Consider the following 72,089-nt stretch of genomic DNA (forward strand, 5'->3'; position numbering starts at 1 on the left):
AGATGTATGAGGCAGGTTTTTTACACAGAGGGTAGTGGGTGTCTGGAACTCGCTACCGGTGGAGGTGGTGGAAGCAGGGACGATCCTGCTTCGGAGACAAGGGCGCATAAGTCGGACCCGTTGGTCGAGAGGGTCCACCTGCTGCATGCCAACCCCCAGTACGCCTACGTAGCGTTCCCTGACGGCCGCCAAGACACGGTCTCCCTTCGGGACCTGGCCACCACCGGCTCCCCTCCCGCACCATTGCCCCCACCCCCACCCTCCCAGCAGCACCTGAACGGAGGGTCAGTACTACCGCCACCCCTACCCAGCGCCGAACAAGCACCGACGCCCCCTACAGGTGCTCCTCCCCCCTGCCCACCTTTTGCCCCAACAGCGGCGCCTAGGGGTGACAAAGCTGCCTGGGAGGAAGACACCACGTTCCCGGAGTCGCAACCACCGGGGCCCCCACCAGGTTCATCGCCGAAGCTCAGACGCTCCAGAAAAACGACCAGGCCACCCGATCGACTGATTGCTGCACCATGAACACTTTTTCTGTTTCCCTCGACATCACGGTACCTCCATACCTGGTCCTACCATGCAAAAAGCAACATTAAGGCTGGCCATCACCCCGCCGGGTTCTTTTTAACAGGGGGTGAATGTGGTAATACCAGGTATTGCAGTACCTGAGAGGTGGATGACCATTGGCTAGACCCAGGAGTCTACCATTGGCTAATGTATATAGCTCCTCCCTGAGAGGTGGAGTATAAGAACCAATGCCGTCCCAGCAGCCTTCATGTATCGAAGCTGCTGGGAACAGTTCTAGCTGATTCAAGCCTATTAGTTATGACTCACCTTGTCTCGAGAGTAATTGATTGCGCATCACTCTATCCACAAGTTTGCTGAGGACACGACCGTAGTGGGCCGGATCTGAAACAACGATAGTCACCAGGAAACACTTTTGTCCCAATGTTCAGACCTGCCTCCATCCTCTATCTGAAGGGAGTTAGGGATGGACAGGGCCTGGGTGTAGAGGGTGCACGAGGTGGGGGTGGGGTGGGGGGAGCAGGAGGATGGGGTAGGACCCTCAGTGCGAGGTGGCAGTGAACGGGACCGGAAGTGAGAGCCCGCCTCGTATGACAGCTTAGCCAGTGAGTGAGATCTAAACACTCACCATCTCCCCAAATAACCACCGCCCCCCCCACCATCCCCCCCCCGGCAACAGTCACCATCTCCCCAAATAACCACCGCCCCCCCCCCCACCCCCCATCCCCCCTTCCGCAACAATCACCATCTCCCCAAATAACCACCGCCCCCCCCACCCCCCACCCCCCCCCCCCCCCCGCAACAGTCACCATCTCCCCAAATAACCACCGCCACCCCCCCACCCCCACCCCACCGCCCCTGCTAAAGGATATGTGGCCCCTTGAGATGGATTGGCCGTCACACATGCAGGGATCCCCCGGATCAGCTATGCTCCGCCCCCTCGGAAATGACATAATCGCATTGCTCCCACACCAATCTCTGAGCTCTTTTTTAATCTGAGGTACACTCTCTTTATTGTCTCCCATCAGATCACCTTTACCACGTGAGTATTTCTCATGTCCCCAGTTTCTATCCCTCACCAGCTGAAACTGATGTCGGAAACCAAGCCTTGATTTATGAACTAATTCATAATCACCTGCCATTTCTGCTGCTAATCTCACAGTTTTAACCCTCTGTTCTTCCACATGAGTTCTCACTACATCAGGGATTGAATTTTTAAACTCCTCCAAAAGTATAATTTCTCTGAGAGCTTCATACGTTTGGTCCATTTTCAAAGCCATTATCCACCTTTCAAAATTACTCTGTTTGAGCCTTTCAAACTCCATGTATGTTTGACCAAATTTTTCCGTAAATTTCTAAACCTTTATCTGTAAGCTTCAGGCACTAGTTCAAATGCACGCAAGATGGATTTTTTCACCTCCTCATGCGTCCCAGATGCCTCCTCCGGTAGTGATGCAAACACTTCACTAGCCCTACCTATCATCTTTGTTTGAATCAGTAATACCAACATGCCCTGTGGCCATTTCATTTGTTTAGCTACCTACTCAAATGAAATGAAAAAGGCTTCCACTTCCTTCTCGTCAAACCTTGGCAATGCTTGGACATATTTAAATAGATCCCCACCAAGCCTTCGACTTTGACGCTCTTTCTCACTATCCTCATCAATCTCATCCAACTGTATGTTTCCCTTTACGTCTGCCAATTTTAACTAACTGTAATGTTTCATAGCCATTTTCTGAAGTTCAAATCTCTCTCTTTTTCCCTTTCCTCTCTATCTCTTTCTTTTTGTTCTGCGAGGGCTATTCTTTCTTTGTTTCTTTCTTCTCTCTCCTTTTCTTTTTCCCTGATCTGTATATCCCTTTCTCTTTCTTTTTCTCTCATTTCATATTCAAGCTGCTTTCATTCTTTTTCATGTTCAAGTTGCTTAATCTGCAACTGGATCTTTGTCAATTCTAATGAGTCAGACTGTATCTCAGGCAACTTTAAATGCTTAGCCACCACCATAAATACCTCATCTTTTCGCATTTTGTCAGGTAATGTTAACTGCAATGTTTTTGCCAAATCTAACAGTCTGCTTTTAGTCTCTGTCCATAAGGTACTGCGTGTGACCGTCTCCACCCCCAAAAGCTTCAGAGCCTCTGAAAGAGCCATTGTCCACAACACACTCCCGACTTAAACTGAAATACCACACCAGAAAAGCAACCACATTATGCTCACCCCTCACTGTCTTTAACTTCACTAAGCCAATCCAATAGATAGACTTTTATCACGGACGAGCCCCCAATTTGTTATGGGCCAGGGTTTAGAGAACCCCAAAGTGTATCATGGAGTTCACCTGAACCACAACTTTTAATAGATTGTGGTATGGGGAGCACACGGCCCACTCTACCGGTGTGGAACAGCAGAAATGGAAAAGTATTTTTTAAAGCAAGACAATGTTTATTCTGTGAACTCAAGTTAACCTTTCTAAAACAAACTGTGAACATCTTAGTAACCAGTAAATCAAATACACCCCCCAAAGAATACAACACTAAGTAATCTGTATGCTGTCCTTCTAACACCCAGAAGACTTAACAAACCTTTAAACAGAAGCACATCAGGGTTTACATTCACTACTGAAAACATTAATAATTCTGAATTCACCAAATGATCAAGAGATAGTCCTTCATGGCAGAGAGCTCAACAGTACAGCTGCTTTTTCTGACTTCAGCTGCAACACTCTGAAACACGAAACCAAACAGACACACCCAAGCTTTTCTCAAAGTGAAACAAAATAGCAGAACCAGAGCTCAGCTCCACCCACACTCTGACATCACTGCAGTAACATGAGCAGCCAAATGTTTCTTAAAGCAATATTCTCATGACATGATATAAAGTGGGCTATCACACCCGGGTCAAAATTACCCCCAGTGAATATTGTTAAATCTCGCATTCATTCAGACTCCTGCCCCAAGTTATTGCAAAGTGGTTAATTCTTCAGCAATGTGAGACCAAACTGTGTTCACTACAGGAATCTTCTCACCAGAGACACTCTCAAATATCATAAAAACATGAGAAATGGGAACAGGAGGAGTCCACTCGGCCCCTCGAGCCTGCTCCGACATTCGAAACGATCAGGGTTTATCCTTAACTCAATTATTCTTTTCTGCTCCGTCCCCACATCCTTGATTCCCTGAGTGACCAAAACTCTGTCCATCTCAGCCTCAGGACCAATGGAAACAGGAGAGACTCCCAACAATGTCAGGGTGGTGACCTCCTCCCCTGTTGGTCACCCTGCTCCAGGGCAGCTGGTTAGTTTACCTCCTGCTGAGGGTCATTTGCTGGCCCTTTCCAAACTCTTGCAGAGATGAGGCTGTGGGTGGGTCAGGAGACTGAGATTCAATTGGAGGGTAAAGACATCTTCCACGTGATGCCATCCTCCCAGCTCCGGAATGTCGCCATGGCAGCCGGATCAGGGAGAGCTTGCTGTTTCTGGGGCCCGGTTAGAAGTTGAAGCGATGAGAAATTGCCCTTTGCTGTTTGACCGTGAGTTCATTTAAAGATGAGGTTGTGGTGAAATAAAGCAGAGTGAGGGAGCCTCTCTGCTGCTCTCACTGATTGGAGGCTGCAATGCTGGCAGTGGAAATGTGTGTTAATCACTGACACAGAAATCGCTCTTGGCTCCGGTTGTCAGGACCCCGGGGAAGACGGACAACAATGTGGGAACAGGCAGACCCAGGCAAGGCTTGTCATTTGAATTTGTTATCCTGAAAAGTCATTGCCAATTCCACAGCAGATATCTTCAATTCTTGCCTCCATGCAGATCCACACACACCCACCCAGACACACAAACAACTAGACACACAAACACCCACACACACATGCAGACACATATCCAGACATACACCCACACACACATGCAGACACAGACCCAGACACACACACATACACATCAGAGATTTTGGGCCAGTGAGAATCAGCATCTCCTCAAACTCCTGATAAATTCTCAGTTCAGCTCCACACATGACACCATTCCTAATACCAGTGATCATTCGTCACACGAGCCGCAAATCCAGGTTTTCTTTATCAGCTTCTATTCCTACAGATGGTGACCTTTTCTGAGGCCCACTTTCTGCATGTACTTGTCGTGTTATGTACTCTGGGATAACACAGGCTGCAACGGGACGCAGCTTTAACCAAAAGATACTCCAGACCTTGAAGTTAGTTCAATCTGATGTATTGAACCAGCAGCACAGTTAGCACAGTTCTCTATGAGTTTGACTCTCTGCTAACCTACGTGTGGTTACTGAGCCTGACTGAACCAGACTAGCTCTTAGCCACGTGCTGGAGGTGTGATACTGTACATACACCCTGACTCACTCTGTAGATGTTCGTCAGTGGAAAGAGGTGGAGTGTGAGTGCCTCGTGCCTTCTATAGTGAGATCCCACCCTTGAGTGTCCTGCCTGCTCATTGGTCATGTCCTGTTCTCTGTGTTCATTAACTGCCTGTCTGTGCCTATCTGTATATCATTATCTGCATGTCTGCATATCATGACAGTGCTGACTCTCACTGGGAGACAGTTCCTGAAGGTGCTGACTCTCACTGGGGTACAGTTCCTGAAGGTGCTGACACTCACTGGGGTACAGTTCCTAAAGGTGCTGACTCTCACTGGGGTACAGTTCCTGAGGGTGATGACTCTCACTGGGGTACAGTTCCTGAAGGTGCTGACTCTCACTGGGGTACAGTTCCTGAAGGTGCTGATTCTCACAGGGGTACAGTTCCTGAGGGTGCTGACTCTCACTGGGGTACAGTTCCTGAAGGTGCTGACTCTCACTGCGGTACAGATTCTGAAGGTGTGGGCTCTCACTGGGGTACAGTTCCTGAGCATACTGACTCTCATTGGGGTACAGTTCCTGAAGGTGCTGACCCTCACCGGGGTACAGTTCCTGAGCATACTGACTCTCATTGGGGTACAGTTCCTGAAGGTGCTGACTCTCACTAGGGTACAGTTCCTGAAGGTGCTGACTCTCACTGGGGTACAGTTCCTGAAGTTGCTGACTCTCACTGGGATACAGTTCCTGAGGGTGCTGACTCTCACTGGGGTACAGTTCCTGGAGGTGCTGAGTCTCACTGGGGTACAGTTCCTGAAGGTGCTGACTCTCACTAGGGTACAGTTCCTGAAGGTGCTGACTCTCACTAGGGTACAGTTCCTGAAGATGCTGACTCTCACTGCGGTTCAGTTCCTGAAGGTGCTGACTCTCACTGCGGAACAGATTCTGAAGGTGCTGACTCTCACTGGGGTACCGTTCCTGAAGGTGCTGACTCTCAATGGGATACAGTTCCTGAAGGTGCTGACTCTCACTGGGGTACAGCTCCTGAAGGTGTTGACTCTCACTGGGGTACAGTTCCTGAAGGTGCTGACCCTCACTGGTGTACAGTTCCTGAAGGTGCTGACTCTCACTGGGGTACAGTTCCTGAAGGTGCTGACTCTCTCTGGGGTACAGTTCCTGAAGGTGCTGACCCTCACTGGGGTACAGTTCCTGAAGGTGCTGACTCTCACTGGGGTACAGCTCCTGAAGGTGCTGACTCTCACTGGGGTACAGTTTCTTGAGGTGCTGACTCTCACTTGGGTACAGTTTCTGAAGGTGTGGACTCTCACTGTGGCACAGTTCCTGAAGGTGCTGATTCTCACTGGGGTACTGTTCCTGAAGGTGCTGACTCTCACTGGGGACAGTTCCTGAAGGTGCTGACTCTCACTGGGGCACAGTTCCTGAAGGTGCTGATTCTCACTGGGGTACTGTTCCTGAAGGTGCTGACTCTCACTGGGGTACCGTTCCTGAAGGTGCTGACTCTCATTGGGGTACAGTTCCTGAAGGTGCTGACTCTCACTGGGGTACAGTTCCTGAAGGTGCTGACTCTCACTGGGAGACAGTTCCTGAAGGTGCTGACTCTCACTGGGGTACAGCTACTGAAGGTGCTGACTCTCACTGGGGTACAGTTCCTCAAGGTGCTGACTCTCACTCACGTACAGTTCCTGAAGATGTGGACTCTCACTGGGGTACAGTTCCTGAAGGTGCTGACTCTCACTGGGGCACAGTTCCTGAGGGTGCTGACTCTCACTGGGGTACAGTTCCTGAGGGTGCTGACTCTTACTGGGGTACAGTTCCTGAGGGTGCTGACTCTCACTGGGGTACAGTTCCTGAGGGTGCTGACTCTCACTGGGGTACAGTTCCTGAAATTACTGACTCTCACTGGGGCACAGTTCCTGAGCGTGCTGACTCTCACAGGGGTACAGTTCCTGGGGTGCTGACTCTCACTGGCGTACTGTTCCTGAAGGTGCTGACTCTCACTGGGGCACAGTTCCTGAAGGTGCCGACTCTCACTGGGGTACCGTTCCTGAAGGTGCTGACTCTCATTGGGGTACAGTTCCTGAAGGTGCTGACTCTCACTGGGGTACAGTTCCTGAAGGTGCTGACTCTCAATGGGATACTGTTCCTGAAGGTGCTGACCCTCACTGGGGTACAGTTCCTGAAGGTGCTGACTCTCACTGGGATACAGCTCCTGAAGGTGCTGACTCTCACTGGGGTACAGTTCCTGAAGGTGCTGACTCTCACTTGGGTACAGTTTCTGAATGTGTGGACTCTCACTGTGGCACAGTTCCTGAAGGTGCTGATTCTCACTGGGGTACTGTTCCTGAAGGTGCTGACTCTCACTGGGGTACAGTTCCTGAAGGTGCTGACTCTCACTGGGGTACAGTTCCTGAAGGTGCTGACTCTCACTCACGTACGGTTCCTGAAGATGTGGACTCTCACTGGGGTACAGTTCCTGAAGGTGCTGACTCTCACTGGGGCACAGTTCCTGAGGGTGCTGACTCTCACTGGGGTACAGTTCCTGAGGGTGCTGACTCTCACTGGGGTACAGTTCCTGAGGGTGCTGACTCTCACTGGGGTACAGTTCCTGAAAGTACTGACTCTGACTGGGGTACAGTTCCTGAGGGTGCTGACTCTCACTGGGGTACAGTTTCTGAAAGTACTGACTCTCACAGGGGTACAGTTCCTGGGGTGCTGACTCTCACTGGGGTACAGTTGCTGAGAGTGCTGAAGGTGACTCTTCCTAGTTCACTCATAGGAATTCCTCTTATTTATGTGTGAGGCACAGTGCAAATTGTGGCAGGATATTTAACCATGTGGTACATCACCTATCTCAAATCTTTTTAAATAAAATATATTATTGCAAATTTTTCATTACAACAATGCAATATAAAACAATTCATTTAAGTTACAATGACAAAGAACATGACGATCAAAAATTCGAATTAACTAACCCCCAAACAGGAAACGAAACCCCTGAACAACTGACAGTGACTTGATCTTAAAAATGTAAATGGGCGGCATGGTATCACAGTGGTTAGCACAGTGGCTTCACAGCTCCAAGGTCCCAGGTTCGATTCCCGGCAGGGTCACTGACTGTGCGGAGTGTGCACATTCTCCCCGTGTCTGCGTGGGTTCCCTCCGGGTGCTCCGGGTTCCTCCCACAGTCCAAAGATGTGCAGGTTCGATGGAGCGACTATGCTCAATTGCCCTTTGTGTCCAAAGAAAAGTTTGGGTGGGGTTACTGTGTTACGGGGATAGGTTGGAGGTGTGAGCTTGGGTGGGGAGCCCCCTTTCCAAGGGCCAGTGCAGACTCGATGGGCCGAATGGCCTCCTTCTGCACTGTAAATTCTATGATTCCACGATTGGCTGCCATCTTCGTTAGAACCCTTCAACCGCCCCCTAATGGTGAACTTGACCTTCTCCAAATGTAAGACCGACATGAGGTCACCCAACCAAGCCGAGGGACTGGGCGGAGTCGGAAACCTCCACCCAATCAGAACTCGTCTCTGGTTATTAACGAGGAAAATGCGCTGACACCCGCATTCACCCCCGACCTCAGCACCGGTGAGTCCGATACCCTGAAAATGGCCACCGGCGGACACGGCTCCAGGTCGACATTGAGTCTCTCTGACATGGTGTTGATGAAAGAGACCCAAAAACTTACTAACTTGGGACAAGACCAGAACGTATGAGTGGGGTTAGCCGGCCCCCCGAGAACAACGCTCATTCCTGTCCCCCACCCCAGAGAAAAATCCACTCATCCTCGCCCTGGTCAGATGAACCCTGTGAACCACCTTGAACTGGATCAGACTAAGCCGAGTGCAAGAGGAGGTGGAGCTGACCCTGTGAAGAGCCTCGCTCCACACCTCCTCATCCAGAATAGGACCCAATTCACCCTCCCATTTCACCTTCACCTCATCTACCGGAGCCGCCTCCGCTGATAGGATCTGGCCGCTTCTGCACAAAAAAGGGAATGTGAGAAAAGTCGGGAATCTGGGAGTATCTAAACAGATTGGAACCAGGGAGTTGGAATTTCTCCGACAGCTCCTTAAAGCTGGCAAACCTTCCCTCCACGAACAAGTCCCCAAACCTCTCCAAACCCTTCCCCTTCCAGGACCGAAACGTCGAGTCCAAACCCGCTGGCAAAAAGAGCTGATTATTGCAGATAGGGGGCAGCAGAGGCAAGGAACTAAGTTTAAAATGTTGTCTGAACTGCTTCCGGATTCTCAGGGTGGTCACCACGACCGGATTCGAGGAAAATCTTACCGGAGAGAACGGCAGCGATGCGGTTACGAAAGCACCAAGGCTAGAACCCTGACAGGAAGTCGCCTCCATTTACCCCCCTGTGGAACCCGGGTCACTAAACCCCCCCAGTACCTTCTCAATATTGGCTGTCCAATAGTAAAATAATAAACTGGGTAAAGCCCAGCCTCCTGGTTGTCTATCCCTCTGGAGGAATGCCCTCCGGATCCTTGGGGTCTTTCCTGCCCAAATTAATGAGGACACCAATTTATTAATTTTGACAAAGAAGGACTTGGGGAGAAAGTGGGGAGACATTAAAATACAAATAAAAATCTCGGGAGCACATTCATTTTAATAGTCTGGACCCTGCCCCCCAAGGACAGGGAGAGGTTACCCCACTTCTGTAAATCAGAGTTGACCCCATTAACCAGACGAGTATAATTTAATTTCAGAAGCGAGGTCCAATCGTGGGCCACCCGGATTCCCAGGTAACGAAAGCTCGATCTGGCAAGGTGTAAAGGTCACATCCCCAGAAAGGCTCCCCTCCCCGGGGAGGAACCAGGAAGTATTCGCTCTGATCCAACTTCAACTAATACCCAGAGAAGGAGCCAATGCTCCCAAGCTGCTTCATTATCTCATCCAGAGTGGATACTGGGTATGTAATATAAAGAAGCAGGTCATCCGTGTACAAGGACACCCTCTGCTCCACCCCTCCCCGATTCATCCCCCTCCACTTACTGGAAGATCTCAGCGCGATGGACGGCAGATCTATCGGCAAAGCAAACAGGAGACAATGAACATCCCTGCCTCGTGCCCCTATTCAGCGGAATGTCACCGAATTCACAGTATTTGTGTGAACACTCGCAGGGGGGGCCCGAGACAATAAACAATCCAGGATATAAACTTTGTCCAAATCCAAACCTGCCAAGAATCTCAAAGTGAGATCCCCACTCCACCCTATCAAAGGCATTTTCAGCGTCTCGGGAACCAATCACCTCCGGCTCGAGCACCGAAGAGGGGGAGAGGTCAACATTTAATCGCCGATGTATTTTGGCCAATAGTTGCCGACCTTGACGAAGCCAGCCTGGTCTTCCTAGATCACCTCTGGGAGGCAGGACTCCAACCGCAGCCAGCACTTTGGCAGTAACTTAGTGTCCGCATTTAAAAGTGCAATAAGTCGGTGCGACCCTCATTCTGTCGGGCCCTTTTCTTTCTTAGGGATGAGGGAAATAGAAGCCTGCGCAAGTGTAACGAGCAACAAAACCCGGGACAAGGAGTCGCTGAACATATCGAAAATTAGAGCGACCAATTGTTCCACAAACTTCTCATAAAACTCAGTGGGAAATCCATCAGGGCCAGGAGCTTACCCGTCGGCATTAACCCAACGCATTTCCTCATTTTCTCCAGGCCCAACCGGGATTCCAACTCGTCCCGCCTCCCTCTCCATCACTGGGATGGATAACCCATCCAAAAAATCCGTCATTGCCGAAACTCCCCACCGGGGGCTCCGATGTACTGAGATCCTGATCAAATGTTTCGGGAGCTGCATTGAGCTGAGGCGGGTGGAAACCAGGCTGCCACTCGAGACCCGTCTCTGCTCAATCTCCCGGGAAGCTGCCTGCTGTCTGAGCTGGTGAGCTAAGAGGCGACTGGCCTGCTCCCCGTGTTCATAAATACTCCCCTCGAACGTCCCAGCTGGCCCACCGCCTTATCCAGTGATGAGAATTCAATTTTAAATCTAAATTTAGAGTGCCCAATTCTTTTTTTTCCAATGAAGGGGTAATTTAGCGTGGCCAATTCACCTACACGACACATCTTTGTGTTGTGGGGGTGAGACCCACGCAGACACGGGGAGAATGTTAAACTCCACACGGACAGTGACCCTGGGCCGGGATTGAATCCGGGTCCTCGGTGCCGTGAGGCAGCAGTGCTAACCACTGTGCCACCGTGCCGGCTGATTGATAATAATTCAAATTGTGTCTGCAGCTTTTTCCGACTTGGCAACAACTGCGGGGTTGGGACAAGTGAGTATTGATGATGCACCTCAAGGATGGAGTCCACCAGCCTCTGCCACTCCGCCCTCACTTTCCTTTCCATGGGCACGTTCAGAGAAATTATCTCCCCCGATAACCACCTTAAGGGCTTCCCACAGCGTAGAAGATGAGAAAGACTCACTTTTATTACATTTAAATCTATTCCCCAATGGCGGTGGACACGCGTTCACAAACTCTCTTGTCCGTTAATAATGCCGGATCCAATCTCCATGGCGGACGCTGGGAGGGGCCTGACTCTGGAGCCAAAGCAACACAATGTGGGGCATGATGGGAAATCACAATGGCCGAGTAGCCCGTCCCCTCCACCAAAGGGAGGAGAGATTATCCTCCACAGAAAAGTCGATCGGCGAGTATACCTGGTGGAGACGGGAGAAAGAGGAAAAGTCTTTATCGCCCGGGTACAAAAATCACCACGGATCTGCCCCCACCCCCCCTGGCCCCCTCCCCCCACCCCCCCCCCCCTCCAGCCCCCCCACCGCCCCCCCCCCATCGATCCGGAGTCAGCCATTTCCACCAAGAGGTATTATCCAACAGCTACATCGGAAGTGCAGCAACCAGGCCCACCCAAGATGGCCGCCAAACCCACTAACAGGATTAAACAAAGAGAAAACTGCAGTCACGGTCAGCAAATGACCTCTCCCCCCTCCTCCTCACCCTCAGGCACCCAGACTACACCCAAATGTGCAGAAAGAAAATGAGAAGACGAACATAAACCACAAGGTGTATCCGGGGCCTGATTATTTTATGCTGAGTCGGACTCTTCTCGCTGGGGTGAGGAAGGCTGAGTACTCGGCGGGGGTTATTTCACATCAGGCCCCACATTGGGTGGACCTGGTGTTTGATGTCGGTCGGGAGGGTCGTAGGATGGGGGGCGGTTAGACGTAGGGTGCTGTCGGACTTGGGGTTCTGTGTGAGGATTCCGAGGGCCATACGAGAGTATGTGGAACATAATGATAATGAGGAGGTCTCTCTCTCGAATTTGTGGGAGGGGCTGAAGGTGGTGATCAGGGGAGAGATCAGAGTGTTTAAGGCACATGTGGATGGGGAGGCGAGGGAGGAGCGACAGAAACAGGTGGATGAGATTCTCGGGGTGGGTCGTAGGTGAGTGAGGGACACGACCCCGGAGTTTTAGGTGTGCAGGAAAAATCTGCAAATGCAGTTTGACTTGCTGTCCACGGACAGGGCTCTGCGGCAATTGAGGCGGGTGAATGGGACGGTGTAGAGTATGGGGAGAAGGCCAGCCCTCTCTTGGCTCACCAATTAACGTGGCAGGATGCGACCAGGGAGATTGTTCAGGTTAGGGATTTGGAGGGGAGGCTGGACTCAGCCCCGGATAAGGTGAATGGAGTGTTTATTTTATGTGAGCCTGTCTAGGTCAGAGCCTCCGCAGGAAGAACGAGGGATGGCAGAGTTTCTGGGTGGGTTTGGTGGTGATCACTGTAAATACACAAGGGGTTAATGTAAATACACGTAGACTAGCTAGACACTAGAGGGAGCACCAGAGACATGACACACAGACATTCAACCAATAGGCCAGTAAGACAGGACACGACTAATGGGCATTCACGATACACACAGAGGTGACACTGCCACAGGGGGGCATTACACACGCCCATATAAAAGGACACAGCACACATGACCTTCCTCTTTCCAGTGGAGACACTCAGTGAGTACAGACACAGGGTTGATTCAACACATCACACCCACCACGTGGATTGTAACAGACTGGTCAGTTAGTCTGAGTAGCTGTAGCAGGATTAACAGAAGAGTCAAATCCAAGTAGGAGAATTGTTAATAGTTTAATAAACGTGTTCAAGCTATCTCCAAGTCTGAACCTTCCTTTGTCAGAGTGCACATCAAGGAAGCAGCTTCTGCTACGACAAGAGCAGAACAAAACAGGTTTGGAGTTTCCCAAGGCAGGGGAGGAATTGTGGGTGGAACTGGAGGCACCACTGGGCCTGGAGGAGATTCAGATCGCGTTGAAACACATGCAGGCAGGGAAGGCACCGGGACCGGACGGGTTTCCAATGGAATTTTAAAAGAAATTTTCAGATTGGTTGGGACCGCTGTTGCTGGGCATGTTTAGGGTGTCTTTGGCATGGGACACTGATGAATCTGTACTTTATTAATATATTTATGTGTCACCGCACTATATATTAACCAACAGAACTTGAGACTGAGCTTCTTGGGTGAAGTAAAGTATAGCTTTATTTGTATCAGTTTTAAAGTCTACTGATCAACTCAAATTTTATGTGAGTACAGACTCGGACGTTGGAGCAAGGGTCTATTTCGTTGCTTCTGAAAAAGTATAAGGACCCATACAGAGTGTGGCCGTATTGCCCCATCTTCCTGTTCAATGTACATGCCAAGTTATTCGCCAAGGTATCGGCTTTATGGTCGGAGCCTTTCCTTCTGGAGGTGGTAGTGGAAGATCAGACAGGGTGTGTGATGGGGCGGAAGTTGTCTCCGAATGTGGTGCTGCGCTGCCTGAGGTGTTGTCTTTCAGACGAGGTGTTGGACTGAGGTCCTGTCCACTCTCAGGTGAACGTAAAAGATCCGTTGCCACATTTAGAATTGGGGAGGGGATGGTCATTAACAGCAGTGACTGGCCAATGGGGACAGTTGCATAGTGACCACTGTTACCAGACAAGTAACCCAGACGTCTGGACTAATGCTCCAGAGACTCGAGTTCAGTTTCCACCACAGCAGCTTGGGGGAGTTTAAATTCAATTAACTAATAAATCTGGAATAAAAAACGAGCTCGATGTCCAGCAACACTCAATGTGTTGGATGAGAACAAGGTTGGTCTCAGTTGTGATGCCCTCCAGGTTGCATAACTCTCATTTGAGTGTAAAAATAACTGGTGCTTGGGGAAGGTCTTCTGCTCCAAGTGTGTCTGGACCCCAGCAAAAGTCAGGAAGCCTGAAGCCCGACGTGACGATTTTCTTCCCATTCCGAGTATTTTCTAACAGTGCAAATGCAGACATTGCTGAGTTTGTATTTCCAGAATTGTCTGTATTTTTGGGTTGTGTGAACTCCAGCTGGCATTTGTGACATGATTGCACAGGGAACCAAAGAACTGGAATCGAGTTAGATTTTTAAAAGAACTCCTGGGTATATTCTCAAGTAATTGAATTGAGTGGTTAGGAAGTAATTCAGCTTTGTAGAAAATAGATCGAAGTTACAATGTAAACATATTGAATGAGAAACATTACCTGAGAAAGGACGTACTGGCAGTGGAGGGTGTGCAGGGGAGATTCACTAGGTTAATCCCAGAGTTGAGAGGGTTGGATTACGAGGAGAGGTTGAGTAGACTGGGACTGTACTCGTTGGAATTTAGAAGGATGCTGGGGGAACTTATAGAAACATATAAAATTATGAACGGAATAGATAGGATAGATGCGGGCAGGTTGTTTCCACTGGCGGGTGAAAGCAGAACTAGGGGGCATAGCCTCAAAATAAGGGGAAGTAGATTTAGGACTGATCTTAGGAGGAACTTCTTCACCCAAAGGGTTGTGAATCTATGGAATTCCTTGCCCAGTGAAGCAGTTGAGACTCCTTCATTAAATGTTTTTAAGATAAAGATAGATAGTTTTTTGAAGAATTAAGGGATTAAGGGTTATGGTGTTCGGGCCGGAAAGTGGAGCTGAGTCCACAAAAGATCAGCCATGATCTCATTGAATGGCGGAGCAGGCTCGAGGGGCCAGATGGCCGACTCCTGCTCCGAGTTCTTATGATCTTATAACTAAGTCCCCACGCCCGCCGGAAAACGGGCGAAAATCACCCAGTGAGGATCATCACCTTCAGGAACTGTACCCCAGTGAGAGTCAGCACCTTCAGGAACTGTACCCCAGTCAGTGTCAGCACCCTCAGGAACTGTACCCCAGTGAGAGTCAGCACCCTCAGGAACTGTACCCCAGTGAGAGTCAGCACCTTCAGGAACTGTACCCCAGTGAGAGTCAGCACCTTCAGCAACTGTACCCCAGTGAGAGTCAGCACCTTCAGGAACTGTACCCCAGTGAGAGTCAGCACCTTCAGGAACTTTAAGGGCAGCACGGTAGCATTGTGTATAGCACATTGCTTTACCAGGGTCCCAGGTACGATTCCAGCTTGGGTCACTGTCTGTGCGGAGTCTGCACATCCTCCCCGTGTGTGCGTGGGTTTCCTCCGGGTGCTCCGGTTTCCTCCCACAGTCCAAAGATGTGCAGGGTAGGTGGATTGGCCATGATAAATTGCCCTTAGTGTCCAGAATTGTTACTAGTGGGGTTACTGGGTTATGGGGATAGGGTGGAGGTGTTGACCTTGGGTAGGGTGCTCTTTCCAAGAGCCGGTGCAGACTAGATGGGCCGAATGGCCTCCTTCTGCACTGTAAATTCTATGATCTATGATCTATGATCGCCGTCGCTCCGGATTTCCGGTGTGAACAGCTATTCTCCGACTCCGCGCTGGCCACCATTCCGCCACGGAGCGTCGGAGAATCCCGCCCCATATCTCTCCCAATTTTTATTCACACAATGTCGAAATTACCCCACGTGTTGCAGTGTTTGGCTCTATGAATTTGGCAGTTTCAGACTGTGACCCCAGAGAGCAGAGACGTGACGGCTGCTGCTGCTGTTACACCAGCAGGTGGCAGTGTCGCACCACAAAGTACAAAGAGAACAGCAGGATCCCATACTGTCTGTGAAAGGTCAGAATGTCTGTTCAGAAACTAATTGGACACGCCCCCTGTATCAATAATGAATAAACACTCCCACTCCCAGCATTGCATGCTTCAATCAGTGTATTTTATTTCACCAGAATTGTAAAGTACATTTGAAATGAATTAAAGGTAAAACAGCAACAAAAGCGAGATCTGAGAGAGACTCAGTGAGCAATTAGAAATCAGGGAGACGGCGAGAGAGAAATCCCATCAATCACACCCGGAATATTCTATTGGAGAGATTCTTGTCAGTGTGACTCTCGGTCACATCTCCATCGCTTCATTGCGAGCTGGAGCTATGGGACGGTCTTGCACAGGGTTCGGTCATAATACACAAACTTTGGGTTGTATTTATCGTTATTCTCCTTGAGGCACAGGGCAACTGCAATGTTGCAGTCACACAACTTCTTAACACACACTGCGAAGCGAGGCATCATCAGATAATCAGCTGAAAAAGAGGAGAGAACAACTAAATATACACAGTGTAAAATATGCACTGTAATGTACACATGGAAACAGACACTGGAATATACACACATTAATGTACACACTGATGTGCTGGGTGGGGTTAAGAATGTGAGATTCTGCAACGTTGTAAAATCTTCATTGTTTTTTGGTCCATTTAAATAACATTTTTTCAATAAATTTAAAGTACCCAATTATTATTTTGTTCCAATAAAGGGGCAATTTACTGTGGCCAATCCACCAATCCGGCACATCCTTTGGGTTGTGGGGGCGAAACCCACGCAGACACGGGGAGAATGTGCAAACTCCACACGGACAGTGATCCAGGTTCTTACTGTTGTGGGTGATTCACAATGGTTGGGGCCCAATAATGTTCTTGAAGTTTCCTGAACGACGGGGCAGCTAACGTCTCAGAATGTCTCTGATGTGCAAATGGCCGTCCTCAAGTTCTGGATGGTCATTAATTTTTAATCTAATACTTTGGTGCTGAGGGGGTGGGTGGGGTCTGTTAATAGTTTAATAAACGTGTTAAAGCTATCTCCATGTCTGAACCTTCCTTTGTCAGAGTGCACATCAAGGAAGCAGCTTCTGCTACGACAAGAGCAGAATAAAACATGGTACCAGTGAGTAACTGTTTAAATCCATATAGTTACAACTCAGCAAACAGTGACAGCCAGCAACAACACCCAGGCAAGATGATCGAGATTCCGGTTCCACAGCGCCTCAGGTGCAATCTCAGTGCAAACTGGCGCGCATTCAGGCAAAGGTTTGAGATCTTCCTGGTAGCAGCCGACCTACAAGACGTGGCCGATGCTGAAAAGACAGAGCTTCTGCTCACAATTGCGGTGCAAATGCAGAACAAATCGTTAAAACCTTCAAGTACTCCAGAGGACAAGCAAAGCGAGACTTCCAGGCAGTCCTGGACAAATTCGAACAATACTGCGAGGAAACCACAAACAAACTAACAGAAAATGGCCAGAGAGGCGCCAATACTCACCACGAGGTCCCGGAGCAACGAACGACAATTTGGATCGGCGGCCATCTTGGAAAAGGTACTGCACATGAGCAGTTGAGAGAAATTCGCATAGTAAAGGAACAGCGATCTGCGCATGCGCAATCGCTTCCTACGCACTACGTCACATGCTTTGTGACATCAGAGGCCCCGGACGACGCCCACTTAAAGGAGAAATGTCCCAAAACAAGAAAAAAAATGTTTAAAGCCTCAAAACAAGATTCTTTCACCTGGAACGACAGCACAATGCCTGAAATTCGACCAGTAGCTGAAAGTAATCTCCGCAGAACCCTGCAACAAGCAGTTAGCACCGCCCAAAGAGATGATACAGTCCTTGAAGACTATGACTCAGACCTTGAATTCTTCTTTGGACATCGCGAGCCCAATGCCAGCTCCGGCACAAAATGGGATGATATGGTCCCAGAAAACTGCGACTCAGATGATGAATTCATCATTGGCGATGGCGACCCCAGTACCAAATCCGAACTGCAACGAGATGTGTTCTACAGTGAAGAATCCGACACAGACGCGAATGTGTTCTTCGGATTTGAGGATCTTCAGTCCAGCACATATGATATCCCGACTCGTGAGAGCAGGATTATGCTGCGGCCTGACACCAAGAGACAGAGAGCGGTACAAGCCCACAGAGAGCGGCCTGCTGCCACACAGAGAGTGGTCCATGCCCCGCAAAGGGTCCCCGACTCCACACAGAGAGTGGTCCATGCACCGCGAAGGGTCCCCGACTCCACACAGAGAGTGGTCCACGCACCGCTCTGAGTCCCCGACTCCACACAGAGAGTGGTCCACGCACCACAAAGGGTCCCAGCCTCCACACAGAAAGCGATGAAAGACTCCACAACGAGACAACTGTACGTCTCCACACAGAAAGTGTCTCCAGTGACACAAGCCTCCACAGCAAGCTCGTGGACAGCCTCCGCGATAGAAGCAATGCAAGACTCCAAAGCGCAGTTATTTCATGCGCAAGACCATGAGGGTCTAGCAACCTCCTCTGAACAACCAGCAGCAGACGATGCAAGTCTGCCACGCTCAAGTGACCAAGAAGAAGACTCTGACAGTCTACCCAGCTCAAGTGAACGACAAGAACACACTGAGGCTCCACCCACTGTATGTGCGACTTCCCATGCAAGATGTGCAACGTGACAGACCTCAGCTCAAATGTACCGAGGCACTCAACAATCACAGTGAGGCTACTGGTGACTCCGGTGACACCACGTTACGTCAAACCTCATTCGCTCGAGCCCCTCCACAAGCAAATGCATTCCTGACTGTTTTGACTCCGGACGGGGAGCATCAAGAGACCTCAGAAGATGCAAGTGAACCTGAAACGATTCCGGTCAGGGAGCATCAAGAAGCCAAAACTGACTCAGGTTAAACAGCCCAGACTCCGGACGGGGAGCATCGAAAAGCCAAAACTGATACAATTAAGCCGGACATGACTCCAGACGGGGAGCGCCGTGAACTCAGTGACGGCACGCTCAAGGAGACAGCAGATGCCACAAAGCACGCTGACACGAGTAACTGTGTGAACGACTCGTATTATCCACAGAGTGTGGTCCTTGAGCGCAGCAAACACGACAACAAAACCAACCAACACAACAACAACATCAAAGACATCAACAAGAAGCGCACCAGAGGCAACAACGTCGACAACAAGCACGACACAAACACCAATGGAACTACGACTGGTACGACTCTGCCCATGAGGAACACTGTTACTGCTCAGCTCAGTACAATGACAGACCGTGGCAGGACGATGCATCTTACCAGTTCACAGTTGCTGCACTACCAACTGGCAACCTGGCATTCAGGACAGATGCCATCAAGAATTGCCACCACAAGCATCGGAAAAAAAAACAACAGACTCCAAATCAGTCAATGAGGTGGTTTGAACAATTGGACACCTCCTGATGACCAAACACCAGGAAACTGACGGCATTCACAAGGGAATGACAACGTCACCATTGACACTTTTATACCAGACCATAATAATTAATGAACTTTAGACTCAACTTTTATTTTGCATTGTCTTATCCTCAAAGTCATCGCAACTATTATTTGGTCTTGTATACTATTGTACAGTCATCACAGTCATCATAACTTGTACATAGCATCACTTATCTGCCTAGTTTGTTAAATTTTCTTTAACACTGTACAGAAAATATGTAACACGAAAAAAGGGGGAATGTGGTGATATACATCACTTTAAGTACACAAAGGGTTAATGTACATACACTACACCTAGCTAGACACTAGAGGGAGCACCAGAGACATGACACACAGACAGTCAACCAATCGGTCAGTAAGATAGGACACGACCAATGGGCATTCACGAAACACACAGAGGTGATACTACCACAGGAAGGCATGACACCAGCCCATATATAAGGACACATCACACATGCTCAGTCTCTTTCCAGTGGAGACACTCAGTGAGTACAGACACAGGGTTGATTGAGCATCACACCCACCACGTGGATTGTAGCAGACTGGTTCGTCAGTCTGAGTAGCTATAGAAGGATGAACAGTAGAGTCGGATCCAAGTAGGAGAATTGTTAATAGTTTAATAAACATGTTAAAGCTATTTCCAAGTCTGAACCTTCCTTTGTCAGAGTGCACATTAAGGAACCAGCTTATGCTACGACAAGAGCATAACAAAACAGAGTCCAAAGCTGTGGAGAGTCGTTAACGTGGGTGAGGAAGGGGTGGCCTGGAATTGTCTGCTGTGGATTCTGTCCTTGATGTTGTCAGGGGTTCCCTAATATTGTGAAACTCCCTAATGCTGTCAGTGATGTGGGCTGCGTTCCTTTAATGTATTGGGGGCCCTAACATTGTGGGGTGGGGGGCCTAACAGGGTGATTTCTATGGGTGACATAATGAGAGTCCCACCACAGCGAGAAGCAGCAAACTATCTCAAACCTCGATATTGCCACAAATGTTCCCCACCTCGAATCTGGGGAATTGTGAAATCTCACTGAGCGATATTTCCAAACTTGAAACCCAAATTCGTTAAAGAAAATTCACTGTGAGGCAAGTTGTTGTGTTCTGCTTCTTCGTGTAGCTTAAGCTGCTTCCTTGATGTAAACTCTGACAAAGGAAGGTTCAGACTTGGAGAGAGGTTTAACACTTTTATTGAACAGTTAACAATTCTCCTACTTGAGTTTGACTCTCCTGCTGATCTTGCTATAGTAACTCAATCTAACTAACCAGTCTGCTCTCATCCATGCGGGGGGTGTGATGCTTCCTGATCTGCCCCTGTCTCTCTGAGTGTCGCCTATCGAAAGAGAAAGAGCACGTGTGCCCTGTCCTTTTATATGGGTAGCCCCCTTGTGGTAGCGTAACCTCTGGGGTGTGCCTTGACTGCCCAATTGGTCGTGTCCTATCTTACTGACCTATTGGTTGAATGTCTGTGTGTCATGATGTCTCTGGTGCTCCCTCTAGTGTTTACCTAGTTGCAGTGTACCTACATTAATCCCTTGTGTATTTACAGTGATGCATATCACCACACAGGTGATGTCTGATCCACAGCAACCACATCTTCAGTAAGTGTCCACAGCTCGAGGAACTGCGGCTCAGAGTGAATGAGCTGGACTCGGAGCTTCAGACAGGGCAATGGCATCAGGGAGAGAGAATGCTCCCTGGACACGGGCAGCACGGTAGCACAAGTGATTAGCACTGTGGCTTCACAGCGCCAGGGTCCCAGGTTCGATTCCCTGCTGGGTCACTGTCTGTGCGGAGTTTGCACGTTCTCCCCGTGTCCGCGTGGGTTTCCTCCGGGTGCTCCGGTTTCCTCCCACAGTCCAAAGACGTGCAGGTTAGGTGGATTGGCCATGCTAAATTACCCGTAGTGTCCATAAGGGTTGGGAGGGGTTATTGGGTTGCGGGGATAAGGTGGAAGTGAGGGATTAATGTGGGTCGGTGCAGACTCGATGGGCCGAATGGCCTCCTTCTGCACTGTATGTTCTATGTAATCTATGTAATCTATGACACTTTGTCACACCCCTTCGCTCAACTGCTTCATTGGGTCCGGGATCAGGGACAGACGGTATGACTCCACGTGAGGATCCAGGAAGTAGTAATGGAAGACACTCAGCCCTTGCACTTGTCCGAGAGATTGGAGGTTTTTGCAGCCTGTGTGGACGAGAGCGAGGGCTGCAGGGAGGATGAGCAGACTGACCACCGCACCTGGGGACAGGGACACAGACAAGTGGGAGGAATGTAAAGGAATGGGATTGTAGCAGGGGACAGTGTTGTTCGAGGGATAGACAGTGTTCTCAGCATCGAGAGAGTGTGAGCCCCGAGGGCCGTGTTGCCAGCCCGGTGCCGGGGTTAATACCTCCTGGGGGTAGAATTCAGTTGTTGTTGTATCGGTGGGTACCAACCACACAGGTAGGACTAAGAAAGAGGTTCTGATCAGGGAGGATGAGCAGCTCAGGACTCAATTAAAAAGCAGAACCACAAAGGTAACAATCTCTGAGCCACAGACAAATTGACATTGGGTAAATAAGATCAGGGAGTTGAGTGCGTGGCTCAGAGATTGGTGTGGGAGCAATGGGTCACCATTCATGGGGCACTGGCATCAGTACTGAGGACAGAGAGAGCTGTCCCGTTGGGGTGGGTTTCACTTGCACGGCGCTGGGAGCTGGGTCCTGGCAAATCACATGACCAGGGCTGTGGAGCAGACTTTAAACAAAATGGTGGGAGGGGGATTAGTAATAGATTTCATAGAATTTTTATAGCATTTACAGTGCAGAAGGAGGCCATTCGGCCCATCGAGTCTGCACCGGCCCTTAGAAAGAGCACTGTTTTGTTCCCAGTGTGGTAGGTAACATGTGCTACTCAATCCTTGGTTAGTGATGAGGTATTCTGAATCCTGATGAAGAAGATTCAAACTCTTCCAGTAGTAACAAAAGGTTTATTGAATAACTGCAACAATATTTACATGAGTTCTTTACTTTAACTTTGATACTAGTGACAAGGTTAACAAGATCTAACTATGGTAACTGTACGTAACTCCACTGGAACTAGTCTGCTGTTGCTTTGATCACAGTGCACCCAAGAGAGAGAGAGAGAGACAATGTGGCTGCCTTTTATACCCCTGTTGGTCCGGCCCTCTAGTGATCATGTGGTGCTACTGATGACACATTAACCCCTTGTGTACATGCACACATAGAGGTACCACATCCCCCTTTTTTTCTTGTTACATATTTTCTGTATGTTGTAAAGAAAATTGAACAAAACATAATGGATGCAGTTTGCAAATGCATGACATAAAATCAACGAGTTAGTCCGTCAAATGTTGATACATTCAGTCTCTTAAGTTTTTTTTTGCTTGCGTGAAATAGGTAGACAAATGATGTTATGTACAAGTTGTGATGATCTTGGCGATTATACAAAGTCAATTAATATTTATGAGTCCAGTGTTAATTTAAAAAAAATTTTGAGTCCAAACTTTATGAGTTTGTTCGGTCGAGTTGCTTTCGTCTTCTGTTAAGACCATAAGACATAGGAGTGTAAGTAAGGCCATTCGGCCCATCGAGTCCACTCCACCATTCAATCATGGCTGATTTCAACTCCATTTACCCGCTCTCTCTCCATAGCCCTTAATTCCTCGAGAAATCAAGAATTTATCAACTTCTGTCTTAAAGACGCTCAACGTCCCGGCCTCCACCGCCATCTGCGGCAATGAATTCCACAGACCCACCACTCTCCTGGCTGAAGAAATTTCTCCTCATCTCTGTTCTAAAGTGACTCCCTTTTATTCTAAAGCTGTGCCCCCGGGTCCTAGTCTCCCCTGTTAATGGAAGCAACTTCCCTACATCCACCCTATCTAAGCCATTCATTATCTTGTAAGTTTCTATTAGATCTCCCCTCAACCTCCTAAACTCCAATGAATATAATCCCAGGATCCTCAGACGTTCATCGTATGTTAGGCCTACCATTCCTGGGATCATCCGTGTGAATCTCCGCTGGACCCGCTCCAGTGCCAGTATGTCCTTCCTGAGGTGTGGGGCCCAAAATTGCTCACAGTATTCTAAATGGGGCCTAACTAATGCTTTATAAAGCTTCAGAAGTACATTCCTGCTTTTATATTCCAAGCCTCTTGAGATGAATGACAACATTGCATTTGCTTTCTTAATTACGGACTCAACCTGCAAGTTTACCTTTAGAGAATCCTGGACTAGGACTCCCAAGTCCCTTTGCACTTCAGCATTATGAATTTTGTCACCGTTTAGAAAATAGTCCACGCCTCTATTCTTTTTTCCAAAGTGCAAGACCTCGCACTTACCCACGTTGAATTTCATCAGCCATTTCTTGGACCACTCTCCTAAACTGTCTCAATCTTTCTGAAGCCTCCCCACCTCCTCCATACTACCTGCCCCTCCACCTATCTTTGTATCATCGGCAAACTTAGCCAGAATGCCCTCAGTCCCGTCATCTAGATCGTTAATATATAAAGAGAACAGCTGTGGCCCCAACACTGAACCCTGCGGGACTCCACTCGTCACCGGTTGCCATTCCGAAAAAGAACCTTTTATCCCAACTCTCTGCCTTCTGCCGGACAGCCAATCGTCAATCCATGTTAGTACCTTGCCTCGAATACCATGGGCCCTTATTTTACTCAGCAGTCTCCCGTGAGACACCTTATCGAAGGACTTTTCGAAGTCAAGATAGATAACATCCATTGGCTCTCCTTGGTCTAACCTATTTGTTATCTCTTCAAAGAACTCTAACAGGTTTGTCAGGCACGACCTCCCCTTACTAAATCCATGCTGACTTGTCCTAATCCGACCCTGCACTTCCAAGAATTTAGAAATCTCATCCTTAACAATGGATTCTAGAATCTTGCCAACAACCGAGGTTAGGTTAATTGGCCTATAATTTTCCATCTTTTTCCTTGTTCCCTTCTTGAACAGGGGGGGTTACAACAGCGATTTTCCAATCCTTTGGTACTTTCCCTGACTCCAGTGACTGTTGAAACATCATCACCAACGCCTCCACTATTTCTTTAGAACTCTAGGATGTAGCCCATCTGGGCCCGGAGATTTATCAATTTTTAGACCTTTTAGTTTCTCTAGCACTTTCTCCTTTGTGATGGCTACCATATTCAACTCTGTCCCCTGACTCTCCGGAATTGTTGGGATATTACTCATGTCTTCTACGGTGAAGACTGACGCAAAGTACTTATTCAGTTCCTCGGCTATTTCCTTGTCTCCCATCACAAAATTACCAGCGTCATTTTGGAGCGGCCCAATGTCAACTTTTGCCGCCCGTTTGTTTTTAATGTATTTAAAGAAACTTTTACTGTCATTCCTAATGTTACTGGCTAGCCTACCTTCAAATTTGATCCTCTCTTTCCTTATCTCTCTCTTTGTTATCCTCTGTTTGTTTTTGTAGCCTTCCCAATCTTCTGACTTCCCACTACTCTTTGCCACATTTATAGGCTTTCTCTTTTGCTTTGATGCCATTGCTTCCTTTGTCAGCCATGGCTGCCTAATTCCCCCTCTGATAACCTTTCTTTTCTTTGGGATGAACCTCTGTACTGTGTCCTCAATTATTCCCAGAAACTCCTGCCATTGCTGTTCTACTGTCTTTCCAACTAGGCTCTGCTCCCAGTCGATTTTCGTCAGTTCCTCCCTCATGCCCCTGTAGTTACCTTTATTTAACTGTAACACCTTTACATCTGATTCTACCTTCTTTCTTTCAAATTGGAGATTGAATTCGACCATATTATGATCACTGCCTCCTAAGTGCTCCCTTACTTTAAGATCTTTAATCAAGTCTGGCTCATTACATAACACTAAGTCCAGAATGGCCTGTTCCCTCGCGGGCTCCATCACAAGCTGTTCCAAAAAGCCCTCCTGTCAACATTCAATGAATTCCCTTTCCTTGGGTGCACTGGCAGTATTATTTACCCAGTCCACCTGCATATTAAAGTCCCCCATGATCACTGTGACCTTGCCTTTCTGACACGCACTTTCTATTTTGTGGTGCATCTTGTGCCCCTGGTCCTGACCACTGTTAGGAGGCCTGTACATAACTCCCATTATGTTTTTTTTGCCTTTGTGGTTCCTCAACTCTACCCACACAGACTCCACATCATCCGACCCCATGTCGTTTAGTGCTATTGATTTAATTTCATTCCTAATCAACAAGGCAACCCCGCCCCCTCTGCCCACCTCTCTGTCTTTTCGATAGGTTGTGAATTCCTGGATGTTTAAATGCCAGTCCTGAACCCCCTGCAACCATGTCTCTGTGATGCCGACCACATCATACCTGCCAGTCACAATCTGGGCCACAAGCTCATCTACCTTGTTCCGTACACTGCGCGCATTTAAATATAGCACCTTTAATTCTCTATTGACCGTCCCTTTTTGTTTTCTTAGTGTGGTGGACCTTGGTTTACTGAGCCTTTCCATACACTGTGGGATGGGGACTATTGTAACCTCTCCTGAGTTCTGTCTTTTCGTGCTTTTTTGTATTCCTAAGCAGCTACGCTTCCCACTGATTACTTCACCTCTTGGTTCCCTGACTTTCCCTTCCCCCCCAATCTTTAGTTTAAAGTCCTATTGACCACCCTATTTACTCTTTTCGCCAGAACACTGGTCCCAGCTCGGTTCAGGTGGAGACCATCCCAACGGTATAGGTTCCCCCGTCCCAAAACTGATGCCAGTGTCCCATGAAAAGGAACCCCTCGTTTCCACACCACTCTTTCAGCCACGTGTTAACTTCCCTTATTCTTGCCTCCCTATGCCAATTTGCACGTGGCTCGGGCAGTAATCCGGATATTATGACCCTTGAGGACCTGTTTTTTAATTTGAATCCTAGCTCTTTATAATCTCTAAACAGGTCCTCTTTCCTAGCCTATGTTGTTGGTACCGACATGGACCACAACAACTGGATCCTCCCCCTCCCTCTCCAGTATCCTTTCAAGCCGGTCAGAGATGTCCCGCACCCTAGCACCGGACAGGCAACATACCATGCAGGACTCTTTATCCTGCTCCAAAGGATACTATCTATCCCCCGATAATAGAATCCTCTACAACTACAACTTGCCTATTTACTCCCTCCCCTTGAATGGCCTGCTGAACCATGGTGCCTTGGTCAGCTGACTCATCCTTCTTGCAACCCTGTTCGCCATCCACACAGGGAGCAAGTGCCTCATACCTGTTGGACAGAGACAAGGGCTGAGGCTCCTGAGTTCCAGACTGCTGGTTCCCTTTACCTGCCTGACTTGCAGTCACACCCTGCTGTCCCTGGCCACTAGCAGGATTTAAACTACTTACTCTGACAGGTGTGACTGCCTCCTGAAACACAGTGTCCAGGTAAGTCTCCCCCTCCCAGATGTGCCTCAGTGTTTGAAGCTCAGACTCCAGCTCATCAACTCTGAGCCGGAGCTCTTCGAGCAGCCAACACTTACTGCAGATGTGGTCGCTGCAGCTCGCAATGGGATCTGCCAGCTCCCACATCAAGCAGCTCAAGCACATCACCTGACCAGCCATCACTAATTAATTAATTAGTTGAATTTAAGTTTATGGTGGGGGCAGCTTCAACCAATCAGACACTAATCTACACTGCACTTTTAACTGAAAAACAGCACAATTAGATTAACCACTTACCTTTCCTGGTTTCCTCACTGCACCAAACTACCAAATTCTCACTTTCTGTATCTCTCTCACTCAGTCTGGGTCTCCTTGACCTGCACAATGCTAATAATATAATATAATAATGCTAATAATAATATAATATGGCACTTACCTCACACCAATGGGTCTCATTGGGATTTATCCTAGGATGCTCTGGGAGGCCAGGGAAGAGATTGCTGGACCTTTGGCTTTGATTTTTATGTCATCATTGGCTACAGGAATAGTGCCAGAGGACTGGAGGACAGCAAATGTGGGCCCTTTGTTCAAAATGGGGAGCAGAGACAACCCCGGCAACGAAAGACCGGTGAGCCTCACGTCTGTAGTGGGTAAAGTCTTGGAGGGGATTATAAGAGACAAGATTTATAATCATCTAGATAGGAATGATATGATCAGGGATAGTCAGCATGGCTTTGTGAAGGGTAGGTCATGCCTCACAAACCTTATTGAGTTCTTTGAGAAGGTGACTGAACAGGTAGACGAGGGTAGAGCAGTTGATGTGGTGTATATGGATTTCAGCAAAGCGTTTGATAAGGTTCCCCACGGTAGGCTATTGCAAAAAATACGGAGGCTGGGGATTGAGGGTGATTTAGAGATGTGGATCAGAAATTGGCTAGCTGAAAGAAGACAGAGGGTGGTGGTTGATGGGAAATGTTCAGAATGGAGTACAGTCACAAGTGGAGTACCACAAGGATCTGTTCTGGGGCCGTTGCTGTTTGTCATTTTTATCAATGACCTAGAGGAAGGCGCAGAAGGGTGGGTGAGTAAATTTGCAGACGATACTAAAGTCGGTGGTGTTGTCGATAGTGTGGAAGGATGTAGCAGGTTACAGAGGGATATAGATAAGCTGCAGAGCTGGGCTGAGAGGTGGCAAATGGAGTTTAATGTAGATAAGTGTGAGGTGATTCACTTTGGAAGGAATAACAGGAATGCGGAATATTTGGCTAATGGTAAAGTTCTTGAAAGTGTGGATGAGCAGAGGGATCTAGGTGTCCATGTACATAGATCCCTGAAAGTTGCCACCCAGGTTGATAGGGTTGTGAAGAAGGCGTATGGAGTGTTGGCCTTTATTGGTAGAGGGATTGAGTTCCGGAGTCGGGAGGTCATGTTGCAGCTGTACAGAACTCTGGTACGGCCGCATTTGGAGTATTGCGTACAGTTCTGGTCACCGCATTATAGGAAGGACGTGGACAGGCTTTGGAGCGGGTGCAGAGGAGATTTACCAGGATGTTGCCTGGTATGGAGGGAAAATCTTATGAGGAAAGGCTGATGGACTTGAGGTTGTTTTCGTTGGAGAGAAGAAGGTTAAGAGGAGACTTAATAGAGGCATACAAAATGATCAGGGGGTTGGATAGGGTGGACAGTGAGAGCCTTCTCCCGCGGATGGATATGGCTGGCACGAGGGGACGTAACTTTAAACTGAGGGGTAATAGATATAGGACAGAGGTCAGAGGTAGGTTCTTTACGCAAAGAGTAGTGAGACTGTGGAATGCCCAACCTGCAATAGTAGTGAACTCGCCAACATTGAGGGCATTTAAAAGTTTATTGGATAAACATATGGATGATAATGGCATAGTGTAGGTTAGATGGCTTTTGTTTCAGTGCAATATCATGGGCCGAAGGGCCTGTACTGCGCTGTATTGTTCTATGTTCTATTATTAGGTTAGAGGAGGAGGGCTGGTGGGAGACACTACACGTGTAGTGTCTCGGGTTTCCTCTCCACCAGGATTTATTGGTGGGGGTGGGGGGGGGGGGGGGGGGGGAGGGGGGAGGGTCGTCCCAGATGTCCGCGGGTCGAAAAAAATAAAACAGAATATAAGTGTTTTTAAAGGAGAAACTTACCTCCCAGAAATCACTTGCGCACCGCTCCCGATGAAATCGACTGGCCTGCTCCTGCGAAGGTAAGTGTTTTTAAAGGAGAAACTTACCTCAATGTATTGACGATCTGCCATGGCACCATGGTATTGGATTCATCCACCATGAGAAGAGTCGTGTTGAGCTTTTCAACCGTGTTGCTGATGCTGTGATCAGCATATCCGAATAACTCAGCCATGTCTGAGCAGTATCGTGTGTATTGTTCGATAGACAAATCATCGCTTTTTGTTTGGGAGTTGTGATCGTTCTCTTCATGTTCAGTGAACAAATCATCTTCTTTGGTTTCGGATTTTTCATTGAGCTCTTCACTTTGGGTGGCGCAGGCTGCTTGTTCCAGGGTGTTGTGAAAGTTATTTTCAACTGCTGGTGTAAGTTCGGGCATTGTTCTGTCTTTTGAGGTCACAAAATTGGGTTTTGCAGCTTTAAATTTCTTTTTGTTCATTTTCGTGCATTTCCCTTTTAAGTGGGCGTGGCCCTGGTCCTCTGATGTCATGACACTCGTGACATCATGCGTCGGACTCGGTTGCACATGCGCAATTTGCGTTTCCTTTACTGTGCGCTCTTTGCACAACTGCGCATGTGCGGTTCCTTTCTCAAGATGGCTGCCGCTCAGAACTTCCATCTTCTTCTGTTTCAACTCTGCCTCGTGGTAAGTTTTGGTGCCATTTTTACCGATTTTGTTTTCTAGACACTGGTTCTGTGTTTGTAAAGACTCACAGTATTGATTTTGTTTTTGTTCATAAGCAAGGCATTTTTGTATAGCAGTTTCAAGAGTTAGATCCTTATTTTGTGATAGTTCTTTCCTCAAATTTTTATCAGATAGTCCAGAAATTAATTGATTCATCACAGTGACTCTGAAATTAACATAATCACAGCCTTGTGGTATTAACTTGAGATTTGTAATAAAATCACTGATGGGCCCTCCGTTTCTCTGGCATTTATGATAATTGTTAAATCTTTCCAGCATCTCACCAGACTGACTCTCACAGTGTTCATCACATTTTTTGAGTATTATTTCTATTTTGGTGTCGTCTTCACCTTCTAAGTAATTAAAGCAATTCTAGATTTCTCTGGCTTCATGCCCTCCTATTGAGAGCAGTGGTGCTATTTTCGTTGCGTTAGAGACCGTGCTTAAACCATTAGCTGTGATAAATATTTGGAATATCTGTTCAAATCTTTTCCAGTCATAACTTAAATTACCGGTTGTTTCCAGCTGCCCTAGAGATCCAATGAGTCCCATAGTTAGTCGGCGAGGATCCATTTGCTGCGAAGTCTGCCACAGTCGAATGTCCAGTCTTCTCTTTTTCTTCTCTTTTTGTCTAACCTTATTTAACTAGTTCTGTTAAAGCCACTCAACTGGAACCATGTTTTGTTACCTGTGTGGTAGGTAACATGTGCTACTCAATCCTTGGTTAGTGATGAGGTATTCTGAATCCAGAGAAGAAGATTCAAACTCTTCCAGTAGTAACAAAAGGTTTATTGAATAACTGCAACAATATTTACATGAGTTCTTTACTTTAACTTTGATACTAGTGATAAGGTTAACAAGATCTAACTATGGTAACTATACATAACTCCACTGGAACTAGTCTGCTGTTGCTTTGATCACAGTGCACCCAAGAGAGAGAGAGAGACAATGTGGCTGCCTTTTATACCCCTGTTGGTCCGGCCCTCTAGTGATCATGTGGTGCTATTGATGACACATTAATGTCACATTCCTCCCACAGTCCAAAGATGTGCAGGGTAGGTGGATTGGCCATGATAAATTGCCATTAGTGTCCAAAATTGCCCTTAGTGTTGAGTGGGGTTACTGGGTAATGGGGATAGGGTGGAGGTGTTGACCTTAGGTGGGGTGCTCTTTCCAAGAGCCGCTGCAGACTCGATGGGCCGAATGGCCTCCTTCTGCACTCTAAAGTCTATGAAAATTCTATTAACCCTTTGTGTTCATGCACAAATAGAGATCACCACAAGTACATCATTCAAGCATACACCTCCTCCACCCCATCCCCTTAACCCAGTAGCCCCAATTAACCTTTTTGGTCACTAAGGGCAATTTACCATGGCCAATCCACCTAACCTGCACGTCTTTGGACTGTGGGAGGAAACCGGAGCACCCGGAGGAAACCCACGCAGACACGGGGAGAACGTGCAGACTCCGCACAGACAGTGACCCAAGCCGGAATCGAACATGGAACCCTGGAGCAGTCAAGCAACTGTGCTAACCACTATGCTACCTGCAGAGACCCAGACTGAAGCTCTGGGGACAAGGGTTCAAATCCCACCACGGCAGCTGGTGGAATTTAAACATTCAGTTAATAATTTTAAAAACACTAGAAGTGAAATCTTGGGCAGATTCTCCGACCGCCCGCAGGATCGGAGAATCCCCGGGGGCGGCATGAATCCCGCCCCGCCACTCCGACGCCGGCTGTCGTATTCTCCGGCGCCGGTTTTCGGGTGGCGGCTGGGTTCACGGCCCGCGAGTCGGGGGCCATTGGCAGCGGCCCCCCCGGCAATTCTCCGGGCCCTGATGGGCCGAGCGGCCGTCATTTCCTGGCCTGTCCCGCCGGTGTGAAATGGACATGGTCCATCACAGTGGGACCCGGCTTGGAGGCCGGCTAGGTGAGTCCTTGAGGTGGGGGGGTGCAGGAGGATCCGGCCCGGGGGGTCCCTCAAGGTGGCCTGGCCAGTGATCGGGTCCCACCCATCTGCGGGCGGGCCTGTGCCGTGGGGGGCTCTCCTTCCTTCCGTGCCTGCCCCTGTAGGGCTCGGCATTGTCGGCGCGGAGAGGAACCTCCCTGCGCCTGTGCAGGAACACACCGGCCAGTCTGCGCAGGCGCGGAACCACGCAGGCGGTTCTGCAAATGCGCCAACTCACGCTGGCCCCTCGCCGCCAGTTGGCGCAGCGCCAAACCTTCCGGCGTCGACCGAGACCCCGAAAGTGCAGAGGATTCGGGACCCACACCGAGCGACCTTCGGGACCCACACCGAGCGACCTTCGCGACCCACACCGAGCGACCTTCGCGACCCACACCGAGCGACCTTCGCGACCCACACCGAGCGACCTTCGGGACCCACACCGAGCGACCTTCGCGACCCACACCGAGTGACCTTCGGGACCCACACAGAGCGACCTTCGCGACCCACACCGAGCGACCTTCGCGAACCACACCGAGCGACCTTCGCGACCCACACCGAGCGACCTTCGCGACCCACACCGAGCGACCTTCGGGACCCACACCGAGCGACCTTCGCGACCCACACCGAGCGACCTTCGCGACCCACACCGAGCGACCTTCGGGACCCACACCGAGCGACCTTCGGGACCCACACCGACCAACCAGCACGACCCACACCGAGCGACCTTCGCGACCCACACCGAGCGACCTTCGCGACCCACACCGAGCGACCTTCGGGACTAACACCGACCAACCATCGCGACCCACACCGAGCGACCTTCGCGACCCACACCGAGCGACCTTCGGGACCCACACCGAGCGACCTTCGCGACCGAGCGACCTTCGGGACCCACACCGAGCGACGTTCGGGACCCATACCGAGCGACCTTCGTGACCCACACCGACCAACCTTCGCGACCCACACCGACCGACCAGCACGACCCACACCGAGCGACCTTCGGGACCCACACCGAGCGACCTTCGCGACCCACACCGAGCGACCTTCGCGACCCACACCGAGCGACCTTCGCGACCCACACCGAGCGACCTTCGGGACCCACACCGAGTGACCTTCGGGACCCACACCGAGCGACCTTCGCGAACCACACCGACCGACCTTCGCGACCCACACCGAGCGACCTTCGCGACCCACACCGACCAACCTGCGGGACCCACACCGACCAACCAGCAAGAGCCACACCGAGCGACCTTCGCGACCCACACCGAGCGACCTTCGCGACCCACACCGAGCGACCTTCGCGACCCACACCGAGCGACCTTCGGGACCCACACCGAGCGACCTTCGGGACCCACACCGACCAACCAGCACGACCCACACCGAGCGACCTTCGCGACCCACACCGAGCGACCTTCGCGACCTACACCGAGCGACCTTCGGGACTAACACCGACCAACCATCGCGACCCACAGCGAGCGACCTTCGCGACCCACACCGAGCGACCTTCGGGACCCACACCGAGCGACCTTCGCGACCGAGCGACCTTCGGGACCCACACCGAGCGACGTTCGGGACCCATACCGAGCGACCTTCGTGACCCACACCGACCAACCTTCGCAACCCACACCGACCGACCAGCACGACCCACACCGAGCGACCTTCGGGACCCACACCGAGTGACCTTCGCGACCCACACCGAGCGACCTTCGCGACCCACACCGAGCGACCTTCGCGACCCACACCGAGCGACCTTCGGGACCCACACCGAGCGACCTTCGGGACCCACACCGAGCGACCTTCGCGAACCACACCGACCGACCTTCGCGACCCACACCGAGCGACCTTCGCGACCTACACCGACCAACCTTCGGGACCCACACCGACCAACCAGCAAGAGCCACACCGAGCGACCTTCGCGACCCACACCGAGCGACCTTCACGACCCACACCGAGCGACCTTCGCGACCCACACTGAGCGACCTTCGGGACCCACACAGAGCGACCTTCGCGACCCACACCGAGCGACCTTCGCGACCCACACCGAGCGACCTTCGGGACCCACACCGAGCGACCTTCACGACCCACACCGAGCGACCTTCGGGACCCACACCGAGCGACCTTCACGACCCACACCGAGCGACCTTCGCGACCCACACCGACCGACCTTTGCGACCCACACTGAGCGACCTTCGCCACACACACCGAGCGACCTTCGGGACCCACACCGACCAACCAGCACGATCCACACCGAGCGACCTTCGCCACTCACACCGAGCGACCTTCGGGACCCACACCGAGCGACCTTCGCGACCCACACCGAGCGACCTTCGGGACCCACACCGACCAACCTTCGGGACCCACACCGAGCGACCTTCGCGACCCACACCGAGCGACCTTCGCGACCCACACCGAGCGACCTTCGGGACCCACACCGACCAACCTTCGGGACCCACACCGAGCGACCTTCGCGACCCACACCGAGCGACCTTCGCGACCCACACCGAGCGACCTTCGGGACCCACACCGAGCGACCTTCGCGACCCACACCGAGCGACCTTCGCCACCCACACCGACCGACCTTTGGGACCCACACCGAGCGACCTTCGGGACCCACACCGACCAACCTTCGCGACCCACACCGAGCGACCTTCGCGACCCACACCGAGCGACCTTCGCGACCCACACCGAGCGACCTTCGCGACCCTCACCGAGCGACCTTCGCGACCCACACCGAGCGACATTCGCGACCCACACCGACCAACCAGCAAGAGCCACACCGAGCGACCTTCGCGACCCACACCGAGCGACCTTCTGGACCCACACCGACCAACCTTCGCGACCCACACCGAGCGACCTTCGCGACCCACACCGAGCGACCTTCGAGACCCACACCGAGCGACCTTCGGGACCCACACCACGTGACCTTCGCGACCCACACCGAGCGACCTTCGCGACCCACACCGAGCGACCTTCGGGACCCACAACGAGCGACCTTCGCGACCCACACCGAGCGACCTTCGCCACCCACACCGACCGACCTTTGGGACCCACACCGAGCGACCTTCGGGACCCACACCGACCAACCTTCGCGACCCACACCGAGCGACCTTCGCGACCCACACCGAGCGACCTTCACGACCCACACCGAGCGACCTTCGCGACCCACACCGAGCGACATTCGCGACCCACACCGACCAACCAGCAAGAGCCACACCGAGCGACCTTCGCGACCCACACCGAGCGACCTTCGGGACCCACATCGACCAACCTTCGCGACCCACACCGAGCGACCTTCGCGACCCACACCGAGCGACCTTCGAGACCCACACGGAGCGACCTTCGGGACCCACACCACGTGACCTTCACGACCCACACCGAGCGACCTTCGGGACCCACACCGAGCGACCTTTGCGACCCACACCGAGGGACCTTCGCCACCCACACCGACCAACCTTCGCAACCCACACCGAGCGACCTTCGGGACCCACACCGAGCAACCTTAGCGACCCACACCGAGCGACCTTCGCGACCCACACCGAGCGACCTTCGCGACCCACACCGAGCGACCTTCGCGACCCACACCGAGCGAATTTCGTGACCCACACCGAGCGACCTTCGCGACCCACTCCGAGGAACCTTCGGGACCCACACCGAGCGACCTTCGCGACCCACACCGAGCGACCTTCGCGACCCACACCGACCGACCTTCGCGACCCACACCGAGCGACCTTCGCGACCCACACCGAGCGACCTTCGCGACCCACACCGAGCGACCTTCGCGACCCACACCGAGCGACCTTCGCGACCCACACCGACTAACCTTCGCGACCCACACCGAGCGACCTTCGCGACCCACACTGAGCGACCTTCGCAACCCACACCGAGCGACCTTCGCGACCCACACCGAGCGAATTTCGTGACCCACACCGAGCGACCTTCGCGACCCACACCGAGCGACCTTCGGGACCCACACCGAGCGACCTTCGGGACCCACACCGACCAACCAGCACGACCCACACCGAGCGACCTTCGCGACCCACACCGAGCGACCTTCGCGACCTACACCGAGCGACCTTCGGGACTAACACCGACCAACCATCGCGACCCACAGCGAGCGACCTTCGCGACCCACACCGAGCGACCTTCGGGACCCACACCGAGCGACCTTCGCGACCGAGCGACCTTCGGGACCCACACCGAGCGACGTTCGGGACCCATACCGAGCGACCTTCGTGACCCACACCGACCAACCTTCGCGACCCACACCGACCGACCAGCACGACCCACACCGAGCGACCTTCGGGACCCACACCGAGTGACCTTCGCGACCCACACCGAGCGACCTTCGCGACCCACACCGAGCGACCTTCGCGACCCACACCGAGCGACCTTCGGGACCCACACCGAGCGACCTTCGGGACCCACACCGAGCGACCTTCGCGAACCACACCGACCGACCTTCGCGACCCACACCGAGCGACCTTCGCGACCTACACCGACCAACCTTCGGGACCCACACCGACCAACCAGCAAGAGCCACACCGAGCGACCTTCGCGACCCACACCGAGCGACCTTCACGACCCACACCGAGCGACCTTCGCGACCCACACTGAGCGACCTTCGGGACCCACACAGAGCGACCTTCGCGACCCACACCGAGCGACCTTCGCGACCCACACCGAGCGACCTTCGGGACCCACACCGAGCGACCTTCACGACCCACACCGAGCGACCTTCGGGACCCACACCGAGCGACCTTCACGACCCACACCGAGCGACCTTCGCGACCCACACCGACCGACCTTTGCGACCCACACTGAGCGACCTTCGCCACACACACCGAGCGACCTTCGGGACCCACACCGACCAACCAGCACGATCCACACCGAGCGACCTTCGCCACTCACACCGAGCGACCTTCGGGACCCACACCGAGCGACCTTCGCGACCCACACCGAGCGACCTTCGGGACCCACACCGACCAACCTTCGGGACCCACACCGAGCGACCTTCGCGACCCACACCGAGCGACCTTCGCGACCCACACCGAGCGACCTTCGGGACCCACACCGACCAACCTTCGGGACCCACACCGAGCGACCTTCGCGACCCACACCGAGCGACCTTCGCGACCCACACCGAGCGACCTTCGGGACCCACACCGAGCGACCTTCGCGACCCACACCGAGCGACCTTCGCCACCCACACCGACCGACCTTTGGGACCCACACCGAGCGACCTTCGGGACCCACACCGACCAACCTTCGCGACCCACACCGAGCGACCTTCGCGACCCACACCGAGCGACCTTCGCGACCCACACCGAGCGACCTTCGCGACCCTCACCGAGCGACCTTCGCGACCCACACCGAGCGACATTCGCGACCCACACCGACCAACCAGCAAGAGCCACACCGAGCGACCTTCGCGACCCACACCGAGCGACCTTCTGGACCCACACCGACCAACCTTCGCGACCCACACCGAGCGACCTTCGCGACCCACACCGAGCGACCTTCGAGACCCACACCGAGCGACCTTCGGGACCCACACCACGTGACCTTCGCGACCCACACCGAGCGACCTTCGCGACCCACACCGAGCGACCTTCGGGACCCACAACGAGCGACCTTCGCGACCCACACCGAGCGACCTTCGCCACCCACACCGACCGACCTTTGGGACCCACACCGAGCGACCTTCGGGACCCACACCGACCAACCTTCGCGACCCACACCGAGCGACCTTCGCGACCCACACCGAGCGACCTTCACGACCCACACCGAGCGACCTTCGCGACCCACACCGAGCGACATTCGCGACCCACACCGACCAACCAGCAAGAGCCACACCGAGCGACCTTCGCGACCCACACCGAGCGACCTTCGGGACCCACATCGACCAACCTTCGCGACCCACACCGAGCGACCTTCGCGACCCACACCGAGCGACCTTCGAGACCCACACGGAGCGACCTTCGGGACCCACACCACGTGACCTTCACGACCCACACCGAGCGACCTTCGGGACCCACACCGAGCGACCTTTGCGACCCACACCGAGGGACCTTCGCCACCCACACCGACCAACCTTCGCAACCCACACCGAGCGACCTTCGGGACCCACACCGAGCAACCTTAGCGACCCACACCGAGCGACCTTCGCGACCCACACCGAGCGACCTTCGCGACCCACACCGAGCGACCTTCGCGACCCACACCGAGCGAATTTCGTGACCCACACCGAGCGACCTTCGCGACCCACTCCGAGGAACCTTCGGGACCCACACCGAGCGACCTTCGCGACCCACACCGAGCGACCTTCGCGACCCACACCGACCGACCTTCGCGACCCACACCGAGCGACCTTCGCGACCCACACCGAGCGACCTTCGCGACCCACACCGAGCGACCTTCGCGACCCACACCGAGCGACCTTCGCGACCCACACCGACTAACCTTCGCGACCCACACCGAGCGACCTTCGCGACCCACACTGAGCGACCTTCGCAACCCACACCGAGCGACCTTCGCGACCCACACCGACCAACCAGCATTACCCACACCGAGCGACCTTCGGGACTGCGCCTGTTCCTGCTGCTCCTCCACTCCGCCCTCCTCTGCCTGCGGCACATCGCCCCTCTGCTGGGCTATTTTGTGCAGGATGCAGCACACCACAATGATGCGGCCGACACTATCTGACCGATACTGGAGGGTGCCCCCAGAGAGGTCCAGGCACCTGAAACGCATCTTCAGCACGCCAAAGCACCTCTCTATCACTCCCCTTGTCGCTACATGGGCATAATTGTAGCGGTTCTCCGCCTCATTGCGTGGCCTCCGTATAGGCGTCATCAGCCACGATCGCAATGGGTAGCCCCTGTCACCCAGCAATCAGCCCCTCAGCCGGTGATGGCATCCCTCGTACATGCCGGGGATGGATGACCGCGACAACACGTATGAGTCGTGTACACTGCCTGGGTAACGGGCGCAGACGTGCAGGATCATCATGTGGTGGTCGCAGACCACCTGTATGTTCATCGAATAGGTCCCCTTCCTACTGGTGAACACGGCCCTGTTATCTGCAGGTGGCCGCACGGCGACGTGCATCCCATCAATCGCGCCCTGGACCATGGGTTTTGCTTGCACTGAGTGCTGAATTTGGTGCTTTTTGAGTGCGATAGTGAGAGTTTGGTGACCGAGGGAGTATAAGGCTTCATTTTTATCTAAAGTTTAGTCTTTCTTTTATTTAGTTAATTAACTTAAAAGTTGCTGTTTGGTTTAGAAGAAGGTGAATTTTCAATCAGCTTTAAACAGGCTTCTACTTGTAGGCACTTGCAGCTGGAGCTTGTTAATTAGTTAATTGGATTAGGCCAGTTTTCAGAGGGTAGATTCACAGTATAAAAGTGATCCGCTACAGTGCAGACTTTGTTTGCACTGAGTGCTGAATTTGGTGCTTTTTGAGTGCTATAGTAAGTGTTTGGTGACCGAGGGAGTGCTGAATTTGGTGCTTTTTGAGTGCTATAGTGAGAGTTTGGTGACCGAGGGAGGTAGGTGAGGAGGGAGTAAGGTGCTCCTTTCATTTTGTTTCCGACATTTCCGCAAAGAGTGCGAAGAGAGCCAGGAGTTTACAGGAAGTGTAGCTGACTGGGAGCAGAGTCGGATGGCGGAGATCTAGTTAGTCCACACAGCAGCTATATTCTGTAAGGTAAGAGGGGATGGAGGCTAGGCCAGTTACATGCCCCTCCTGTAGGATGTGGGTGGTGAGGGATACCACCGGTGTCCCCACTGACTATACCTGCGGGAAGTGCACCCAACTTCAGCTCCTCAAAGACCGTGTTAGGGAACTGGAGCTGAAGCTGGATGAACTTCGGATCATCCGGGAGGCAGAGGGGGTGATTGAGAAGAGTTACAGGGGGGTAACCACACCCAAGGTACAGAACAAGAATAGCTGGGTTACAGTCAGGGGGAAAAAAACAAACAGGCAGACAGTGCAGGGATCCCTCGTGGCCGTTCCCCTTCAAAACAAGTATACCGTTTTGGATGCTGTTGGGGGGGATGACCTACCGGGGGAAGGCCCTAGCGGCCAGGTCTCTGGCACTGAGTCTGGCTCTGGGGCTCAGAAGGGAAGGGGGGAGAATAGAAAAGCAATAGTTGTAGGAGATTCAATGGTTAGGGGAATAGATAGGAGATTCTGTGGTCGCGAGTGAGACTCCCGGAAGGTATGTTGCCTCCCGGGTGCCAGGGCCAGGGATGTCTCGGATCATGTCTTCAGGATCCTTAAGGGGGAGGGGGAGCAGCCAGAAGTCGTGGTGCACATTGGTACCAACGACATAGGTAGGAAAAGGGGTGTGGAGGTAATAAACAAGTTTAGGGAGTTAGGCTGGAAGTTGAAAGCCAGGACAGACAGAGTTGTCATCTCTGGTTTGTTGCCGGTGCCACGTGATAGCGAGGCTAGGAATAGGGAGAGAGTGCAGTTGAACACGTGGCTGCAGGAATGGTGTAGGAGGGAGGGCTTCAGGTATTTGGATAATTGGAGCGCATTCTGGGGAAGGTGGGACCTGTACAAGCAGGACGGGTTGCATCTGAACCAGAGGGGCACCAATATCCTGGGAGGGAGGTTTGCTAGTACTCTTCGGGAGGGTTTAAACTAATTTGGCAGGGGAATGGGAACCGGATTTGTAGTCCAGCAACTAAGGTAGCCAATATTCAGGACGCCAAAGCATGTAATGAGGCAGTGGGGAAGGGAACACTGAGTATTTGCAGGCACGGAGATGGGTTGAAGTGTGTATACTTCAACGCAAGAAGCATCAGGAATAAGGTGGGTGAACTTAAGGCATGGATCGGTACTTGGGACTACGATGTGGTGGCCATCACGGAAACGTGGATAGAAGAGGGGCAGAAATGGTTGTTGGAGGTCCCTGGTTATAGATGTTTCAATAAGATTAGGGAGGGTGGTAAAAGAGGTGGGGGGTGGCATTATTAATTAGAGATAGTATAACAGCTGCAGAAAGGCAGTTCGAGGAGTATCACCCTATTGAGGTAGTATGGGTTGAAGTCAGAAATAGGAAAGGAGCAGTCACCTTGTTAGGAGTTTTCTATAGGCCCCCCAATAGTAGCAGAGATGTGGAGGAACAGATTGGGAAACAGATTTTGGAAAGGTGCAGAAGTCATAGGGTAGTAGTCATGGGCGACTTTAACTTCCCAAATATTGAGTGGAAACTCTTTAGATCAAATAGTTTGGATGGGGTGGTGTTTGTGCAGTGTGTCCAGGAAGATTTTCTAACACAGTATGTAGATTGTCCGACCAGAGGAGGGGCAATATTGGATTTAGTACTGGGTAATGAACCAGGGCAAGTGGTAGATTTGTTAGTGGGGGAGCATTTTGGAGATAGTGACCACAATTCTGTGACTTTCACTTTAGTAATGGAGAGGGATAGGTACGTGCAACAGGGCAAGGTTTACAATTGGGGGAAGGGTAAATACGATGTTGTCAGACAAGAATTGAAGTGCATAAGTTGGGAACATAGGCTGGCAGGGAAGGACACAAGTGAAATGTGGAACTTGTTCAAGGAACAGGTACTACGTGTCCTTGATATGTATGTCCCTGTCAGGCAGGGAAGAGATGGTCGAGTGAGGGAACCATGGTTGACAAGAGAGGTTGAATGTCTTGTTAAGAGGAAAAAGGTGACTTATGTAAGGCTGAGGAAACAAGGTTCAGACAGGGCATTGGAGGGATACAAGATAGCCAGGAGGGAACTGAAGAAAGGGATTAGGAGAGCTAAGAGAGGGCATGAACAATCTTTGGCAGGTAGGATCAAGGAAAACCCCAAGGCCTTTTACACATATGTGAGAAATATGAGAATGACTAGAGCGAGGGTAGGTCCGATCAAGGACAGTAGCGGGAGATTGTGTATTGAGTCTGAAGAGATAGGAGAGGTCTTGAATGAGTACTTTTCTTCTGTATTTACAAATGAGAGGGGTAATATTGTTGGAGAGGACAGTGTGAAACAGATTGGTAAGCTCAAGGAAATACTTGTTAGGAAGGAAGATGTGTTGGGCATTTTGAAAAACTTGAGGATAGACAAGTCCCCCGGGCCTGACGGGATATATCCAAGGATTCTATGGGAAGCAAGAGATGAAATTGCAGAGCCGTTGGCAATTATCTTTTCGTCCTCACTGTCAACAGGGGTGGTACCAGGGGATTGGAGAGTGGCGAATGTCATGCCCCTGTTCAAAAAAGGAACTAGGGATAACCCTGGGAATTACAGGCCAGTTAGTCTTACTTCGGTGGTAGGCAAAGTAATGGAAAGGGTACTGAAGGATAGGATTTCTGAGCATCTGGAAAGACACTGCTTGATTAGGGATAGTCAGCACTGATTTGTGAGGGGTAGGTCTTGCCTTACAAATCTTATTGAATGCTTTGAGGAGGTGACCAAGCATGTGGATGAAGGTAAAGCAGTGGATGTAGTGTACATGGATTTTAGTAAGGCATTTGATAAAGTTCCCCATGGTAGGCTTCTGCACAAAGTAAGGAGGCATGGGATAGTGGGAAATTTGGCCAGTTGGATAACGAACTGGCTAACCGATAGAAGTCAGAGAGTGGTGGTGGATGGCAAATATTCAGCCTGGATCCCAGTTACCAGTGGTGTACCGCAGGGATCAGTTCTGGGTCCTCTGCTGTTTGTGATTTTCATTAATGACTTGGATGAGGGAGTTGAAGGGTGGGTCAGTAAATTTGCAGACGATACGAAGATTGGTGGAGTTGTGGATAGTAAGGAGGGCTGTTGTCGGCTGCAAAGAGACATAGATAGGATGCAGAGCTGGGCTGAGAAGTGGCAGATGGAGTTTAACCCTGAAAAGTGTGAGGTTGTCCATCTTGGAAGGACAAATATGAATGCGGAATACAGGGTTAACGGTAGAATTCTTGGCATTGTGGAGGAGCAGAGAGACCTTGGGGTCTATGTTCATACATCTTTGAAAGTTGCCACTCAAGTGGTAGAGCTGTGAAGAAGGCCTATGGTGTGCTCGCGTTCATTAACAGAGGGATTGAATTTAAGAGCCGTGAGGTGATGATGCAGCTGTACAAAACTTTGGTAAGGCCACATTTGGAGTACTGTGTACAGTTCTGGTCGCCTCATTTTAGGAAGGATGTGGAAGCTCTGGAAAAGGTGCAAAGAAGATTTACCAGGATGTTGCCTGGAATGGAGAGTAGGTCTTACGAGGAAAGGTTGAGGGTGCTAGGCCTTTTCTCATTAGAGCGGAGAAGGATGAGGGGCGACTTGATAGAGGTTTATAAGATGATCAGGGGAATAGATAGAGTAGACAGTCAGAGACTTTTTCCCCAGGTGGAACACACCATTACAAGGGGACATAAATTTAAGGTGAAAGGTGGAAGATATAGGAGGGATATCAGAGGTAGGTTCTTTACCCAGAGAGTAGTGGGGGCATGGAATGCACTGCCTGTGGAAGTAGTTGAGTCGGAAACATTAGGGACCATCAAGCAGCTGTTGGATAGGTACATGGATTACGGGAAAATGATATAGTGTAGATTTATTTGTTCTTAAGGGCAGTACGGTAGCATTGTGGATAGCACAATTGCTTCACAGATCCATGGTCCCAGGTTCGATTCCGGCTTGGGTCATTGTCTGTGCGGAGTCTGCACGTCCTCCCCGTGTCTGCGTGGGTTTCCTCCGGGTGCTCCGGTTTCCTCCCACAGTCCAAAGATGTGCGGGTTAGGTGAATTGGCTAATGATAAATTGCCCTTAATGTCCAAATTGCCCTTGGTGTTGGGTGGAGGTGTTGAGTTTGGGTAGGGTGCTCTTTCCAAGAGCTGGTGCAGACTCAAAGGGCCGAATGGCCTCCTTCTGCACTGTAAATTCAATGATAATCTATGATTAATCTAGGACAAAGGTTCGGCACAACATCGTGGGCCGAAGGGCCTGTTCTGTGCTGTATTTTATATGTTCTATGTTCTATGGGGAACCCGGTCACGGCAGAGAAGCCCACGGCCCGGGCATCTTGGCTGGCCCGGTCCACGGGGAAGCGGATGTAGCGGTGCGCCATGGCATATAGGGCATCTGTCACTGCCCGGATGCACCGATGCACCGATGTCTGCGATATGCCGGACAGGTCCCCACTCGGTGCCTGGAATGACCCCGTTGCATAAAAGTTCAGGGCCACCGTAACCTTGACGGACACGGGGAGAGGGTGTCCCCCGCCAGTGCCACGCGGTGACAGGTGTGCCAGCAGGTGGCAGATGTGTGCCACGGTTTCCCGCCTCATCCGGAGTCTCCTCCTGCATTCCCGGTCCGTGAGGTCCTGGTATGACTGCCGGGGCCGGTACACATGGGGCGCCCTCGGGTGCCTCCGTTGCCGTGGGGCCGCGACGTCCTCCTCCCCCTCCTCGTCCTGTCGGTCAGGTGTCCCTCCAGCCTGGGCGGCTGCCGCCTGCTCCTCTGCGGCAGCCTGCGCCGCCTCTCTGGCACGCTCCTCCTGCTCCTCCTCCTCCTCCTCATCCAGGGCAACATAGACATTAGCGGCTGCCGCCACGGCGGTCAACATCGCTGGATGATCGGAAAACATGACGGCCTGGTGGGGGGGAGGGGAACGACGACATGTCATCATTGCCCATATCCCCTCCTCCCCCCAGCCAGGTGGCATGGACCGCATGGGTCCAACTGTTGGAGGCTGGCACCTGGCCAGGTGGACCAACTCACTTGCCTTCGCATCCCCCTCCCCGGCACGGACCCCCCCATCCCCCTCCCCGGCACGGAACCCCCCCATCCCCCTCCCCGGCACAGACCCTCCCCCCCCAACCTCCTCCCCGCACGGACCCCCCATCCCCCTCCCGGGCACGGACCCCCCCATCCCCCTCCCCGGCACGGACCCCCCCCCCAACCTCCACCCTGGCACGGACCCCCCCATTCCCCTCCCCGGCACGGACCCCCCCCAACCTGCACCCCGGCACGGACCCCCCCCAACCTCCACCCCGGCATGTACTCCCCCCCCCCCAACCTCCACCCCAGCACGGACCCCCCTAAGCTCCACCCCGGCACAGACACCCCCCCAACCTCCACCCAGGCACGGACCCCCCCCCCAACCTCCACCCCGGCACGGACCCCCCCCCCCAACCTCCTCCTCGGCACGGACCCCCCAACCCCCTCCCCGGCACGGACCCCCCCCCATCCCCCTCCCCGGCACGGACCCCCCCCAACCTCCTCCCCGGCACGGACCCCCCCAAACCTCCACCCCAGCACGGACCCCCCCCAACCTCCACCCCGGCACGGACCCCCCCCAACCTCCTCCCCGGCACAGACCCCCCATCCCCCTCCCCGGTACGGACCCCCCCATTCCCCTCACCGTCACGGACCCCCCTCCCAGCACTCCACCGGAGCCCAGCCCACTCTAACCACCCCCCCACGCCGCACACACACACACACACAACCCGAGACACACCTCTCCCCACACATTCAGACTGCGGCCACGCCATCGCCTGCCCAGCGGCCAACCCCCCAGGCTGTGACTCACCTCCACGCTGGTCGGCGTGAAGCTGGAGCACAGGGTCACGCCGATGAAAAGGAGGTTTAATTTACGTCGACGTGAACGGTCATCACGTCGACGGGACTTCGGCCCATCCGGAAGGGAGAATATCGGCAGGCCGAAAATCGGCTGCATTGCGCAGACCCGTGCCATTCTCCGACGGCAGCGGCGCCATTAACGCCCCGCCGACTTTTCTCCCTTCAGAGACTTCGGCAACCGGCGGGGGCGGGATTCACGGCGGCCAACGGCCATTCTCCGACCCGCTGGGGGGGTCGGAGAATGACGCCCCTGGTCTCTTGACCATTCCCAATTTTAATCGGTTCACCATTGGTGGCCGTGTCTTCAGGTGTCTGGGCCCCAAGCTCCGAAATTCCCTCCCTCCACCTTTCCGTCTCTATTGAGACATTCCTTAAAACATCTTCAACAAAAGCTTTTGGTCAGTCACTTTGGATATTTCATTACTCTGAAGGCAACACATAAATATAAGTTGTTGTTGTACTTTACTGATGTGGAACTATTGGGGGAAGGGAGCGGTCAGGGGGTCAGAGCAACTTCCCGAGGTCAACATCGGTTTTGTTTGGTGTTAACTTACCGCACTTGGGAATTCCATTTTCACAAGTTGAACGGTACCTCATTAAAAAGTGAGAACATCCCATCATTCCAGCTTCTCCATAACAGTCATCGTGAACTTGACAGCATCTGAGTGGGTGACAAACAAGAGATATCATTTCAGATGTAAGTTTTTCACGGAGAGACTGAAACTCAGTCAGCGGCTTAATGATTCCAAACAAGCCTCAGATTGGGTTCCCAACTCTGAAGAATTGTCCTGGAGTTTTCAGGAAGTAAAGATGAATCCTCAGGTAACTCATTTCACATAACTGAGGGGATAAGGTCACTGCAGCACTTTAACAACATGGTCTTCTCCGATTTTATTTCAACGCATTTGTCCATTGGAGAGAAACTGGGGGTGGGAGGGAAAAGCTGTTTCTGAAAAAACACCCAATCAGATGACAAAGAGTCTGTTCACTTTCCAATTGGTTTGGAAAGGTGGGCACCCCGAGAGTGGACATGTCAGACCAATGGCAGCATGGAGGTGGGATGTTTGAGGTGACACTCCAGGAACATGTAAAGGAAACTATAATTTATGGGATCTTAACCTGTCGAACTACGCCAAGTTTGGGGGAAGCTTAGTTGATGAATCAAGTCCTGGCACAATACGACAAGTTGTACGATTTGTAATATTTGTAGACTGTGTTAAGTTGTTCGATTCCTTGTATTATTCGACTGTGTATAGTTGAAGGAATTTATATCATCTCTGCTATTCGGTTATCAGTAGCACTTTGCGAATACTGGAACTCAGCAGAAATTTGCAGTATAAACTCCTCAGGTGCCAAAAAGAATTGTTTTATTTGTAGTCGCTTGATTACAATTTGAAAGTCATTTAAAAGGCAATTCGTAGACAATTCGAAGCTTTCAGAGAATTACAGACATTATCTTTCTTTGCTTAGGCAGACAGCTCGAAAGTAACTTTTAAAAGGTCAAAGTCTGGCAATGAAACATGAAAAGAGAGAGAAAGCTAATCTTCAGCTAAACTCAAACTCAAAGTCAAAAGTGGACTAACATCACTGACACAGACTGGTAGACTGACAGAACCCCCAAAAGACATAAACTAAAATGGAGACTAGAATCAAAGGCAAAAACTGACTAAACTAACAGAAAGACAACACAGCACAACACACCCCCAAAGACAATAAAAACACAGACAACACACGAAAAACTAAACACTAAAACAAAATTTACAAAGACAATACTCACAAAGACAACAAAACCCCAACCTAACCTAAAATGGCCGGGAGAAACTTTTCAGTTATACACTTTCATATCTGTCTTAAGTCATCTAATTATACCCCAATATAATCCTAATTGGTTTGGGTTAGACTCAAACACATTTGATTTGATGGCAAGCCGTCCATCTTCAATGTGCAACATCAGCTTTTCTGACCTAGCTGTTACCTGCATTGTGAACAATGGTGCCTTCATGTTGCTGTGTATTCAATCCCTTGGCCTTGACAATTAGCACAAGACAGTGTCAAATTATCTTGCAACTGTGCTTTTTTTTTTAATGTCACACTGTCTTTGAAAATATGCATTTGCCAGAACAACGGACTTCAGTATAAGTGAATTATGCTGTATAGAACATAGAACAATACAGCGCAGTACAGGCCCTTCGGCCCACGATGTTGCACCGAAACAAAAGCCATCTAACCTACACTATACCATTATCATCCATATGTTTATCCAATAAACTTTTAAATGCCCTTAATGTTGGCGAGTTCACTACTGTAGCAGGTAGGACATTCCACGGCCTCACTACTCTTTGCGTAAAGAACCTACCCCTGACCTCTGTCCTATATCTATTACCCCTCAGTTTAAGGCTATGTCCCCTCGTGCTAGCCATTTCCATCCGCGGGAGAAGGCTCTCACTGTCCACCCTATCTAACCCTCTGATCATTTTGTATGCCTCTATTAAGTCTCCTCTTAACCTTCTTCTCTCTAACGAAAACAACCTCAAGTCCATCAGCCTTTCCTCATAAGATTTTCCCTCCATACCAGGCAACATCCTGGTAAATCTCCTCTGCACCCGTTCCAAAGCCTCCACGTCCTTCCTATAATGCGGTGACCAGAACTGTACGCAATACTCCAAATGCGGCCGTACCAGAGTTCTGTACAGCTGCAACATGACCTCCTGACTCCGGAACTCAATCCCTCTACCAATAAAGGCCAACACTCCATAGGCCTTCTTCACCACCCTGTCAACCTGGGTGGCAACTTTCAGGGATCTATGTACATGGACACCTAGATCCCTCTGCTCATCCACACTTCCAAGAACTTTACCATTAGCCAAATATTCCGCATTCCTGTTATTCCTTCCAAAGTGAATCACCTCACACTTCTCTACATTAAACTCCATTTGCCACCTCTCAGCCCAGCACTGCAGCTTATCTATATCCCTCTGTAACCTGCTACGTCCTTCCTCACTATCGACAACACCACCGACTTTAGTATCGTCTGCAAATTTACTCACCCACCCTTCTGCACCTTCCTCTAGGTCATTGATAAAAATGACAAACAGCAACGGCCCCAGAACAGATCCTTGTGGTACTCCACTTGTGACAGAACTCCATTCTGAACATTTCACATCAACCACCACCCTCTGTCTTCTTTCAGCTAGCCAATTTCTGATCCACATCTCTAAATCACCCTCAATCCCCAGCCTCCGTATTTTCTGCAATAGCCTACCGTGGGGATCCTTATCAAACGCTTTGCTGAAATCCATATACACCACATCAACTGCTCTACCCTCGTCTACCTGTTCAGTCACCTTCTCAAAGAACTCGATAAGGTTTGTGAGGCATGACCTACCCTTCACAAAGCCATGCTGACTATCCCTGATCATATTATTCCTATCTAGATGATTATAAATCTTGTCTCTTATAATGCCCTCCAAGACTTTACCCACTACAGACGTGAGGCTCACCGGTCTATAGTTGCCGGGGCTGTCTCTGCTCCCCTTTTTGAACAAAGGGACCACATTTGCTATCCTCCAGTCCTCTGGCACTATTCCTGTATCCAATGATGACATAAAAATCAAAGCCAAAGGTCCAGCAATCTCTTCCCTGGCCTCCCAGAGAATCCTAGGATAAATCCCATCAGGCCCCGGGGACTTATCTATTTTCAGCCTGTCCAGAATTGCCAACACCTCTTCCCTACTTACCTCAATGCCATCTAATCTATTTACCTGGAGCTCAGCATTCTCCTCCACAACATTATCTTTTTCCTGAGTGAATACTGACGAAAAATATTCATTTAGTATCTTGCCTATCTCTTCAGACTCTACACACAACTTCCCATCCCTGTCCTTGACTGGTCCTACTCTGTCCCTAGTCATTCGCTTATTCCTGACATACCTATAGAAAGCTTTTGGGTTTTCCTTGATCCTTCCTGCCAAATACTTCTCATGTCCCCTCCTTGCTCGTCTTAGCTCTCTCTTTAGATCCTTCCTCGCTACCTTGTAACTATCCATCGCCCCAACTGAAACTTCACACCTCATCTTCACATAGGCCTCCTTCTTCCTCTTAACAAGAGATTCCACTTCTTTGGTAAACCACGGTTCCCTCGCTCGGCACCTTCCTCCCTGCCTGACCGGTACATACTTATCAAGAACACGCAATAGCTGATCCTTGAACAAGCTCCACTTATCCAGTGTGTCCAAAACTTGCAGCCTACTTCTCCACCTTATCCCCCCCAAGTCACGTCTAATGGCATCATAATTTCCCTTCCCCCAGCTATAACTCTTGCCCTGCGGTGTATACTTATCCCTTTCCATCCTTAACGTAAACGTCACCGAATTGTGGTCACTGTCCCCAAAGTGCTCACCTACCTCCAAATCCAACACCTGGCCTGGTTCATTACCCAAAACCAAATCCAATGTGGCCTCACCTCTTGTTGGCCTGTCAACAAACTGTGTCAGGAAACCCTCCTGCACACACTGAACAAAAAACGACCCATCTAATGTACTCGAACTATATCTTTTCCAGTCAATATTTGGAAAGTTAAAGTCTCCCATAATAACTACCCTGTTACTTTCGCTCATATCCAGGATCATCTTCGCCATCCTTTCCTCTACATCCCTAGAACTATTTGGAGGCCAAGAGAAAACTCCCAACAGGGTGACCTCTCCTTTCCTGTTTCTAACCTCAGCCCATACTACCTCGGAAGATGAGTCCCCATCTAGCATCCTCTCCGCCACCGTAATACTGCTCTTGACTAGCAGCGCCACACCTCCCCCTCTTTTGCCTCCTTCCCTGAGCTTACTAAAACACCTAAACCCCGGAACCTGCAACATCCATTCCTGTCCCTGCTCTATCCACGTCTCCGAAATGGCCACAACATCGAAGTCCCAGGTACCAACCCATGCTGCCAGTTCCCCTACCTTATTTCGTATACTCCTGGCATTGAAGTAGACACACTTCAAACCACCTACCTGAACACTGGCCCCCTCCTCCGACGTCAAATCTGAGCTCCTGACCTCTATACTCTCATTCTCCCTTACCCTAAAACTACAATCCAGGTTCCCATGCCCCTGCTGCATTAGTTTAAACCCCCCCAAAGAGCACTAACAAATCTCCCCCCCAGGATATTTGTGCCCCTCAGGTTCAGATGTAGACCATCCTGTCTGTAGAGGTCCCACCTTCCCCAGAAAGCGCCCCAGTTATCCAGAAATCTGAATCCCTCCCGCCTGCACCATCCCTGTAGCCACGTGTTTAATTGCTCTCTCTCCCTATTCCTCATCTCACTATCACGTGGCACGGGCAACAACCCAGAGATAACAACTCTGTTTGTTCTAGTTCTGAGCTTCCATCCTAGCTCCCTGAAAGCCTGCCTGACATCCTTATCCCCTTTCCTACCTATGTCGTTAGTGCCAATGTGGACCACGACTTGGGGCTGCTCCCCCTCCCCCTTAAGGACCCGGAAAACACGATCCGAGACATCACGTACCCTTGCACCTGGGAGGCAACATACCAAACGTGAGTCTCTCACGTTCCCACAAAATCTCCTATCTGTGCCCCTGACTATAGAGTCCCCAATTACTAATGCTCTGCTCCTCTCCCCCCTTCCCTTCTGAGCAACAGGGACAGACTCTGTGCCAGAGGTCTGTACCCCATGGCTTACCCCTGGTAAGTCGTCCCCCCCACAAGTATCCAAAGCGGTATACTTGTTTCTCAGGGGAACGACCGCAGGGGATCCCTGCACTGACTGTTTTTTCCCCGTCCCTCTTACAGTTACCCATCTATCTCCAATCTTTGGTGTAACTAATTCCCTGAAGCTGCTATCTATGACCCCCTCTGCCTCCCGAATGATCCGAAGTTCTTCCAACTCCAGCTCCAGTTCCCTAACTCGGTCTTGGAGGAGCTGGAGATGGCAGCACTTCCTGCAGGTAAAATCAGCAGGGACACTAACGGCATCCCTCACCTCAAACATCCTGCAGGAGGAACATTGCACTCCCTTCCCTGCCATTCCTCTAACTTTCTACCAAGATCTGGCTAACAACTAAATTTAAAAAAAATTTTATATATAAAAAAATAAATAAATAAAGAATAAAAATTATTAATAACAATAATAAAATATGGTACTTACCTCACACCAAAGGGTTTTATTATTAGGTTAGAGGAGGAGGGCGGGTGGGAGACACTGCACGTGTAGTGTCTCGGGTTTCCTCTCCACCAGAATTTATTGGTGAGGGTCTTCCCAGACGTCCGCGGGTCGACTTCCTGTTCCCACCTTAAACACTAGAATTTTTTAAAAAAAAATTTATTTAAAGGAGAAACTTACCTCCCAGAAATCACTTCCGCACTGCCCCCGCAGAAATGGGTATTAAAAGTGGGGCTCAACATTTATGCTTAAACAGCTATCTTTTACCTATACTAGTTGTATTTGAAATACTTGGCTTCTACAGTCGGCCCTTTGATAAATCGAAAAATTGAGATATATCAGAAAAGATTAAAATACATCATTAATGCGATAGGATAGGTAAAAGCGCAAAGAATCATTGCAGTTTTAAACAATAAAATGGAATTAACATTGCAACAGGCATTTCAAAATAATTATTAAAATTATTATACAATAAAAGTTGAACATATGATCTAGTAATAAATGGTAAAATGATTATCAAAATTGATGTCAAGTCTTTGACATCTTCTGGATAATACACAAAAGCTTGTTGAAAGGGTTAATTTTCTTACAGAGACAAAAGAGGCGTATAGCTTGGAATGATGCCATTCGCATCTTTAAACTTTTTTTTTTGTCACTCAAATGGACTGGGAGTAAAAGTTGGATTGCTGCCAAATTCCCGTTATCAAATTTCTTTGAACAACCTGTTCTTTTGGCTTTTAATCAAAGATTGTTGGTTTTTTTTTAAACCAGCTTCCACATTGTTTGAAGTTTTAATTTCCAGGCTAATTCCAAACATTTATTTTAAAATATCAAATACAATAACTTATTAAATATATAACTGAACCAATCTTGTGCTGTATCTTGATTTTCTGTAGATGAATTTGCCGATTCTGTTAAAGGAAACACAGCTAACAAGATATGTTAATTTCTTTAAATTAATAAAGCAACGTTCAGAATGACAGTTTTCTTAAGTTGACAGTTCTTGGCAACTTTTTAGCGATACATTGAGGGTTCTTTAGCTACTTTGATGGCAGCCGTTCTCTTCTGAGTAAGTTCCCTTTCTCGTTTGGAAATTTTCTGTCCCAAGTAAACATCTTTCTGGGCAATTTGTGCTTTGTGAAAGCTAGCTTTGCGACTGTTAGTACTGAGGTGGTTCAAGACCATCCGTAAATCTTTGTCATGATCATCTTTATTGATAGAGGTTATCAGAACATCATCTTCATATTGGATAATGGTGGAAGGCCGAACAGGCAGTTGCCTGAGATGATTCTGTAAAGCCATGTGGTAAACAGTTGGGCTATTATGATACTGTTGTTGATTAACTGTAAAAGCAAACCATGGTTGTAGTTGCTTAGCCAGTGTTGCTGACCAGAAGCCAAACTGGGTGTGTCTTGTTGGTACGTGTTACATGGTTGACCACGAGGTGGAGATGTATTGTAGTGAACATTGTCTACTTCATTATCATCTCTTGAATCCATCCGTTGTTTTTGATAGCATTTTGCCATCCAGTGTCCTACTCTACCACAGGAAAGACATTGTGGTATTTTCTTACGTGATTTTAATGGAGCAAGGGTACATGTTTGTTCTAGCGCTGGTGGTGAAATTGTAGTTACTGCTGATATTCCTGCAGGTGCTGCAACAGCCGCCGCTGGAGCAGCAGGTAACATGGGCTGGATTTGAGCAATAGGCTGCATTTGAGCAGCTGCAGTGTTAAAAGTTGCCTGATTGTGCAAACCACGATCTATCTGAATGCATCGGTCAACTATGTCTCGGTATGTGCCAGCTGTGGCCCAAGCTGGTAAAACCAAATTCAAGGCAGCAGAAACTCCAGGTTTAACACCGGCTATAAAAGCCGTTTTTAATGGACTTAAAGTGCTTGCATCCCATGTGTCATTTTCCTGGTCGAGTGTCATCCCTGAATATTCCATCCAAGTACGTAAAAATCTTTCCTCAAAATCCTGAATATCTTCATTCTTTTTTTGAAAGCAAGCTGTGATCTTAGACCAATTGGTCCTCGGGGGGCGAAATTGTAATAGCCAATTCTTGATTGTTAGCCAACCAGCTTCTAAATTTTGCAAATCGTCTCCAAGGGCAACTTCTACTTCATTTCTAAGGGTTGAACTTATACGAGTACCTATCATGATAGTCAGAATTTGTACTCCATCAAATGGGTGGAGACTGTAAATGGCTTGTAATCTGTGAATTCCATCCCATGTGATCTTACCACCCTTTTTAGGGTGTGGAAGACCCTTGGACCATTCGTCAATTTTAGAAGGATCAATTTGTTCATGAACCCATTGGTGGTCAAATATGTTTCTAGTGATAGTTTCACCATCTTCTTCTATTTTTTTGCTTCCAACTCTAACCCGTTTGCGTTTTAAAGGGGCTAGTCGAATTGCTTTAGTATTTTGTATTGTAGGAACACTATCTTCGTCTGATTCATCCGACAGAGAAAATGATTTATTTTTAACAATTGATCTCGGCTGTGCAATTGCCGATTGTGCCACTAAGTGGGTGGCTTGGACTGCTTTCTGAGTTTGTTCAATCTTTTGTACAGAAAGCATGTTTGTCAAAGAATTACAATGTTCAGTCACGCTGGTTATATTTCTTTCTAAAACACATCTTTCTTTCACTAACTTGCAATTTTCAAGTTCAATTCGCTCAGTTTTTAATTGCAATTGTCGGTATTTTGACTCCACTTCAAAGACTTGATTTTGGAATTCTGTTATTTGAAAAGATAACTGCTGGAGTTCAGAGGTTTTGTTTTGCAAATCTGTTTTAATTTCATCATGATGCTCAAGTTTGGATTTTGCAACTCGTAAATCTGTTTTAATTTCATCATAATGCTCAAGTTTGGATTTTGCAACTTGCAAACCTGTTTTAATTTCATCAGAATGCTCAAGTTTGGATTTTGCATCTTGCAATTCTGTTTCAAGTTTGGATTTTGCATCTTGCAATTCTGTTTTAATTTCATCATAATGCTCAAGTTTGGATTTTGCAACTTGCAAATCTGTTTTAATTTCATCATAATATTCAAGTTTGGATTTTGCATCTTGCAATTCTGTTTCAAGTTTGGATTTTGCATCTTGCAAATCTGTTTTAATTTCATCATAATGCTCAAGTTTGGATTTTGCAACTTGCAATTCTGTTTCAAGTTTGGATTTTGCAACTTGCAAATCTGTTTTAATTTCATCAGAATGCTCAAGTTTGGATTTTGCATCTTGCAAATCTGTTTCAAGTTTGGATTTTGCATCTTGCAATTCTTCAACAACTGCAATTAGTTGCCTTTTAGTAGACCTATACTCATCATCACTTCGTTCAGTATTTAATTGTAATTGTTGGTATTTTGACTCCACTTTAAAAAATTGATTTTGAAATTCTCCGATTTGAACAGATAACTGCTGGAGTTCAGAGGTTTTATTTTGCAAATCTGTTCTAATTTCATCATAATGCTCAAGTTTGGATTTTGCATCTTGCAAATCTTCAAGAACTGCACTTCGTTGATCTTTAGTGGACTGAAGCTGATGATCACTTTTATTTTTAACAATGATCTCTTGCTGACTGTGTATCTGTCCCGTAATTACCAGGGACCATTTTACACGTTCTGCACCGTGTAATCGTGTGCATTTTCCCCATGCTCTCTTGATATTATTGAAGGACCACTGTCCTCTGGGGATATCATACTTTGATTCAATTTTTTTTGAGGTTTCACATAGGTTAAAATGTCTACGAGTGAAAGATCTACAATCCCCCAACATATCTTCAACAGAAACATCTGGTATTCCAGCACCCCCCTTGGATGTAGTGGGGAGTAATTTTCTGTCTGCTAAAGGCTCTGAATCTACACTTTGATTAGGATCAGCCATAACTTTTCTTGATCACTGACTGACGTTTTTTATTTTAGTTACTGCAGTGACTCATCTTCCAGTCACGTCTGATAGTCTGACCGACCGACTGGCACTTGATTTATTTAAAACAGTCTATAAAAAATGTTCTTTTCAAGGGTCGAAGTACTGATTGATGCGGCTTTAAGACTTTTAATGGGTGAAAAAGATATTTCTTACCCTAGTCTAGCCGTGGGTTCCGGCTGTCTTCTGGGCCTCCTCCGATTATCTCCGAAGCTTCCCGAAGGTTCCCGACCTCCTCCGATTATCTTCGAAGCTTTCCGTTGTCACCTGGGCCTCCGAAGGTCGTCCTCAGTACTCCCCCCCCCCCCCCCCCCCCCCCCCCCCCCCCCGACTGCCTGACTACGCCAAAATGAAGGAATCTATAATTTATGGGATCTTAACCTGTCGAACTACGCCAAATTTGGGGGAAGCTTAGTTGATGAATCAAGTCCTGGCGCAATACGACAAGTTGTAAGATTTGTAATATTTGTAGACTGTGTTAAGTTGTTCGATTCCTTGTATTATTCGACTGTGTATAGTTGAAGGAATTTATATCATCTCTGCTATTCGGTTATCAGTAGCACTTTGCGAATACTGGAACTCAGCAGAAATTCGCAGTATAAACTCCTCAGGTGCCAAAAAGAATTGTTTTATTTGTAGTCGCTTGATTACAATTTGAAAGTCATTTAAAAGGCAATTCGTAGACAATTCGAAGCTTTCAGAGAATTACAGACATTATCTTTCTTTGCTTAGGCAGACAGCTCGAAAGTAACTTTTAAAAGGTCAAAGTCTGGCAATGAAACATGAAAAGAGAGAGAAAGCTAATCTTCAGCTAAACTCAAACTCAAAGTCAAAAGTGGACTAACATCACTGACACAGACTGGTAGACTGACAGAACCCCCAAAAGACATAAACTAAAATGGAGACTAGAATCAAAGGCAAAAAACTGACTAAACTAACAGAAAGACAACACAGCACAACACACCCCCAAAGACAATAAAAAACACAGACAACACACGAAAAACTAAACACTAAAACAAAACTTACAAAGACAATACTCACAAAGACAACAAAACCCCAACCTAACCTAAAATGGCCGGGAGAAACTTTTCAGTTATACACTTTCATATCTGTCTTAAGTCATCTAATTACACCCCAATATAATCCTAATTGGTTTGGGTTAGACTCAAACACATTTGATTTGATGGCAAGCCGTCCATCTTCAATGTGCAACATCAGCTTTTCTGACCTAGCTGTTATCTGCATTGTGAACAATGGTGCCTTCATGTTGCTGTGTATTCAATCCCTTGGCCTTGACAATTAGCACAAGACAGTGTCAAATTATCTTGCAACTGTGCTTTTTTTTTAATGTCACACTGTCTTTGAAAATATGCATTTGCCAGAACAACGGACTTCAGTATAAGTGAATTATGCTGTATAAATGGGTATTAAAAGTGGGGCTCAACATTTATGCTTAAACAGCTATCTTTTACCTATACTAGTTGTATTTGAAATACTTGGCTTCTACAACATGAGAAAAGCAGACTGTTAGATTTGGCAAGAACATTGCAGTTAACATTACCTGACAAAATGTGAAAAGATGAGGAAATTAGGGTGGTGGTTCAGCATTTAAAGTTGACTGAGATCGAGTTTGACTCATTGGAAATGGCAAAACATCAGTTGCAAAATAAACAAATGGAACATCAGAAAGAATTAAAGCTGCTGGAATACGGGAGTGAGAGAGAGGAAAAAGAAAGAGAAATAGAGAGAGGCCGCGCCCATAACAGCGGAGTCTACATGTTTTCCCCGTGTGGGTTTCCACCGGCTGCTCCGGTTTCCTCCCAGAAGTCCTGAAAGACGTGCTGTTAGGTAATTTTGACATTCTGAATTCTCCCTCTGCGTACCTCACAGGTGCCGGAATGTGCGACTATTGGCTTTTCACAGTAACTTTATTGTATTGTTAATGTAAGCATCCTTGTGATAATAAAGATTATGATCATCAAACCAATATTTTGTGAAAGAACACGGAGCCCAGCCCCTAACAAATATGGAAGCCAGCCAACAACAAACATGGAGCACTGCCCACAATAAACATGGAGCACTGCCCACAATAAACATGGAGCACTGCCCACAATAAACATGGAGCACTGCCCACAATAAACATGGAGCACTGCCCACAATAAACATGGAGCACTGCCCACAATAAACATGGAGCACTGCCCACAATAAACATGGAGCACTGCCCACAATAAACATGGAGCACTGCCCACAATAAACATGGAGTGCTGCCCACAATAAACATGGACCACTGCCCACAATAAACATGGAGCACTGCCAACAACGAACATGGAGCACTGCCCACAATAAACATGGAGCACTGCCCACAATGAACATGGAGCTCTGCCCACAATAAACATGGAGCACTGCCCACAATGAACATGGAGCTCTGCCCACAATAAACATGGAGCGCTGCCCACAATAAACATGGAGCACTGCCCACAATGAATATGGAGCGCTGCCCACAATAAACATGGAGCGCTGCCCACAATAAACATGGAGCACTGCCCACAATAAACATGGAGCGCTGCCCACAATAAACATGGAGCACTGTCCACAACAAACATGGAGCCCAGCCCACAATAAACATGGAGCACTGTCCACAATAAACATGGAGCACTGCCCACAATAAACATGGAGCACTGCCCACAATAAACATGGAGCCCTGTCCACAACAAACATGGAGCCCAGCCCACAATAAACATGGAGAACTGCCCACTATAAACATGGAGCTCTGCCCACAATAAACATGGAGCACTGCCCACAATAAACATGGAGCCCTGCCCACAATAAACATGGAGCACTGCCCACAATGAACATGGAGCACTGCCCACAATAAACATGGAGAACTGCCCACTATAAACATGGAGCACTGCCCACAATAAACATGGAGTGCTGCCCACAATAAACATGGAGCGCTGCCCACAATAAACATGGAGCGCTGTCCACAATAAACATGGAGCACTGCCCACAATGAACAAGGAGCACTGCCCACAATGAACATGGGGTGCTGCCTGTAGCGCACAATAACTGACACGAAACGAGAAGCGATGAAGTCGATCTATGCTTTATTAAGTGAGACTTATTACCCCTAATACATACCACCACACTGCCCCAACAAACATTGAGGCCTGCTCCCAACACACATGGACTGCTGCCCCCAACAAACATGGAGCACTGCCCCCAACAAACATGGAGCGCTGCCCCCAACAAACATGGAGCGCTGCCCTCAGCAAACATTGAGGCATGCCCCCAACAAACATGGAGTGCTGCCCCGAACAAACATGGAGCGCCGCCCCCAATAAATATGGAGCGCTATCCCCAACAAACATGGAGAGCTGCCCCCAACAAACATGGAGCACTGCCCCCAACAAACATGGAGCACTGCCCCTAACAAAAATGGAGCACTGCCCCTAACAAACATGGAGTGCTGCCCCGAACAAACATGGAGCGCTGCCCCCAACAAACATTGAGGCCAGCTCCCAACAAACATGGAGCACTGCCCCCAACAAACATGGAGCACTGCCCCAAACAAACATGGAGCACTGCCCCTAACAAACATGGAGCACTGCCCCCAACAAACATGGAGCACTGCCCCTAACAAACATGGAGCACTGCCCCTAATAAACATGGAGCGCTGCCCCTAACAAACATGGAGCACTGCCCCTAACAAACATGGAGCACTGCCCCTAACAAACATGGAGCACAGCCCCCAACAAACATGGAGCACTGCCCCTAACAAACATGGAGCACAGCCCCCAACAAACATGGGGCACTGCCCCTAACAAACATGGAGCGTTAACCCCAGCAAACATTGAGGCCTGCCCCCAACAAACATGGAGCACTGCCTACAACAAACATGGAGCACATCCCTCATCAAAAATGGCGACCATGCTGTGAAAGGTCGCAAATTTAGCAGCTCCTGCTCTTGGTGGTTTTCTTAACTGCTTTTAAGCTGGATTTCCGCAGAAACTTTTCCTAACAAAAGTGGCTTAAAGTGAGAGGAAGAGAAGGCGACTCCTATCCTGTGGAACCACGCTCAAAACGTAATCGCAAAAGAAGGAATCAAAAGCTGGTTCGAGGTGAGGATCTGAGCTTGGTGGCTGCAATGACAGAGCAGCGAGGTCCGACCCCGCCGGCCCAATGGCCATGGACCAGTTGGTTACATACCTGGATGAGAAGTTCGCCCGGCACCGTAAGGAGTGTGCGAGGACCTGACCAAGGTGGTAGCCTCGATTAAGGAGCTGTTGACCGGATGGAGGTGTCAGTGACGGCCCAGGGACAGTCGATCCAAATACTACAGGAGTAGGCGACGGAGTAAGAGGAGCAGTCCACTGGGGTGGCACTGCAAAGTGGCATGTTACAGGATCGGCAAAAGCGGCTGCTGGAAAAGGTGGAAGGCCTGGAGAATCGTTCCCGCAGGCAGAACATTCAGATCGTCGGTCTGCCAGAGGGAAAGGAAGGATCGGATGCCGGTGCGTGTGTTGTGAAGATGTTCGAGAAAATGATGGGGGCAGAGGCGTTCGACAGGCCGTTGGAGGTGGGCCGGGCTCACAGGGCACTTACGCACAAGCCCCAGGGTCATGAGCCCCCGAGGGCATTGGTGGTGAGGCTGCATCGATTCCTGGACAAAGAAAATATCATGAGATGGGCAAGGGAGACGGAACGGTTCATATGGGAAGAAACTGAGATCCGGGTTTACCAAGACTTGGGAGCAGAACTTGCTGAGAGGAGGGCGGGTTTTAATAAAGTTAAAGCGGGCCTGTATGCGAAGGGAATAACATGTGGACTGCTCTACCCGGCCCGTCTTTGGGTAACCTACGAGGAACGGCAACTATATTTTGGCTCGCCGGAAGAAGTGGCGGTCTTTATGAAAGACAACAACCTGGGGGACGCATAAGGACTTTAAAAAAAGAAAAAACTGGTCGGTAGCGATTTAAATCAAAACGTTCTGTGCTGCGCTGTAACTTGAGTTGCGATGACCGGGAGGAGAAGGATTTCTCTGAGTTATCTAACTTTGACCTTTCAGTGTCTGTACGAAGGTAAAGTTTCTTCCTTTTCCTGGTGTTTAAAAATAGAAAAAAGGGGAAACAAGTGGAGGGGGGCGAAGGAAAGTTCTCAAATTGAGAGGCTCTAAGAAGGACAGACGTCTGTTTGAGTTTTTGCATGCACAGTTTCCCCTGTCTTTCCATTTCCCTGTTTGTTTACACTTCCATTGTTCGGGGCTCTGTTTGAAGGTGATGGGGTTGATAAGATGTTGTAAAGGGGGAGAGCTGGGCCGTTGAGCCGAGACTTTAAGTGGATGGTGTGTCTGCTTTCTGTGCTCGGAGGTATTGTTTTCAAAACTTATGTTTAGAGTTGGGGGGTAAAGATCCAGCAGCTGGAAGACTTTTAGGCATCAGGGGTGGACCTGTTAGGCTCGCTGGTAAGGCTAGCTCACGGAAACAAAGTGGGGGGTGAGCTGAAATGTGACAGGGTGGGGGGGGTGGGGGGAAGAGGGGGCACCTGCTGATGTTTAGGGGACTTCCAGGAGGCTGGAGATGGAGACCAGATGGGGGTTGCTGCCGAGGGGCGGATCTGGGAGGTGCGGGCCATGGGCTAAGGGCTGGCCTCGGCTGATGGACAGGGGAGGGGGGGGGTGGCAAAAGCCCCCCCGACCAGACTGGTTAAGTGGAATGTTCGTGGCCTGAATGGGCTCGGTCAAGAGGGCCCATGTGTTCGCACACTTGAGACAGTTCAAGGATGTGGCCATGTTACAGGAGACACACTTGAAGCTGGGGGATGAATTTAGACTGAAAAAGGGATGGGTCGGACAGGTGTTCCATTCAGGATTGGCCTTTAAAACAAGGTGGGTGGCCATCCTGATTAACAAAAGGAGTGGAAAATGGAGACAGACCCGGGAGGCAGATTTATTCTGGTGAGCGGGAAACTGGAGGGAATGGCAGTGGTGCTGGTAAATATATCTGCCCCAAACTGGGATGACGTCGCGTTTGTTAGGAAGATATTTCCCGGACCTCGACTCGCACCGGTTGATTATGGGGATTTTAACACGGTCTTGGATTCTGGGATGGACCGGGTCGAGTTCGAGGTCGGGGAAAGTATCAGCAATGGCGAAAGAGCTGCGGGGGTTCATGGAGCACATTGGGGGGGGTTGATCCGTGGAGATTTGAGAAGCCAAGGAACAAGGAACATTCATTCTACTCTCATGTGCACAAGGCGCACTCCAGGATCGATTTTTAAAAATTGGACAAAACATTGTTAGCGGGGGTGGTGGACACAGAGTATTCAGCAATCGTAGAATCGGACCATGCGCCACATTGGCTCGACCTACAGGTGAACACGGGAAATTCTCAGCGCCCCAGTGGAGGCTAGATGCAGGGCTGTGAGCAGATGACAAGATATGTGAGCGAGAGACGGCGGGAGAGACCGCTGGGGTGGTGTGGGAGGCATTGAAAGCGGTTATCAGAGGGGAATATATTTTGATTTGGTCCCAAAGGGAAAGGGCTGAACGGGCGGAGCTGGAGAGGCGAGGAGGAGAAATCTTACATGTGGATAAGAGATATGCAGAGTCTCCGAATGAGGAGATCCGGAAGGAGCGTCAGAGACTTCAAATGGATTTTGGGCTCCTTTCCACAGGCAAGGCGGAGGGACAGCTGAGGAGGGTAAAAGTGGCAATATATGAATATTTTAAATGTAGATGCTAAATTACTGGCAAAGAACTTGGCCACCAGAATAGAGGACTGTGTCCCGGAGGTAATAGGTGAGGATCAAATGGGATTTGTGAAGGGCAGGCACCTGACGTCCAATATTAGACGGCATCTTAATGTTACAATGATGCCAGCTGAGGGGCGTGAGGCTGAGGTGGTGGTAGCCATGGACGCAGAGAAGACTTTTGACCGGGTGGAGTGGACATACCTATGGGATATTTTAGGCAGGTTTGGGTTCGGGCGGGGATGTGTGGACTGGGTCCGGCTGTTGTATCTCGGGAGAGGGACAAGGCAGGGATGCCCGCTCTCCCCATTACTGTTTGCCCTGGACAGAGAGCCGTTAGCAATGGCCCTGAGAACATCGAATGCCTGGCGGGGTACACTGAGGGGGGGGGGGGGTGCGTGGAGCACAGGGTTTCTCTCTGTGCGTCTTCAGGAGGTGGCAGCAGGCAGGGTTCGAGAGATTTGGGGATTTATTTCTCCAGGAGGGCCTTCCGACCTTGAAGACACGAGAGGAGGAGTTTGGGCTACGGGGCGGGAATGGGTTTCGATATCTTCAGGTCCAGGACTTTGTCCGGAGGCCGGTTCCAAGCTTCCCTCGCCTCCCCCTGAGGGGACTACAGGATAAGGTGATGTCAAAAACTGGGGTTGGAGAGGGGAGGACTTCGGAGATGTACAAGGAGTTGATGGAGTGGGAGAGGGCTATGATCAGGGAGGTGAAGCGGAAGTGGGAAGAGGAGCTGGAAAGAGAGCTGGAAATGGAAAAGTGGGAAAATACATTGAAGAGAGTCAATTCATCTTCGTCCTGTGCCAGACTTAGCCCGATCCAGTTCAAAGTGGTCCACAGGGCCCACATGACGGTAGCCCAGATGAGCAGGTTCTTTGAGGAGGTGGAGGATAGATGTGGGCGGTGTGGGGGTAGCCTGGCTAACCATGTCCATATGTTCTGGACATGTCGGAAGTTGAGGGGATTCTGGCAGGGATTTGCGGACATGTGTCAGACGTCCTGGGCGGGAGCGTAACCCCGAGTCCAGAACTGGCAATATTTGGGGTGTGGGGTCATCCGGGGCCCAAGGGGGGGGAGGGAGGCCGATGTCCTGGCCTTCTCCTCCCTGGTTTCCGGGAGACGGATTTTGCTGGGATGGAGGGACTCGGAGCCCCCAAAGTCAGGTGTGTGGGTCAGCGATAGATCAGCGTTCCTCAGCCTGGAACAAAATCAAGTTCACCTTGAGAGGGTCCACTCAGGGGTTCACCCAGAGATGGCAGCCGCTCATCGACTTCTTCAAAGAGAACTGAACGTTGGCAGTAATGGGGGGGGGGGGGGGTGGTGTGCGGGGAGGGGGGGGTCCGGGGGAAGGGGGGGAGAGGGGAGAAGAAGATAGGAGGCATGGCAGCGTTAGGTAAGGACAGGAAACTCAGTATACGGGAATTCGGGAATAGGGCGTGGGCAGTAGGGGGACATTGTTTTTTAGGCTTTTTGTGTGCGTCGGCCCACGTGGGTTTTTCTTTTAAGAAATGTTAATGTGTTAAACTGTTTAAATTAAAAATGCTTCAATAAAATATTTAGTAAAAAGTAATGGAGAACTGCCTGCATCAAAGATGGAGCAACGCCCACAATAAACAAGGAGCCCTGCCCACAATAAACATGGAGCACTGCCCACAATAAACATGGAGCACTGCCCACAATAAACATGGAGCTCTGCCCACAATAAACATGGAGCTCTGCCCACAATAAACATGGAGCCCTGCCCACAATAAACATGGAGCACTGCCCACAATAAACATTGAGCGCTGCCCACAATAAATATGGAGCACTGTCCACAATAAACATGGAGCACTGCCCACAATTAACATGGATCACTGTCCACAATAAACATGGAGCGCTGTCCACAATAAACATGGAGCACTGTCCACAAAAAAACCTGGAGTACTGCCCACAATAAACATGGAGCACTGTCCCCAATAAACATGGAGCACTGTCCACAATAAAATTGGAGCACTGCCCACAATAAACATGGAGCCCAGCCCACAATAAACATGGAGCACTGCCCACAATAAGCATGGCGCACTGCCCACAATAAACATGGAGCACTGTCCACAATAAACATGGAGCACTGTCCACAATAAACATGGAGCCCAGCCCACAATAAACATGGAGCACTGTCCACAATAAACATGGAGCACTGCCCACAATAAACATGGAGCCATGTCCACAATAAACATGGAGCACTGCCCACAATAAAAATGGAGCACTGCCCACAATAAACATGGACCCTGCCCACAATAAACATGGAGCCCTGCCCACAATAAACATGGAGCACTGTCCACAATAAACATGGAGCACTGCCCACAATAAACATGGAGCACTGCCCACAATAAACATGGAGCACTGCCCACAATAAACATGGAGCACTGTCCACAATAAACATGGAGCCCTGCCCACAATAAACATGGAGCCCTGCCCACAATAAACATGGAGCACTGCCCACAATAAACATGGAGCACTGCCCACAATAAACATGGAGCCCAGCCCACAATAAACATGGAGCACTGCCCACAATAAACATGGAGCACTGCCCACAATAAACATGGAGCACTGTCCACAATAAACATGGAGCACTGCCCACAATAAACATGGAGCACTGTCCACAATAAACATGGAGCACTGCCCACAATAAACATGGAGCACCGCCCACAATAAACATGGAGCTCCGCCCACAATAAACATGGAGCACAGCCCACAATAAACATGGAGCACTGCCCACAATAAACATGGAGCACTGCCCACAATAAACATGGAGCCCAGCCCACAATAAACATGGAGCGCCGCCCACAATAAACATGGAGCCCAGCCCACAATAAACATGGAGCGCCGCCCACAATAAACATGGAGCACTGTCCACAATAAACATGGAGCTCGGCCCACAATAAACATGGAGCACTGTCCACAATAAACATGGAGCACTGCCCACAATAAACATGGAGCACTGCCCACAATAAACATGGAGCACAGCCCACAATAAACATGGAGCACTGCCCACAATAAACATGGAGCCCAGCCCACAATAAACATGGAGCACTGCCCACCATAAACATGGAGCGCCGCCCACAATAAACATGGAGCACTGCCCACAATAAACATGGAGTGCCGCCCACAATAAACATGGAGCACCGCCCACAATAAACATGGAGCGCTGCCCACAATAAACATGGAGCAATGCCCACAATAAACATGGAGCGCTGCCCACAATAAACATGGAGCACTGCCCACAATAAACATGGAGCTCGGCCCACAATGAACATGGAGCACTGTCCACAATAAACATGGAGCACTGCCCACAATAAACATGGAGCACTGCCCACAATAAACATGGAGCCCAGCCCACAATAAACATGGAGCACTGCCCACAATAAACATGGAGCGCTGCCCACAATAAACATGGAGCCCTGCCCACAACAAACATGGAGCGCTGCCCACAATAAACATGGAGCTCGGCCCACAATAAACATGGAGCCCTGCCCACAATAAACATGGAGCACTGTCCATAATAAACATGGAGCTCGGCCCACAATAAACATGGAGCACTGCCCACAATAAACATGGAGTGCCGCCCACAATAAACATGGAGCACCGCCCACAATAAACATGGAGCGCTGCCCACAATAAACATGGAGCAATGCCCACAATAAACATGGAGCGCTGCCCACAATAAACATGGAGCACTGCCCACAATAAACATGGAGCTCGGCCCACAATAAACATGGAGCACTGCCCACAATAAACATGGAGCCCAGCCCACAATAAACATGGAGCACTGCCCACAATAAACATGGAGCACTGCCCACAATGAACATGGAGCACTGCCTGTGGTGTTGGGTGCTCTGAGGTACAGATGAACCAACACGGTTGCAATTGGTACAACGCTGTTTTATTCCAACTTGTTATTTACAGATATGTCTTGGTACTCCGCACGTGGCGACTCTCTGAGTGTGTTGTTAATTAGGTCCTGTCCTTCTCCTGGTCTCCAGATGGACTGCTCACCAGGTGTCATGTTTCTTGTCTTATACTGTCTCTGTCCTTGTCTGTGATTGGCTGTCGTGCGATGTGTGCTAATTGGTCTGTTGGTCTGTCTATCATGATGTGTGTGTTTGAATATCATGACACTGCCCACAATAAACATGGAGCCCTGCCCACAATAAACATGGAGCACTGTCCACAATAAACATGGAGCTCTGCCCACAATAAACATGGAGCCCTGCCCACAATAAACATGGAGCACTGGCCACAATAAACATGGAGCGCTGGCCACAATAAACATGGAGCACAGCCCACAATAAACATGGAGCACAGCCCACAACAAACATGGAGCACAGCCCACAATAAACATGGAGCACTGCCCACAATAAACATGGAGCACTGCCCACAATAAACATGGAGCGCTGCCCACAATAAACATGGAGCACAGCCCACAATAAACATGGAGCACTGTCCACAATAAACATGGAGCGCCGCCCACAATAAACATGGAGCACTGTCCACAATAAACATGGAGCACTGCCCACAATAAACATGGAGCGCTGCCCACAATAAACATGGAGCCCCGCCCACAATAAACATGGAGCACTGCCCACAATAAACATGGACCCCTGCCCACAATAAACATGGAGCACTGTCCACAATAAACATGGAGCACTGTCCACAACAAACATGGAGCACTGCCCACAATAAACATGGAGCACTGCCCGCATCAAAGATGGAGCACTGCCCACAAGAAACGTGGCAATAACCTGCCCATGACAAATATAGAGGCTCCCAATTAGTGACACTGCTGTCTGATGTATTTGCTCATTTACACTTAAAAACCAAAAGTGTACGTCTGTTTTAACTTGCTGCTTTGTATTCTGATAGTGGGAGATTCCCAGGATTTCTAAGTAACAGCAGGTGTCCAGTTAAATTGGGTCATTCATTCAGGTGACCAGCTTTTCAAAAGTCAAAAGTCGGACACATTGAGAATCCTTGGGGAGCTCCGAGATGATGCTCATGTTGAGTGACCAATGGCAGGATTCTGGGGAAGGGGCAGTTCAGATTAGGAGATCATGTGATGAAATCTCCCAGACTATGTCCAATCAGATTAGCTTAACCCTTTAAAGACTCCCAATTATTGAAGGCAGCGGTTATGAGCGACAGACTTCTATTTCAATGGACCCAATCTTCCGAGGAATGACGATCACTGATCATCGGATTGCCACTCCTCTCACACTTACTTCCCTCGCTGCTGGTCTGTGATGTGGAGAGATGCCAACAGCACGGGCCCAATTCCCGCAACTTCTGAGGTTATCCATGAAGGCCCCGCCTTCTCAACCTTGACCCTCTCCTGAGGTGTGGTGACCCTCAGGTTAAATCACCAACAGTCAACTCTCTCCCTCAAAGGGGAAAGCAGCCTAAGGCCACCTGGGATTATGGCAACTTGACCTTTTTCACTTACCTTGAACCGGAATTCATATTTTCCCACCTGGATCTCTGAACAGGGCCTCCCGGGAAATACTGAGCATAACTGCTCCTGGAGTCGGTGCCTCATAGAGCAGGAACAACGGGGTAATTACCCTGAGTAGCCCCTGTAAATTACCCCAGTAACCCCTATAAATTAACCCGGGTAAGCCCTGTAAATTACCCCCAGCAAACCCTCTAAATTACCTCAGTAACTCCTGTAAATTACCCCCAGTAACTCCTATAAATTACCCCCAGTAACTCCTATAAATTACCCCCAGTAACTCCTATAAATTACCCCCAGTAGCTCCTATAAATTACCCCCAGTAACTCCTATAAATTACCCCCAGTAACTCCTATAAATTACCCCAGTAGCTCCTATAAATTACCCCCAGTAGCTCCTATAAATTACCCCAGTAACTCCTATAAATTACCTCCGGTAACCGCTATAAGTAGGGATTAATGGGTCCTTTTCAAATTGGCAGGCAGTAACCAGTGGGGTACCACAGGAATCGGTACTGGGACCCCAGCGATTCACAATATATATTAATGATTTGGATGAGGGAACAAAATGTAACATCTCAAAGTTGGCAGATGATACTAAATTAATTGGGAGGGTAAATTGCGGCGAGGGTGCAGGGATCCTACAGCAAGATCTGGACAGGTTGGGCGAGTGGGCAAACCAATGGCAGTTGCAGTATTATTTGGATAAGTGTGAGGTTTTCATTTTGGAACAAAAACAGGAAGACAGATTACTACCCGAATGTTTGTAAATTGGGATAGGGGAGTGTGCAGCGGGACCTGGGTGTCCTTGTGCATCATTTGCTGAAGGTAAGCATGCAGGTGCAGCAGGCGGTAAAGAAGGCTAATGGTATGTTGGCCTTCATTGCGAGAGGTTTCGAGTATAGAAGCGGGGATGTGTTGCTGCAATTATACAGGGCCTTGGTGAGGCCACACCTGGAGCATTGTGGGCAGTTTTGGTCTCATTCTCTGAGGAAGGATGTTCTTGCTCTCGAGGGAGAGCAGCGAAGGTTTACCAGACTGATTCCAGGGATGGCGGGACTGTCATATGAGGAGAGATTGATGAGGTTGGGATTGTTCTCGCTGGAGTTCAGAAGAATGAGGGGGGATCTCATAGAGACTTATAAAATTCTAACAGGACTAGACAGGGTAGATGCAGGGAAGATGTTGCCAATGATGGGTGTGTCCAGAACCAGGGGTCACAGCCTGAGGATTCTGGGTAAACTATTTCAGACAGAGATAAGGAGACATTTCTTCACCCAAAGATTGGTGATCCTGTGGAATTCATTCCCACAGGAAGTAGTTGATGCTAAAACTTTGAATATATTCAAGAGGCGGCTGGATATAGCACTCGGGGAGAATGGGATCAAAGGCTATGGGGAGAAAGCAGGATTAGGCTATTGAGTTGGATGATCAGCCATGATCGCGATGAATCGCAGAGCAGACTCGAAGGGCCTAAAGGTCTCCTCCTGCCCAGATCTTCTATGTATCTCTGTATCTGCTTCAAACTTGCGATGCCTATCCTTAACCTTTTCTCATTGACACGTTTTGTAGAGTGCACATTTTCCCACAGGGATTTACTGTCAATGTGACACTCAATGGGTATGTTTCCCAAATCCCCTAATCCCAAAATATCTGTCAATATCTGAGATATATAAAAGCCCATATCCACCACCTCTACAAGGCTTGTCATCTGAGCAGCTTTCAACTGGCAACAGCCTAACTTTAACAAAACTGACCTCACCAAAAACTACCAGACTCTAGATGCAAATTTAATCCATATACACATTTGTTGAACTTCCAGAGTACCCCTTCTGTGTTAGCTGCTTCTTTAGGTGGACGGAGAAAAATGTCTCTCTGGAGCTGATGCCCCTGCAAAAAGGCAGCTTTTATATCTATAGATTTGCATTCCCATGCCTTTGTGGCTAATAGAGCCAAGGTGGTCTTTAAAATAACCTTTGCCTCCGTCGGTGAATCTACCCTTAATCCTGATCTCCTAATTTTTCTTCAAATCCCCTTGCCACAAGCCTGGCCTTGGCCTCATAAGTTCCATCTGGAAGAACCTTTTCCATGCATATCCATCTGTGGGATAGAACTCTTTGTCCCCTATCTGGTACTTCCATGTATACCCCAAATTCACTCCAACTATGCAGTTCTTGCTGTTTGGCGTCTTTGATAACTTCATCAAACTTATTGGAGGCCACCAAAATCTCACGTTCATGTGGGCTTCTACACCTAGTAGCATTCATAGTCTTATCCATGTTCCGAGACATTGACAAACTATGTACTCTCTCCCGCCTGGTATCTCGTTCAGTACTGCTACTGCTTGAACTTTTCTTTCTGTTGTGGGATGTCCTTCCAATAGTTCTCGACTTTTTCCTGTGAACCTGTTCACTATCCGATGAATTATCTGAACTGGCACTTGGTTTCTGGTCCTCCATTTTTGAACTTGGTGTTTCCAATCCATTGTCTTGACACCCTCCCATGTATTCTGTACATTCAACCAGTGTTTATACTTTCCAGTGGCATTCCCTGCCCTACTAATAATAGTTGCATCCTTCCATTGACTAGATCCTTCAGGCAAGAATGTCACTTTTGTACCAACTTTTGGCAGTTGTCCTTTCGGAAAAATTACCTGTTCTAATTCATCAGAAGTATTGTGTTCCTCTACAGAAACCCTGTCCATATCAGTTAACTGGTCCTCGTAGTTCTGTAATACATGTGTATCATATGACCCTGGTTCTTCACATGTCTGTTTGCTCTGTCTAAATTTGAAAATTTGTAATCTGTACCCATTATCCTTGATGAATGTACCCTAACTCTTTGATTGCCATGTTGCAAAATAATTGTTTTGCCATCTATGCCTATGATCTTCCCTGGGCCTTTCCATTCATTAAAGTTGTCTCTCTTGTAGTATACTGTGTCTCCTTGCTGAAAAACGGCATTTGATCGCTGTACATTACGCCTCAAAGCTCTGAGAATTCTTTCAGAGACTTCCGCTTCCAAAAGAGCTTTTCTGCTGCTATGTAATGCATTTAAATGCTCAGCAAAGGCAGAGCTAATTGTAGTCTCTTCACAAGCTGGAGGCTGGTCATCCAAAATGGATGGAATTTAAGGATTTCTACTAAACACTAATTGATAGGGACATTCGCCCCAACCATCTGCAACAAATTATTTGCATGTACTGACCCTGCTAAAGCTGAATTTAACTTGCAATTTGGTCTATCTGCCAACATTTTCTGGAGCATGCCATTTATTACTGCATGGTTTCTTTCACACACACCCTTACTAGATGGGCTTTCCGCAGCTGTATTCATAACAGTGATATTCACATTTTCACACATATCCCGAAACTCATCATTAGCAAATTCTCCCCTGTTGTCTGTAAGGAATTTTCCAGGGACCCCAGTCCTGTCCCTACCATTTTCCCACCATCTGATCCAGGATTACTCTCTTTTCTTGACTTTGTAAAATGGTTGATTGACTAAATCTGGTTGCTAAACCGACAAAATGCCAAATAGATATATTGTGATGGTGTCCTTCTGTACTTCCTATAAACCTCACAGCGATCACTAACCTGTTCTATCAGCTTAGTATAGACTTCATCCCTTACCCCTGCATCCTTTAATAATTTTTCAGCCTCCGAGGAGACGCATGCGCAAATTGCCAATGCAGTTTTAATACAACAAGCTTTCTAGCAGCTAAAGTGATTTCCAACTGATAATAACACATCCTTAACAACTGCACCTGAAATATTATTTGTCAGTAATGGAATACAATAGTGTACCGACTGTGTAAATTGTAAGTCCACCGTCTTTCCAAAAACTGTTGCCTTATCCTGTTCCATATCCAGTTTCATGTGTGCTTTTTTTCATCGATGGTCTGCTCAGAAACAAAGGTATCTGACTTGATACAACATCCGTGCTCATGGAATGATTCACTCCGGCAATATTGCAAGGGATCACCACTCTTTTCAGCGACTTCAGAGTATTATCATCCCCAAACCTGAAACTTGTGGAACTTTCAAATTCCTTTACCTTGTTACGATTTTCTGCATTCAAAGAGTCCAGGTAACATTTTAACCAGTCAATTCCACACACAGTAGATGTGCAGCCACTGTCCAATACAGCACAACTGAAGGATTCTGCAACCAACACCCTCATTATCGGAGTAAAACTGCTTGTTACCAGGACAATGCCTTCTTTCTGGTCACTATCGTTTTCCCCTTCTGACTCTTCCGTGTCATGTGTTGCTTATTATAGCGTGTTGGACAGTTGAAAGCATAATGGTATTGAGAGTCATACCGAAAACATCGATTTATTGTACCCCGGGCATTTCTGGGGTTCATCTTCCTATTCCCATTCTCCATGCCCCTCCTCCGATTATAGGTTCTAAATGGGTTTCTGTCCTCATAATGTCTGGGTCCAGATCTCCTTCCAGACTCTCGTAACCTGTTCGTAGCCAAATGATCTCACCATCCTGTAGTAGTGTATCTTCCATAGTCTGCTTAATTGCTGACTGACCCATTTGTGTCGTAAGAGCCAGAGGAATTTAATGTTTCCCCAGTAACATCTTTAAGGCCTCTATCATCTGGTTGAATAAGGTATCATTATCCACAACCTTAACTCCTGCCAA

General features: G+C 49.5%; 1 long non-coding RNA gene across 1 annotated transcript; it reads right to left on the minus strand.

The window, feature by feature from the left end:
- Positions 1 to 15,936: 15,936 nt before the first annotated feature.
- LOC140402558 (uncharacterized) lies at positions 15,937 to 45,756 on the minus strand. Its single transcript, XR_011938168.1, has 2 exons — positions 45,653 to 45,756; positions 15,937 to 16,321 (listed from the first exon to the last, which is right to left on the minus strand). It is a non-coding gene; the product is annotated as an uncharacterized lncRNA (long non-coding RNA).
- Positions 45,757 to 72,089: the final 26,333 nt, after the last annotated feature.

Source organism: Scyliorhinus torazame, chromosome 25 (assembly GCF_047496885.1).
Source record: "Scyliorhinus torazame isolate Kashiwa2021f chromosome 25, sScyTor2.1, whole genome shotgun sequence".
NCBI lineage: Eukaryota > Metazoa > Chordata > Chondrichthyes > Carcharhiniformes > Scyliorhinidae > Scyliorhinus > Scyliorhinus torazame.